Source organism: Phyllobates terribilis, unplaced genomic scaffold (assembly GCF_046119375.1).
Source record: "Phyllobates terribilis strain yellow unplaced genomic scaffold, ASM4611937v1 Scaffold_4__5_contigs__length_816908805, whole genome shotgun sequence".
Lineage (NCBI taxonomy): Eukaryota > Metazoa > Chordata > Amphibia > Anura > Dendrobatidae > Phyllobates > Phyllobates terribilis.
Window position 1 is genome coordinate 676,819,524 of NW_027362764.1, and position 72,089 is coordinate 676,891,612.

Below are 72,089 nucleotides of genomic sequence, written 5' to 3' on the forward strand. Positions count from 1 at the left end.
GGCTGGCTCACCATTGTAAAATAATACTCTTCCTATACGATTTTTTTCTACTGAGGACTTCTCAAAGTATCAATATCACGATATTCTTATAAAAAAATATATCTATTTATTCTTGGATTGTCCATTAAAAAGAATCAGATTGCAACAGGTACATACAATAATTAGTTATAAAGTAATTGTCCATTTGTCCATAATTAGCTTAATTGTTGAGATTCACCCATCTTTCCTTGGATCCTGGCTGGTAAATCATGTCTTTGTCCAGCATGTGTCCAGGCCTACATGTCATCTGCTTCTCAGTATGAAGATTCTGTGTCTTGTGGGGTGGGCAGAGCAAGAGAGCCCCCCCTTTCTGTACCATGGGCTTTTATAGCCAGTCGTATGGACACCTGTTCTACATATGGTAGTGAACCAAAAATACACACACAAATAGCGCATGTCAACTAGACACGATGGCTGAGGCATAGAACTCAGAAAAATGATTATCGATTAACATTCCAAATGAATTTCCATAATTAACCATTTAACATTTCCCCCTTTTTTGAGAATAAAAGGACTTTAACTGAAATTTCTCAAAAGAAGATACATTCATCAATCATTTTTTCTTTCCTTCTTCCTTGGCAATATCATTAAATTTCCATTATAATAATAATAGTAATAATAGTATCAATATCGGATTATTGCTATATAATGATGTGAATTCATGTTATGGTAAGCCGTGACTAATATTCATTTAATATGTATAATTATACTTCCCTATATCTAAATTGAAGCAATCGCGGGTTCAATCGTCATCATCTGATGTCATCGGGTCGTCGTCTCGTCTTCTTCTTGGTTCTTTTATAACACAGTCTTTAGATGAAAACTCCTTTGAAATAAATTACAGCATGTAGATATTGTACAGTCCATAATTGTGTTCATTATTGTTCAGTCCATAAACTGTACTCTTTATTAGAAAGATCATGTGTGTCAGTTGATAAGAAAACAAAGTCCATGGATGAAATGTAGCTTTAATATGTGTGCAGTGTAACCTGGACATACGTTGGATCGTCTTTGGAATCTTCCGTGTGTCCGCACTGGTCTCGTGTCACTTTTGGAACAGATGTGACGTCTTTGGTCAGTAAAGCAAGGGTTAACTTGACACTTTCCTGCTTTATATAGCACCATAAACAGTACTCAGTCCTTTATATACAGGACACATATGCCAGGTATTACCTGTTCACCAGCTTTCATTGAAGCGTTGCAGGTGATAAGAAACCACTGGAATGTGATGAAACTTGAACACAACACAGTACATATAGGATCATCGTCCTCTGCCGTCCTCGTGATCAGTGGTGTGAATAGTATTGTATGTAATGGACACAGTCTATTATAACACTCAGCATTCACACCTGTTACCTTCTGAGACGTCCGGATGTCAGTTGCTTCTTCTTGTAACTTTTGAGAATCTCTTTGATTTATAAAAATTAAAAGTCTTTATTAAGATAGAATTCATAATTGCGATGTTTTGATTGATGTCTTCATTCCCTAATCTGATACCAAATCTGGCAGTTTTTCCTAACCTATAATATCACAGCGTACCATAGCAATCAGTAATATCCATCTAATTATTATCAAAATATTAAAATAAATTATGTTTGGAATAATAAACAATAATAGATAATAATTAATTATCAATCAAGTTCTCCATATGATAGAACATTTTTATGTCATAGGTGTAATTACCTTTTCCAACCCATAGGTGTCAGTGTATTTTGAAAAAACAAGTTTTTATATCTTTATTAAACCAATAATATCAAAGAATGTATACTCCTGAACCAAAATGAATAAATATATGAATGTATGAATGAATGAATGAATGAATAAATGAATGAATGAATTGTTGTGTTTACTCAGAAAATGTAAACATTTTTTTCCTTAGCAATATATATTTAATGAAGCAATACTCTTGTATTAGACATTACTTTATTAAATATTAATGTGTTTTCTCAATTGAGATATTGAACTCAAATAAAATCAAATGAGAATTAAAAAATGAAAATGAAAAAATAGAAAAATAAGAAGTATAAAGTAAGAATAAAATTTTAAAAATGAAAAATAAAATTAAGAGTAAAAATAAGAATAAAAATAAAAATAAGGCCTTTAAATTTTAATGACAAATGCAGAGTAATTATATTCTCCATAAAAAATACCCTTATATCTCCATTATCTGGATGATTTCATATTTGTCATAACCTTGTACCACCAAAAAATATTAAATTATGCAACTTTGCATGTAATACCCTTCTTAATTATACCATAGTACCTTATTATTATTTCTTCTTTATTAAAATGTGTGGAAAATAAGTATTGATCAAAAGTGATTATGTAATCAGGATCAAAAACACATTTTCCCCCTTAATACCAAAAATATTATTTTATAAAATTTATGTATATATCAGAACCAAATTAAAAATAATTATTCTTCTAGAAATATTGTGCATAAATTTCATATCGATGAGTAGCATAGATTTGACTAAAGAGAGGTGTGTACCTATTTAGGTAACCATTAAAAATAATATTATAGTTATTCAAGAATATTATCATGTGGAAAATTATTCTAAATATAAATTTGCTTTGTAAACCATTTTGATGTGTGGTTGCCCTTATCCACTATTAGTTAAATCAAGAAATAATAATTATTAAAGAAATATAGAAATATATATATGTAGATAATACCTAATTATGTATTATAATTTCCTCAGAATTAAATATATTTTTGTACCTTCATAAAAAGAAACATTTTTTTTTTCAAACATACAAACATACGAGGCCTCTGTCACATCAATCACACTTAGCAGCTGCTGATTTACTCATCTGTCACCTTCACTCTGACATTCACAGATCTGTTCAACTCAAACATTCCACATATGAAGTTTTAGATATATATATATATATTTAACCCAAAATTGTTGTATCCCAATTTATTAATGTGCATTGCCATATCAATTGAATATCTTTATATTTCTTTGAATATTCCCCAAGTACATATTATATAATATGAGAGTAAGTCACTGGAATTTCAGACACTTGAAAAAACTCTTGTCTTAGATTCTTTTTTCACTGGCTGCCCGGTCTTAAGTTACATCAGTTGAAAATAGAATGAATGGGATCCTATACTATTAGCTCAAAGTTCAAAGGCCGCAGCTGTCACACGTCATGCTGTAAAGCTACTTTAATTTGCATGAACACTTCTTGCACAGAAAATATTAGCAACACAAAAGAATTAATAAGTATTACATATATATTATAGTTCAACTAGATATATTGTTATTATTTTAAAATGTTATACACATAAAATCATGCAATTTTTTCACTTCCTGTGTGAATAAAGAAATAAATCCATTTTAGAGTTCTTTGATCAAATCCTGCTTTGGAATGAAAACTCTAAGGAAATATAAGAAAATAAAATTAAATATCAAATTCATACAGAAACAGAATTATTTAAATATCTTATACATATATTGGTTGGTTCTAATGTAATTCAAAATATTGCTACTTAAATTTATATATATGAAGTTCTAATTTATTAATTAATATATATATATATTTTATAAACGTATATATAAATACAATTATACGCAATCTCTACTTAGACAAGTGTATATATATGTATATATATATATATATATGAACTATTAGAATCTATGTAACTACAATTTTACTGTATAAGATTATAAATAAATATTGAGACATTGTATTACATTTTGATACAACATTATAATTGGAATTTTTCCTTAGCTACTCCCTAAACCAAATCTTCTGTCTCTCTCAAATATCCCCAGGAACGCCCTATTTAGGAAAGACATTTTTCTATCCTTCAAAACCTCAGAGAACTGCCTGTTCTTCTGTCCACATTCCATGACGTCACTGTGAGTTGGTCGTCTCACCTGTCTCTGTCCATCAGTTTCAGCCATTTTCCTTTTTAGAGAATCACAGTTCTGACTGAGAATTAACTCATTCTGTGGAGAGATGGATCTTTGCACTGGCTGATATGGCTTATAACATATATGAAATCTTCTGCGTATTTGATAGAGTTCACTATGGGGATGACTCAGTCTATGAGAGTTTGATATTGGCTTTTGGTAAGATTTTACCTTTCCTGGTTTTATAAATTTAGCTTGATTTATTTTCTTTTCACGATTCTCATGTTTTCTAACAAAATCCAGCATCTGCGCACATTCAAATAATGAATTTTTTTGTGATGCCATAACTTGGGAAACTGAATTTAGGAATTTTAATTTTTGTACAAAAGTTGTTATCATATGTTGTACTTTTCCATTTTTGATGAGAGCTTTGTACAACCGTTCAAATATGGACATGAATGTATATGTACATTCCTTCCTACCAATCCTTAGTTTCTGCAGATCTTCTATGTTGGGAAAATCCTTTGTGACACAATAAATCAAATATCTTAATCTGTCCGAATCATTTTCCCATCCATTAGGAGAGTCATTTTCACAGGGCATTAAATGTAAACGTCTGGACAATGTCACAGGAATCCATATTTTAAATAATTGATTCCTCTCCTCATTGGATAAATCAAACTTATCAGAGAAGCTCTCAAATGTCTCTGAATTTCTACAGGCATGGATTTTGACATCATATTTTGGCATGATTTTGTATAATTTCAGCAAATTTTTCCTCATTTTAATTTGGAGTTGAGCCTGGGTAATTCCAGAATTCTCTGATATTTTTAGTGGCTCTTGTACGTCCGTTCCTCCTACGTCACTCACGTCTCCTCCCACATCACCTAGTATGTCGGTTTCTCGTATGTCAGTCATGTCTCCTCCCATGTCAGGTTTCTGTATGTCCGTCTCTTGGTCAGACCCAAGGTCACCTTCAGTTACAGACACGTGTCTTACTTCTTGTTCATTTTCCACATTACAGTCAGAATCAGAATCACCGTCTGACACTTCTACACTATTTTCCTGCTTAGAAATCTCTAACACAAGACTATGAAAAAAATCTACCAAATGTAGAATATTTCTCAATTTCTGTTTGTCTCTATTTACCAATTTAGAAGTTAACTGTAAATTCTGCAATTCACATTCTTTGTATAAACTGAGCCACAAAACTTCTATGTCATCTCTTACATTAACTTTGAAATTAATATTACTTTGTTTAGCAAAAGAAGAAATTATATCCATATTTTGCTTACCTTAAGATTCCTTGGCTTTTCTTTATCAGCACGTCCTGTCTTCAGTTCGTCTGATTCTTTTCCTGTGTGATTCTGTTCCTTGTTAGTACCTCTGCTTCCTGTCTTTCCTCAGTCTGTAGGTCCTCTCTGCTTCTCGTGACAAACTAGTGAATTTACTAACACGTGAACAACAGCTGTTCAGCTCGTCAGGACTCCCCCCTTGTTCACGGAAGAAATTCACTTACTTAATTTAAAAAACAAAAAAACAGGACTGGCTTGGTCACCATTGTAAAATAATACTCTTCCTGTATTATTTTTTTCTACTGAGGACTTCTCAAAGTATCAATATCACGATATTCTTATAAAAAAATGTATCTATTTATTCTTGGATTGTCCATTAAAAAGAATCAGATTGCAGCAGGTACATACAATAATTATTTATAAAGTAATTGTCCATTTATCCATAATTAGCTTAATTGTTGAGATTCACCCATCTTTCCTTGGATCCTGGCTGGTAAATCATGTCTTTGTCCAGCATGTGTCCAGGCCTACATGTCATCTGCTTCTCACCTGTGTCTTGTGGGGTGGGCAGAGCAAGAGAGCCCCCCCTTTCTGTACCATGGGCTTTTATAGCCAGTCGTATGGACAACTGTTCTACATATGGTAGTGAACCAAAAATACACATACAAATAGCGCATGTCAACTAGACACGATGGCTGAGGCATAGAACTCAGAAAAATGATTATCGATTAACATTCCAAATGAATTTCCATAATTAACCATTTAACAGAGACCGCCTGGGAATGCCAGGTGCTGTAGGCTTTTGCTTTTTCCTTCCTTCCACCAGCAGGGGGCACTCTCTTCTATGCCTTTTTTCCATTCCCTTTCACAAGTGCACACATTTATTCTCTTTTCTTTTTTTCATTTGCTTTCTCTCTTGCGCTATTTCTTCTCTGCAAAATACCACCATCCTTCTGATCACCGTGGGCCTCCAGCATTGTTGCTTCTTTACTTTTAATACTAGGCTCCTTTTCACCAGGACCAGCATCTCTCGCGTGGCTGGAGGCAACCACCGGTAACCCCAAGCAGAAGACCTTTGCAGGCAACACGACCCTCCCCCCTGAAGAGCAGCTCAAAGTCATTGGCAAGCATCTCACCCTCTTCCTTCATTCACCCCTGGACGTCTCGCTCCGTCCCCAAGTTACGGGTCCAGCTTGCTCTTTCTGTCACATTACCGCGATGAAGGGTTTAGCCTGCAGGAGACCCTGCGCCGAGACATTTTTGAAGACACCTGATGCGGCGGGTGAATCACTGCTAAATAAACCACACCTGTAGGGATGGCACAGCCTTTGCATGGACCCTTCGGAGCCTACCCCGTCACGGCCAGATTGCTCGCCACCAAGCGATCCTGAGAAAGGCTGGCCGGGTGATGGATTGAGCAGCGTCTACTGGCCATACCACCTTGGATACGCCTGATCTCGTCTGATCTCGGAAGCAAAGCAGGGCTGGGCTCGTACAGTACTTGGATGGGATAACTCCTAGGAACACCGGGTGCTGTAAACCATTTTGATGAAGTTTTGCCCTACTGCCCAGCTCGGCTAGCATGGAACGGCGCCTTGCCGGACACCGACCTTAAGTAACTTAGTTGATGGAAGCCCCAAGGCCTCTGAGCCAGTTGGCAGCTAAGTACGCTACCCTGCCGCCTTCACGCAGGCCTGACACAGAGCTCCTGGCCACGGCTAGGAGTGCTTATTGACTCCGCAGCTCGCCGTGTGGAAATGATGGTGTTAAAAGCACCCGGGGGCGTGAAGGGGCCAGGCTTTCAGCAGGTGCCCAGGGAAGGTTTTGGATGCCGGCTGCCTAGCGAGGGCCAGCAGAAGTAACATGATTCTCTGCAAAGAAGCTTGTGTAACCAAGCCAGACGGCTGCCAAAGAGCTAACCTCAGTGCAAGGAAGGCAAGGAAGGTGCGGAAGGAATTGGGGAGGGGGGGGTGATTCCTGCTAGGGCCCTGAAATCATAAAACAGGCAGGAGAGTCTGACGCATGGTGACGGAGAGGTTGTAGAGGCAGATAGGGGGTGTTATCACGTGCGAGCACGTGTGCATGCTGGCTTGTGTGTGAGAGTGCGCTTCCTAGGTGTGGCGCGCTGCAGACAGTCAAAGGGATTGTTCCCTTTCATTAAAAGTTAATCCCCGGCTGCAGCCTATTAGAAAGCAACTAACCGCGCTCTACTCACCCTACCCGGGTCTACAGGTGAGTCTCGCCTCTGCTCCCGGCCTGTGGCATTGGCCGTGAAGCTGACGTTCCGTCGACAGCGCTGCAGCCGATCAGTGAGCTCAGCGGCTCTGAGTGGGGCGTTGAGTCTACAAGACCTTTTAAGGAAGCCAGCCAAAAAATTGAAGAAAAGGGAAAGCACAAAAGGACCTGGTCTTGCTGAGCACTGGAAAGGGCAGCCAGCAGCCAGACGTCAAAGTAGAAAAGCAGCAAGTGAGAGGCTTGTCTGTGCCTTGAAAGTAGAAAAGCAGCAAGTGAGAGGCTTGCCAGTGCCTACCGCCAAACCACCCTGAACACGCCCGATCTTGTCTAATTTTGGAAGCTAAGCAGGGTTGGGCCTGGTTAGTACTTGGATGGGAGACCACCTGGGAATACCAGGCACTGTAGGCTTTTGCTTTTTCCTTCCTTCCACCAGCAGGGGGCACTCTCCTCTATGCCTTTTTTCTATTCCCTTTCACAAGTGCACACTAGTGTTGAGCCACCCCCGTAGTGTTCGAGTTCGGTTCGGTTCGTCGAACACCCTCGAACACCGTTAAAACCAATGGCAGGCAATCAAAAACACATAGAAACACATAGAAAACACATTCAAAGGTGTCCAAAAGCTGACAAACTGCTCAGAAGACATAACTAACACATGGAAAAGTGACAAGTACATATAGTCATGCGAAAATAAAAGAGGTGGAGGAGTAAAAGGAGGGGGAGACACACATATAGGCATGTCATGCCCTTCTAAAATCCAAAAAGTGAGAAGCCGATACGGCCAGTTCGCTCCTGCCCGTGCCACCTCCGTGTCGCCGGGTTTGTGCCAGAGCCGCGGTGAACCCTGACGGCCAGCCCCCCTCTCCCAATACTGGTGCCTGTCCGCTGGTGGGTCGAGCGAGCCCCCCTGTGGTGGAGGCAGCTCTAAGCTTTTTAATTTAAATTGTCTCTCTAATTTGAATGAATACACTTTAAATCCATTTACAAGGATCTATTGGAGGGCAAGTCTCATGCCAGCAGCCGTGGTAATTCCAGCTCCAGTAGCGTCCACTAAAGCTGCTGCAGTTAAAAAGCTTTTATAAGGATCGAGCTCGGCTGTCCACCGCAAGGCATCCTACTGCCAGTCCCAGCCCCTATGCCTTGGGGTGCCTCCTGATGCTTTTCACTAAGTATCCCATGGTCCCGAAGCATTTCCTTTGAAAAAATTAAGTGTCTAAACTACAGGTGGTCTAGCTTGCTTAACAGCCGGGATAATCCGCTGACTAGCAGACACTGCTACTAGGCACAAAGTATTTCCTGGGCTAGATGCAGTTAAAAATTTGTAATTAGATACTCTCGTTGGATGCTGAGAAAGCATTCCATAGAGTCTCCTGGCATGCCATATATGATTCTCTTAAAAAGCTTGGGGTAGGGGTCTAGGGGACCCTTTTATAGCCAAAATCACGGCCCTGTATCGCAATACGTCACCTAGGCTGAATATAAATGGAACTGTAGCACCCTGAGGGCTCGGTTGCTACAGACGTATTGCACCTCACCCAGAGGTGTGATATCTCACTCTCAGGTAAGGATGGAGTGTGGATCAGGACCCGACACCTGCATGCATTACACCACATTGCCGTGGGGCAGGGCGACCAATATGCCCCTGAGATGGGCACGACAGTCCCTGTCCCTGGCTGGAGTGGGGGGAGGGAACACTGAGGAAGGGGAACCCTGTAGTGCAGGAGCAGGGAGGAAGCAGTTCCTGGGTGCATTGAGAAGGGAGTATAAAAGGTGGGCACCATCTTAGTTCAGTGCAGAGAAGTCTGAGCAGAAGTGGCAGGGAGCAGGGGCTCTGCATGAGCTCTGCTCCGGAGGCGGGCCTAGTAACAGAGGCCCAGGCCTGGAAGAGGGAGAAGGAAGGAAGAGGAGCGGAGAAGGCTCCAGGAACGAGGAATGAAGGGATCCCAGGGGTGCGGACGGGCGAGTCGCCACCGCACGCCCGAATCCACCTGCGTGGAGGGGTCAGGCCAAAGGGGGAGACCGGTCCCCGAACTAGTGGAGGCAGGAAACGACCCTCAGCTAGAAACCGGAGGCTCTGACATTTTATGTGGCGCAGCCCCTCGCTACACCCGCTAGGAAGGCACCACATAGGGTCAGGGAAACTGGCGCCAAGTTTACCAAGAGGAGGCCCGAGGCAGCCGGACAGAAGTGTTGGTAAGAAAGGCCAGACAAAGGACACACAAAGGGGGTCCTGTGAAGTGCTCCAAAGTTATCTGGGAGTTGTCTGAGCCCCTCACCTGGTGAGCACAGTACGACGTGGGCAGCCGTTACCTGCAGACGTGGTCTGGATAATAAGAACTGTGAGTAAAGGCCCTGGACTGCATCACTGACTCCGTGTCGTTACTGCTGCTGCCCTGCACTATCACCCCCATCCTCCGCATACACTGCCCTGAGGCTATACTCCTCCCGTGGGGAGTTATGCTACGCTCTGCTGCACCCACAACACCAGCCTCAGCGGTCTGCCCTGTAGCGGCGGTTCACTCTGACCGCAATCCACGGGTGGCGTAGTCGGACATTTAAACATCAAAACCACATAAATAGTTCCGCCACTGGTTTGACCGCCCTGAGCCACGGAACCGGGTCGCCGCCACGAAGACTACAACCACCAGCATCCACCAAAAAGGGTCCGGCTCCGGGTGTCCCAAGGCCCAGGGGGTGCGTTAGAACATTTTCATCACCTTTCACAATCACCAATGGGACAAGGCAGGGATGTCCTCTGTCCCCTCTCTTATACATCCTAGTGACGGAGCACCTGCTCTCATCAATTCGCCATAACCCCAATATCAGGTGGATTGAGGTGGGAGGCACCGAGTACAAGTGCTCTCTATTTGCTGATGATGTCCTAGTATATATCACTCAATCACATATATCCATCCCTGCTGTTATGGCTGAAATAGATCACTTTGTTACATGGTAAAATTTTAAAATCAATGCAGCGAAGTCTGAGGCCCTCGATGTCTCCCTCCCCAAATCCATATAGGATTCCATCCAGTCCAACTTTCCCTTTGCCTGGCCCTCACAGGGTATCAAATACTTAGGAATTCCTATTCATAGAGACCTCTCCCATCTATGTTATCTTAATTTTGGGCCCTTTATTGAACAATTCCATACAGACCACGGTTGGCAAGTTAGAACTGTAAGATTCATTACGTGAACCACTGGTGTTTTGTGAAAAAGCACATGTACACTGCGTTCCAAATTATTATGCAAAAAGTGTTTAGGAGTGATAAGGGAAGAATTTGTTTGTTTGTCAGTTAAACTAATTGATGGTGATGTGTGTCAGGGCTCTTTATATCACTGTAAGCAATTGCAGACACCTGTGCTAATTAGTTTGGCAGGTGTGTCCAATGAAAGGCAAGACTACTTAAGAAGGCTCTCTCACATTATTAAGCAGCCTACATTTTCTGCCAAAATGGGAAAGAAAAAGGATGTGTCGGCTGCTGAGAAGCAACAAATTGTGGAGTGTTTAGGTCAAGGCATGACTACAATCAACATTGTGCGATGATCAGGATGAAGTGTCTTGGCAATCAAGAAGTATGTAGCTGATTCACAGTACACACGTGTGCGTGCTGATAAGGGCAAATTGAGGACTCTTTCCTACAGGCAATTATGTCAGGTTGAAAGAGCAGCGGCAAAAAAGCCTTGTCATAGCAGCAGACAAGTTTTTGAAGCTGCTTGTGCCTCCAACGTCCCCCGAACAACAAGATGCAGGGTCCTTCAGAGGTTTGCAGCTGTGCATACGCCATCCTGTCGACCTCCTCTATCCACTTCACACAAGCAGAAACGGCTCCAGTGGGCCAAACATTACATAAAGACTGATTTCAAAACTGTTTTGTTCACGGATGAGTGCCGTGCAGCGCTCGATAGTCCAGATGGATGGAGTGGAGGATGGCTGGTTGATGGACACCCCACGCAAACACGGCTACAGCGCCAACAAGGAGGAGGTGGAGTAATGTTTTGGGCTGGAATCATGGGGAGAGAGATTGTCGGCCCCTTTAGGATCCCTGAAGGCGCTAAAGATTGTAACGGGTCTGGGAGGCGGAACCTCTGAGCTACTATACAAGGGGGCGGTCCTTGTAAGGGAGCGGGTGGCGACCAGGCAGGCAGTCACAGCAGGTGACCGGGACAGTCTCTGGAAGAACGGGCAGGAGATTACGACAAGTGACTGGGGCAGTCTCTGGGTGAACGGGCAGATGGTCACGGCAAGTGACCGGGACAGTCTCTGGAAGAACGGGCAGGAGATCACGGCAAGTGACTGGGGCAGTCTCTGGGTGAACGGGCAGATGGTCACGGCAAGTGACCGGGACAGTCTCTGGAAGAACGGGCAGATGGTCACGGCAAGTGACCGGGGCAGTCTCTGGGTAAAGGGTTGGTACGACCTGTGGCGGCTGATGGTAGACTTGAGCTCCCAGGTGAGCAGGCGAGAGTCTCTGGATAAACGAGTGGTCACAGCATGTGACGGTGGAGCCTCCAGGAAGACCAACAGACAGGCGGCAGATGAGCGCTCCCAGATGAGCGGGCGAGAGTCTCTGGATAAGCGGGTGGTCACAGCACGTGACGGCAGAGCCTCCAGGTAGGCTAACGGACAGGCAGCAGATGAGCGCTCCCAGGTGAGCGGGCAAGCTGGTCCATAGCCAGACTGACAGGAGTTGGAAGGCAGACCGTCGGACCTCAGGCAAGCAGGCAGGTAGCTGAAGTGCGCTCCCAGGTGAGCGGGCAAGCTGGTCCATAGACAGACTGACAGGAGTTGTAAGGCAGACCGTCGGACCTCAGGCTAGCAGGCAGGTAGCGGAATATCAGGCAGGAATAAGACAGCAAGCTGGCAGGAATCTGGCAGGTATCTGGCAGGTAACTGGCAACGGGACCTGAGGGCTGAAGCAGAGTAGTGAACAGTGCAACAACATTGCTCGGGCACCTCCATTTTGGAGGAGGTGCCTTATATATGGTGAAGTCCTCCGGCCATTGGCCGGGGACTCCTTAGGACGGCGCGCGCGGCCCCTTTAAGAGGGAGGGAGAGCGTGCGCGCGCGCCCTAAGCACAGTGGCCGGGAAGGAGCACGCGCTGCCAGCAGAGCGGGAGGAGGACACCGGGCACGGAGCAGGGAGGTGAGGGGAACAGCGTCCCTGCCTAGCAGAGGGCAGGGACGCCGGCGCTACAAAGATGAACTCCATAATGTATGTGGATTTTCTCAAACAGCACTTCCTGCCATGGTTCAAGAAGAAGAACCGTGTATTTCACAGCAAGATCATTTTTCTGCATGATAATGCACCATCTCATGCTGCACATAAAACATCTGCATCTCTGGCTGATATGGGCATAAAAGGGGACAAACTTATGGTGTGACCCCCATGCTCCCCTGACCTCTACCCCATTCAGAACCTTTGGAGCATCATTAAAAGGAGTGTCTATGATGGCGGGAGGCAGTTCACATCTAAGCAACAACTCTGGGAGGGTATTCTGTCCTCATGCAAAACAATTGAAGCAGAAACCATCCAAAACCTGACAAATTCAATGGACGAGAGAGTTCAGAAGCTCCTTTCGAACAAGGGGTCCTATGTGAAAATGTAACATCACCTAGAATAAAGTTTTGAGTTGAAAACTGTTTGATTTCAGTTTCTAACAACCTGCTAATGCTTATAATTTCAAAAATGACCATTTTTTTGGTCTTTATTAAAATGAAAAGGTTGATCGAAAAGTTTGGGGGATCTAAGAGTGTAGCAACCCAGTAGTCATGATTACTTCGAATTCTGACAATATGAGGGTCATGCTGCAGGTAGTGCAGCAAGAAGGCACTTATGTGTCTTGCGCATCTCGGAGCCCCAAAATTATTTTCCGGGCTAGATGCAGCTAAAAATTATTTTTAATTTTAAATCTGGTGGAGCTTATTATAGATGGCCTAATAGGATCAGTGCTGCACACTGCTACAAAGCCCAAATTATTTTCCGGTCAAGATACAGATAAACATGATTAGTAATTTGAAAGCTTAAAACGGTTGGTAGGGTGATTTTAACCAATCATCAAACTTTTACTCTCCCCAGGATGACACAGGGGTAGAAAAGTCGTTTCGGATCCATGATTTGTTCATCTTTATGAACGTGAGTCTGTGTACATTATCAGTGGAGAGCCGCGTGCGCTTATCTGTCAGCACACCACCAGCAGCGCTGAACACACGTTCAGACAGAACGCTGGCTGCGGGGCATGAGAAGATCTCCAAGGCGTAAGTGGCTAGCTCCGGCCATTTATCCAGATTGGAAGCCCAAAAAGAGCAAGGGTCCAGTGACACAGTCGTGGCTTCAATGTTTACTTGGAGATACTCCTGTACCATCGTATCTAGGCGTTGACTATGTGTCAGACTTCTTGTCTCCTGTGGCCTTGCAAAGGATGGGCTAAAAAAGTGGTGAAATGATTCCGCAAAATTGATGTTACCAGCAGATACTGTGGTTCTGTTACGGTTTGAGTGCTGAACACTTGACGGTCCCACGGTTGGCAAGTTGGAACTGTGAGATTCACTACGTGCACCACTGGTATTTTGTGGAAAAGCACATGTAAGATTCTGCAACAGTCTCTGCTGATACTCCTACATGCGTGCATCCCTTTCTATGGCAGGAATAATTTCTGCAAATTTACTTTTGTACCGGGGATCTAACAGTGTGGCAACCCAGTAGTCAGGATTATTTCTAATTCTCACAATTCGAGGGTCATGTTGCAGGTAGTGCAGCAAGAAGGCACTCATGTGTGTTGCGCATCCAGGAGCACCAAGTCCCTGTTGTGTTGGTGGCGAGGTAACAATCATGCTTCCTTCCTCTGTCCTCTCCCCCCAACCTCGCACAACAGAAATGTGATCAAGGTCTCCCTCATCTGATGAGTCTTCCATCAGTTCGTCCTCCACTTCTTCCTGGGCTCCTGCACCTTCCTCACTAGTTTGGCTGCTACCATGCGCCCTGGTAAAACCATCTCCCCCACCCTCACATGCCTGCCGCCTTGGTGCTGCCGACCGTCTGGACCTTGCAGATGTTAGCCATTCCGCATACAACTCCTCCTCCTCTACTTCCTCCACCTCCTCTTGTGCCACCACCTGACTCCGAATTCTGTTTAACATGTGCTCCAGCATGTAAATCACCGGAATAGTCATGCTGATAATGGCATCGTCAGCACTAAACATCTTCGTCGCCATTTCAAAACTGTGCAGAAGGGTGCATAGGTCCCTGATCTGAGACCACTCCTCCAGCGTGATTTGCCCCACCTCTGAATCTCGTTGGCCCAGGCTATACGTCAGAACGTATTGCACCAGGGCTTGTCGGTGCTGCCACAGTCGCTGCAACATGTGCAGAGTTGAATTCCACCGGGTAGGCACATCGCATTTTAGCCGGTGAAGTGGCAGGCCCAACGACTTCTGTAGAGATGTAAGTCGCTGAGCTGCGGGATGCGAACGGCGGAAGTGAGCACACAGCGACCGTGCCCTCTGCAGAAGGCCATCTAGTCTGGGATAGTGGGCTAAAAATTGCTGGACAACCAGGTTCAACACGTGAGCCATACAAGGCACGTGTGTGACATTACCCCGGCGAAGGGCCGCACCCAGGTTTGCAGCATTGTCGCACACGGCCTTCCCTGGTTTCAGGTCCAGTGGAGACAACCATTCATGAAATTGGTTCTCCAGAGCTGACCACAACTCCTCAGCTGTGTGACTCACATTTCCCAGACATTTCAATGTAAAAACCGCCTGATGACGTTGAGCCCTACTGCCAGCATAGTAAGGAGGTGTGCAGGATCCCTTCTGCGCAGTTAGAAAGCTTGTGGCATGACCAGACAGGCTTTGGGTGCAGGTGGAAGACAGAGAGGAGGTTGAGGAGGCAGAAGCAGTGGAGGAACTTTGACATAAAGAGGATTGACGCACAACTCGTGGGGACGGCAAGACTTGGAGAGCAGCCCCTTGTCCTGCTGTCACCATAGTTACCCAGTGCCCAGTCAGCGACATGTAACGCCCCTGTCCATGCCTACTCGTCCAAGTGTCTGTGGTGAAATGCACCCTGTCACACACAGAGTTTCTCAAAGAAGCGGTGATGTTGTGTGCGACATGCTGGTGGAGCGCAGGCACACCTTTCTTTGAGAAGTAGTGCCGACTGGGCATCTGGTACTGGGGCACTGCGACGGACATAAGGTCTCGAAAATCCTCTGTGTCCACCAGGCGGAAAGGCAGCATTTCTGTAGCCAAGAGCTTGCAGATGGTGAAATTCAACCTCTTAGCTTTCTCATGGCTAGGAGGAAATGGTCTTTTACTTGTCCACATCTGAGGGACCGAGGGCTGGCTATTGTGCTTAGACGGGGTTGATAAGGGTGTCCCCGGCAAACTGCCGGTCTGTGAGGAAGATGCAGGCGGACATGTTAGGTTGCCTTGATCCAAAGGTGGTGCTATCGATGTCGGACAGCGCTCAACACCAGCTGGTGTTCCCACCTCCAAAGAAAATGATGACCTGCCAATCACGCTGGCTGTTGCGGGTAAAGAGGTGGCAGGTCTGTGCCCCAAAACAGGTGTGACTGCTGTCCCCCCAGTCACAGAGGATGAAGAGGCCGCGGATGCACAAGATATGGCAGACGTTGGTTGGCCCGGCCGGCTAGGCCGCATTGTAGCACACTGAGCTTCCCACTGCAACTTATGCTTCATGTCCATGTGCCGGTTCATGCATGAAGTACTCAAACTATGTATTTTTTGGCCTCTACTTAGCTTTTGCTGACAAATGTTACAGATAACACGAGTTGGGTCATCTTTATCGATCTGAAAAAATGCCCAGGCTATGCAAGGCTTAGCACCCATGCGACCTGAAGAGCCACCACGACTTGTGGTGAGAGGCAGAGTTGTGTTTGAGGATGCAGTTGTTGACGTGCTTCCAGTACTACGTCTCTGTCCAGGAAGGCGCAACCTGACCTCGTCGTCACTAGCATCTTCCTCCACCTCCTCTGCTGACCTCATCTCTTGGCTGACTGTGGGTTGACAGTAAGTGGGATCTCCAACCTCATCATCATCACCCTGTGCGTTATCACACCCGTCGTCCTCAGAGCCAACCTGTTCCTGCCCTGACAAAAAACTAAAGTTATCGCTCCAATCAGGTATTTGAGTCTTATCATCGTCTTCCTCATTGTCTCCACCAACAGGAGTTACAGTTTGGGAATGAGGGTCTACATTATGGTCAGAACCTTCTGCGTCTGGTCCTGGATCCGACTCATAAAGATTCTGGGCATCAGTGCAGATCATTTCCTCGTCTGGATTCACAGAAGCGCTGGAGTCGACCTCTGATTCCCAGGCTATAGTATGAGTAAACAGCTCTGCAGACTCAACCATCTGTTCTACCTCATACTCAGACGGGCAGCTGGAGATTTGGGAGCTGTGAGGAAGCAAGTGCGATTTGGGTGACACCTTTGAGGACTGGAGTATTTGTGATGTTGAAGTTGATGTGGAGGAGAGCCCACTTAAAGGAGCACTTGATATCCGTTGAAGCACCTGCTGTTTTTGTGCCTCATCTGGAATTTGTAGCGATTAGCGTGGCCGTAAGAAAGGGTTCTTATCACATTGTCCGCTAAAAGAAGTAGACATTTTAGTTTGGCTGGAAGATGGTCTTTCTTCTGCAGATGTTACTGTTGCTTTAACACCTACCCCAAGGACACAACCTTTTTTCCCCTTCCCAACACGCCTATTCCCCTTTCCACCAGCAGCAGGCCTTTTTCCACTCATTTTGGTGGTTAACTAATTCACAACTCTGGAGTTGTTTGCACAAAAAAACAATGGATGGTAACCGAGCAGAGCTGAGTGGCCAAACTGTGGTATTAGGCCAAAACTATTGGCTGGGTTAGATGCAGAAAAAAATTATATTAAATTTGCAACCTGATGGAGGTCAGTATAGATGGACTAATACATCAAGTCCCACACACAGCTAGAAGCCCAATATTTTTTCAGAGGTAGATGCAGAAAAAAATATATTCAGTTTGCAACCTGATGGAGGTCAGTATAGATGGACTAATAGAGAAAGTCCGACACACTACTAGAAGGCCAAATATTTTTTCAGAGCTAGATGCAGAAAAAAATTATATTCAGTTTGCAACCTGATGGAGGTCAGTATAGATGGATTAATAGAACAAGACCCACACACAGCTAGAAGCCCAATATTTTTTCAGAGCTAGATGCAGAAAAAAATATATTCAGTTTTGCAACCTGATGGAGGTCAGTATAGATGGACTAACAGAGAAAGTCCCACACACTACTAGAAGGCCAAATATTTTTTCAGAGCTAGATGCAGAAAAAAATTATATTCAGTTTGCAACCTGATGGAGGTCAGTATAGATGGACTAATACAACAAGTCCCACACACAGCTAGAAGCCCAAATATTTTTTCAGAGGTACTGTAGATGCAGATAAAAATTATTTTTAATTTGCAACCTGATGGAGGTCAGTATAGATGGACTAATAGAGAAAGTCCGACACACTACTAGAAGGCCAAATATTTTTTCAGAGCTAGATGCAGAAAAAAATTATATTCAGTTTGCAACCTGATGGAGGTCAGTATAGATGGATTAATAGAACAAGACCCACACACAGCTAGAAGCCCAATATTTTTTCAGAGGTAGATGCAGAAAAAAATATATTCAGTTTGCAACCTGATGGAGGTCAGTAAAGATGGACTAATACAACAAGTCCCACACACAGCTAGAAGCCCAATATTTTTTCAGAGGTAGATGCAGAAAAAGATATATTCAGTTTGCAACCTGATGGAGGTCAGTATAGGTGGACTAATAGAACAAGTCCCACACACTGCTAGAAGGCCAAATATTTTTTCAGAGCTAGATGCAGAAAAAAATTAGATTCAGTTTGCAACCTCATGGAGGTCAGTATAGATGGACTAATAGAATGATGCTATGCCCAAAAGATTTTACTTCACTAGGTGCAGTAAAAAAATTGGTATTCTATACACAGGTGGTATATCTTGCAACACAGATAGGCTACTCCACTGACTAACACACTCTGCAATAGGCCAAAAAGGATTAGCTTTGCTAGATTCAGCCAAATGCTGTGAAAAAAACTTGCACAGCACTGGCACAGACCTGCCTGGCAAAAACTGATAGGAACTGATGTAACCTAGTCCTGAAAAGGACTCCAATTACAATTAGTCTTTACTCCCACAACCTATCTATTTAAGAGCACAGACCTGCCTGATAAAAGTCGTAGGAAATGCTGTAACCTAGTCCTTAAAAGGACTGCAATCACAACTATTCCCTACTCCCAAGCTATCTGTATATTTGTGCGAAAATTGGCTTGAAATTAACAAGGTATAGCGCACACAGCAACAGCGGTGCCGTCTAACACGCAGCTGCAGCAGTGAGAAAATGGTGGCGACGGGGAAAATGGCTTGGTCTTATAGGGCAAGGACATGTGACATACACTGCCAATGACACATGCCCTTGCTTGTGTGAAAAAAAGCACTTCGCTCCGTGTGTGCGCTGCTGATAGGCTGACAGATTGCACCTCCCCACTGTAAATGCGGGAAAGAGAAAAAAAAATGGAGATCTTCATTGTTCCTGCAGAGATCCATCCCCTGCCCCTCCCCCCACCCCGCTGTACACTCAAACTGCGTATTAACATTAATTTTCATCATTACTGAGAAAAAATCCAGTTATGATTTTGGTGCACGAACAGTTATCGAACATAACCTCGAACAGCCGAATTTTTCTCAAATTGTTCGTGTTCGCCGAACGGCTCGAACACCGCCCAAAACAGCTCGAATTTGAGATTGGCGAACAGTTCGAGTAGAACAACGCTCATCTCTAGTGCACACATTCATTCTCTTTTCTTTTTTTCATTTGCTTTCTCTCTTGCGCTATTTCATCTCTGCAAAATACCAGCATCCTTCTGATCACCGTGGGCCTCCAGCATTGTTGCTTATTTACTTTTAATACTAGGCTCCTTTTCACCAGGACCAGCGTCTCCCGGGTGGCTGGAGGCAACAACCGGTAACCCCAAGCAGAAGACCTTTGCAGGCAACACGACCCTCCCCCCTGAAGAGCAGCTCAATGTCACTGGCAACCATCTCACCCTCTTCCTTCATTCACCCCTGGACGTCTCGATCCGCCCCCAAGTTACGGGTCCAGCTTGCTCTTTCTGTCACATTACCGCGATGAAGGGTTTAGCCTGCAGGAGACCCTGCACCGAGCCATTTTTGAAGACACCTGATGCGGAGGGTGAATTACTGCTAAACAAACCACACCTGTAGGGACGGCACAGCCTTTGCATGGACCCTTCGGAGCCCGCCCCGTCACGGCCAGATTGCTCGCCACCAAGCGATCCTGAGAAAGGCTGGCCGGGCGATGGATCAAGCAGCGTCTACTGGCCATACCACCTTGGATACGCCTGATCTCGTCTGATATCGGAAGCAAAGCAGGGCTGGGCTCGGCGAGTACTTGGATGGGATACCTCCTGGGAACACCGGGTGCTGTAGACCATTTTGATGACGTTTTGTCCTACTGCCCAGCTCGGCTAGCATGGAACGGCGCCTTGCCGGACACCGACCTTAAGTAACTTAGATGATGGAAGCCCCAAGGCCTCTGAGACAGTTGGCAGCTATGTACGCTACCCCGCCGCCTTCACGCAGGCCTGACACCGAGCTCCTTGCCACGGCTAGGAGTGCTTATTGACTCCGCAGCTCGCCGTGTGGAAATGATGGCGTTAAAAGCACCCGGGGCCGTGAAGGGGCCAGGCTTTCAGCAGGTGCCCAGGGAAGGTTTTGGATGCCGGCCGCCTAGCGAGGGCCAGCAGAAGTAACATGTTTCTCTGCAAAGAAGCTTGTGTAACCAAGCCAGACGGCTGACAAAGAGCTAACCTCAGTGCAAGGAAGGCAAGGAAGGTGCGGAAGGAATTGGGGAGGGGGGGGTGATTCCTGCTAGGGCCCTGAAATCATAAAACAGGCAGGAGAGTCTGACGCATAGTGACCGAGAGGTTGTAGGGGCAGATAGGGGGTGTTGTCACGTGCGAGCACGTGTGCATGCTGGCTTGTGTGTGAGAGTGCGCTTCCTAGGTGTGGCGCGCTGCAGACAGTCAAAGGGATTGTTCCCTTTCATTAAAAGTTAATCCCCGGCTGCAGGCTATTAGAAAGCAACTAACCGTGCTCTACTCACCCTACCCGGGTCTACCGGTGAGACTCGCCTTTGCTCCCGGCCTGTGGCATTGGCCGTGAAGCTGACGTTCCGTCGACAGCGCTGCAGCCGATCAGTGAGCTCAGCGGCTCTGAGTGGGGCGTTGTGTCTACAAGACCTTTTAAGGAAGCCAGCAAATAAATTGAAGAGAAGGGAAAGCACAAAAGGACCTGCTCTTGCTGAACACTGGAAAGGACATCCGGCAGCCAGACTTCAAAGTAGAAAAGCAGCAAGTGAGAGGCTTGTCTCTGCCTACAGCCACACCACCTTGAACACGCCTGATCTCATCTGATCTTGGAAGCTAAGCATGGTTGGGCATGGTTAGTACTTGGATGGGAGACTGCCTGGGAATACCATGTGCTGTAGGCTTTTGCTTTTTCTTTCCTTCCACCAGCAGGGGGTACTCTCTTCTATGCCTTTTTTCCATTCCCTTTCACAAGTGCACACATTCATTCTCTTTTCTTTTTTTCATTTGCTTTCTCTCTTGCGCTATTTCATCTCTGCAAAATACCAGCATCCTTCTGATCACCGTGGGCCTCCAGCATTGTTGCTTCTTTACTTTTAATACTAGGCTCCTTTTCACCAGGACCAGCGTCTCTCGCGTGGCTGGAGGCAACCACCGGTAACTCCAAGCAGAAGACCTTTGCAGGCAACACGACCCTCCCCCCTGAAGAGCAGCTCAATGTCACTGGCAACCATCTCACCCTCTTCCTTCATTCACCCCTGGACGTCTCGCTCCGCCCCCAAGTTACGGGTCCAGCTTGATCTTTCTGTCACATTACGGCGATGAAGGGTTTAGCCTGCAGGAGACCCTGCGCCGAGACATTTTTGAAGACACCTGATGCGGCGGGTGAATCACTTCTAAACAAACCACACCTGTATGGACGGCACAGCCTTTGCATGGACCCTTCGGAGCCCGCCCCGTCACGGCCAGATTGCTCGCCACCAAGCGATCCTGAGAAAGGCTGGCCGGGCGATGGATCGAGCAGCGTCTACTGGCCACACCACGTTGGATACGCCTAATCTCATCTGATATCGCAAGCAAAGCAGGGCTGGGCTCGGACAGTACTTGGATGGGATACCTCCTGGGAACACCAGGTGCTGTAGACCATTTTGATTACGTTTTGTCCTACTGCCCAGCTCGGCTAGCATGGAACGGCGCCTTGCCGGACACCGACCTTAAGTAACTTAGATGATGGAAGCCCCAAGGCCTCTGAGACAGTTGGCAGCTAAGTACGCTACCCCGCCGCTCTTCACGCAGGCTTGACACCGAGCTCCTTGCCACAACTAGGAGTGCTTATTGACTCCGCAGCTCGCCGTGTGGAAATGATGTCGTTAAAAGCACCCGGGGCCGTGAAGGGGCCAGGCTTTCAGCAGGTGCCCAGGGAAGGATTTGGATGCCGGCCGCCTAGCGATGGCCTGCAGAAGTAACATGTTTCTCTGCAAAGAAGCTTGTGTAACCAAGCCAGACGGCTGACAAAGAGCTAACCTCAGGGCAAGGAAGGAATTGGGGAGGGGGGGGTGATTCCTGCTAGGGCCCTGAAATCATAAAACAGGCAGGAGAGTCTGACGCATGGTGACGAAGAGGTTGTAGGGGCAGATAGGGGGTGTTGTCACGTGCGAGCACGTGTGCATGCTGGCTTGTGTGTGAGAGTGTGCTTCCTAGGTGTGGCGCGCTGCAGACAGTCAAAGGGATTGTTCCCTTTCATTAAAAGTTAATCCCCGGCTGCAGGCTATTAGAAAGCAACTAACCGCGCTCTTCTCACCTTACCCGGTTCTACCGGTGAGTCTCGCCTCTGCTCCCGGCCTGTGGCATTGGCCGTGAAGCTGACGTTCCGTCGACAGCGCTGCAGCCGATCAGTGAGCTCAGCGGCTCTGAGTGGGGCGTTGTGTCTACAAGACCTTTTAAGGAAGCCAGCAAAAAAATTGAAGAGAAGGGAAAGCACAAAAGGACCTGGTCTTGCTGAGCACTGGAAAGGGCAGCCGGCAGCCAGACGTCAAAGTAGAAAAGCAGCAAGTGAGAGGCTTGTCTATGCCTACGGCCCCACCACCCTGGACACTCCCTGATCTTGTTTGATCTTGGATGCTAAGCAGGGTTGGGCCTGGTTAGTACTTGGATGGGAGACTGCCTGGGAATACCAGGTGCTGTAGGCTTTTGCTTTTTCCTTCCTTCCACCAGCAGGGGGCACTCTCCTCTATGCCTTTTTTCCATTCTCTTTCACAAGTGCACACATTCATTCTCTTTTCTTTTTTTCATTTGCTTTCTCTCTTGCGCTATTTCATCTCTGCAAAATACCAGCATCCTTCTGATCACCGTGGGCCTCCAGCATTGTTGCTTCTTTACTTTTAATACTAGGCTTCTTTTCACCAGGAACAGCGTCTCCCGCGTGGCTGGAGGCAACCACAGGTAACCCCAAGCAGAAGACCTTTTCAGGCAACACGACCCTCCCCCCTGAAGAGCAGCTCAAAGTCACTGGCAACCATCTCACCCTCTTCCTTCATTCACCCCTGGACGTCTCGCTCCGCCCCCAAGGTACGGGTCCAGCTTGCTCTTTCTGTCACATTACCGCGATGAAGGGTTTAGCCTGCAGGAGACTCTGCGCCGAGACATTTTTGAAAACACCTGATGCGGCGGGTGAATCACTGCTAAACAAAACACACCTGTAGGGATGGCATAGCCTTTGCATGGACCCTTCGGAGCCCGCCTCGTCCCGGCCAGATTGCTCGCCACCAAGAGATCCTAAGAAAGGCTGGCCAGGCGATGGAACGAGCAGCGTCTACTGGCCATACGATCTTGGATACGCCTGATCTCATCTGATCTCGGAAGCAAAGCAGGGCTGGGCTCAGACACTACTTGGATGGGAGACCTCCTGGGAACTCCGGGTGCTGTAGACCATTTTGATGACGTTTTTACCTACTGCCCAGCTCGGCTAGCATGGAACGGCGCCTTGCCGGACACCGACCTTAAGTAACTTAGATGATGGAAGCCCCAAGGCCTCTGAGACAGTTGGCAGCTAAGTACGCTACCCCGCCGCCTTCACGCAGGCCTGATACCGAGCTCCTTGCCACGGCTAGGAGTGATTATTGACTCCGCAGCTCGCCGTGTGGAAATGATGGTGTTAAAAGCACTCGGGTCCGTGAAGGGGCCAGGCTTTCAGCAGGTGCCCAGGGAAGGTTTTGGATGCCGGCTGCCTAGCGAGGGCCAGCAGAAGTAACATGTTTCTCTGCAAAGTAGCTTGTGTAACCAAGCCAGACGGCTGACAAAGAGCTAACCTCAGTGCAAGGAAGGCAAGGAAGGTGCGGAAGGAATTGGGGAGGGGGGGGGTGATTCCTGCTAGGGCCCTGAAATCATAAAACAGGCAGGAGAGTCTGACGCATGGTGACGGAGAGGTTGTAGGGGCAGATAGGGGGTGTTTTCACGTGCGAGCACGTGTGCATGCTGGCTTGTGTGTGAGAGTGCGCTTCCTAGGTGTGGCGCGCTGCAGACAGTCAAAGGGATTGTTCCCTTTCATTAAAAGTTAATCCCCGGCTGCAGGCTATTAGAAAGCAACTAACCTTGCTCTACTCACCCTACCCGGGTCTACCGGTGAGTCTCGCCTCTGCTCCCGGCCTGTGGCATTGGCCGTGAATCTGACGTTCCGTCGATAGCGCTGCAGCTGATCAGTGAGCTCAGCGGCTCTGAGTGGGGCGTTGTGTCTACAAGACCTTTTAAGGAAGCCAGCAAAAAAATTGAAGAGAAGGGAAAGCACAAAAGGACCTGGTCTTGCTGAGCACTGGAAAGGGCAGCCGGCAGCCAGACGTCAAAGTAGAAAAGCAGCAAGTGAGAGGCTTGTCTCTGCCTATGGCCACAACAACCTGAACACGCCCGATCTCATCTGATCGTGGAAGCTAAGCAGTGTCAGTCCTGGTTAGTACTTGGATGGGAGACTGTAAAATAATACTCTTCCTGTATTATTTTTTTCTACTGAGGACTTCTCAAAATATCAATATCACGATATTCTTATAAAAAAATGTATCTATTTATTCTTGGATTGTCCATTAAAAAGAATCAGATTGCAGCAGGTACATACAATAATTAGTTATAAAGTAATTGTCCATTTGTCCATAATTTGCTTAATTGTTGAGATTCACCCATCTTTCCTTGGATCCTGGCTGGTAAATCATGTCTTTGTCCAGCATGTGTCCAGGCCTACATGTCATCTGCTTCTCAGCATGAAGATTCTGTGTCTTGTGGGGTGGGCAGAGCAAGAGAGCCAACCCTTTCTGTACCATGGGCTTTTATAGCCAGTCGTATGGCACACCTGTTCTACATATGGTAGTGAACCAAAAATACACACACAACTAGCGCCTGTCAACTAGACACGATGGCTGAGGCATAGAACTCAGAAAAATGATTATCGATTAACATTCCAAATGAATTTCCATAATTAACCATTTAACATTTCCCCCTTTTTGAGAATAAAAGGACTTTAACTGAAAATTCTCAAAAGAAGATACATTCATCAATCATTTTTTCTTTTCTTCTTCCTTGGCAATATCATTAAATTTCCATAATAATAATAATAGTAATAATAGTATCAATATCGGATTATTGTTATATAATGATGTGAATTCATGTTATGGTAAGCCGCGACTAATATTCATTTAATATGTATAATAATACTTCCCTATATGTAAATTGAAGCAATCGCGGGTTCAATCGTCATCATCTGATGTCATCGGGTCGTCGTCTCGTCTTCTTCTTGGTTCTTTTATAACACAGTCTTTAGATGAAAACTCCTTTGAAATAAATTACAGCATGTAGATATTGTACAGTCCATAATTGTGTTCATTTTTGTTCAGTCCATAAACTGTACTCTTTATTAGAAAGATCATGTGTGTCAGTTGATAAGAAAACAAAGTCCATGGATGAAATGTAGCTTTAATATCTGTGCAGTGTCACCTGGACTTACGTTGGATCGTCTTTGGAATCTTCCGTGTGTCCGCACCGGTCTCGTGTCACTTTTGGAACAGATGTGACGTCTTTGGTCAGTAAAGCAAGGGTTAACTTGACACTTTCCTGCGTTGTATAGCACCATAACCAGTACTCAGTCCTTTATATACAGGACACATATGCCAGGTATTACCTGTTCACCAGCTTTCATTGAAGCGTTGCAGGTGATAAGAAACCACTGGAACGTGATGAAACTTGAACACAACACAGTACATATAGGATCATCGTCCTCTGCCGTCCTGGTGATCAGTGGTGTGAATTGTATTGTGTGTAATGGACACAGTCTATTATAACACTCAGCATTCACACCTGTTACCTTCTGAGACGTCCGGATATCAGTTGCTTCTTCTTGTAAATTTTGAGAATCTCTTTGATTTATAAAAATTAAAAGTCTTTATTAAGATAGAATTCATAATTGCGATGTCTTGATTGAAGTCTTCATTCCCTAATCTGATACCAAATCTGGCAGTTTTTCCTAACCTATAATATCACAGCGTACCATAGCAATCAGTAATATCCATCTAATTATTATCAAAATATTAAAACAAATTATGTTTGGAATAATAAACAATAATAGATAATAATTCATTATCAATCAAGTTCTCCATATGATAGAACATTTTTATGTCATAGGTGTAATTACCTTTTCCAACCCATAGGTGTCAGTGTATTTTGAAAAAACAAGTTTTTATATCTTTATTAAACCAATAATATCAAAGAATGTATACTCCTGAACCAAAATGAATAAATATATGAATGTATGAATGAATGAATGAATGAATAAATGAATGAATGAATTGTTGTGTTTACTCAGAAAATGTAAACATTTTTTTCCTTAGCAATATATATTTAATGAAGAAATACTCTTGTATTAGACATTACTTTTTTAAATATTAATGTGTTTTCTCAATTTAGATATTGAACTGAAATAAAATCAAATGAGAATTAAAAAATGAAAAAATAGAAAAATAAGAAGCATAAAGTAAGAATAAAATTTTAAAAATGAAAAATAAAATTAAGAGTAAAAATAAGAATAAAAATAAAAATAAGGCCTTTAAATTTTAATGACAAATGCAGAGTAATTATATTCTCCATAAAAAATACCCTTATATCTCCATTATCTGGATGATTTCATATTTGTCATAACCTTGTACCACCAAAAAATATTAAATTATGCAACTTTGCATGTAATACCCTTCTTAATTATACCATAGTACCTTATTATTTCTTCTTTATTAAATGTGTGTAAAATAAGTATTGATCAAAAGTGATTATGTAATCAGGATCAAAAACACATTTTCTCCCTTAATACCAAAAATATTATTTTATAAAATTTATGTATATATCAGAACCCAATTAAAAATAATTATTCTTCTAGAAATATTGTGCATAAATTTCATATTGATGAGTAGCATAGATGTGACTAAAGAGAGGTGTGTACCTATTTAGGTAACCATTAAAAATAATATTATAGTTATTCAAGAATATTATCATGTGGAAAATTATTCTAAATATAAATTTGCTTTGTAAACCATTTTGATGTGTGGTTGCCCTTATCCACTATTAGTTAAATCAAGAAATAATAATTATTAAAGAAATATAGAAATATATATATGTAGATAATACCTAATTATGTATTATAATTTCCTCAGAATTAAATATATTTTTGTACCTTCACATAAAGAAACATTTTTTTTTTTTTAAACATACAAACATACGAGGCCTCTGTCACATCAATCACACTTAGCAGCTGCTGATTTACTCATCTGTCACCTTCACTCTGACATTCACAGATCTGTTCAACTCAAACATTCCACATATGAAGTTTTAGATATATATATATATATTTAACCCAAAATTGTTGTATCCCAATTTATTAATGCGCATTGCCATATCAATTGAATATCTTTATATTTCTTTGAATATTCCCCAAGTACATATTATATAATATGAGAGTAAGTCACTGGAATTTCAGACACTTGAAAAAACTCTTGTCTTAGATTCTTTTTTCACTGGCTGCCCGGTCTTAAGTTACATCAGTTGAAAATAGAATGAATGGGATCCTATACTATTAGCTCAAAGTTCAAAGGCCGCAGCTGTCAAACGTCATGCTGTAAAGCTACTTTAATTTGCACGAACACTTCATGCACAGAAAATATTAGCAACACAAAAGAATTAATAAGTATTACATATATATTATAGTTCAACTAGATATATTGTTATTATTTTAAAATGTTATACACATAAAATCATGCAATTTTTTCACTTCCTGTGTGAATAAAGAAATAAATCCATTTTAGAGTTCTTTGATCAAATCCTGCTTTGGAATGAAAACTCTAAGGAAATATAAGAAAATAAAATTAAATATCAAATTCATACAGAAACAGAATTATTTAAATATCTTATACATATATTGGTTGGTTCTAATGTAATTCAAAATATTGCTACTTAAATTTATATATATGAAGTTCTAATTTATTAATTAATATATATATATATTTTATAAACGTATATATAAATACAATTATACGCAATCTCTACTTAGACAAGTGTATATATATATATATATATATATATATATATATATGAACTATTAGAAACTATGTAACTACAATTTTACTGTATAAAATTATAAATAAATATTGAGACATTGTATTACATTTTGATACAACATTATAATTACAGTTTTTCCTTAGCCACTCCCTAAACCAAATCTTCTGTCTCTCTCAAATATCTCCAGGAACGCCCTATTTAGGAAAGACAGTTTTATATCCTTCAAAACCTCAGAGAACTGCCTGTTCTTCTGTCCACATTCCATGACGTCACTGTGAGTTGGTCATCTCACCTGTCTCTGTCCATCAGTTTCAGCCATTTTCCTTTTTAGAGAATCACAGTTCTGACTGAGAATTAACTCATTCTGTGGAGAGATGGATCTTTGCACTGGCTGATATGGCTTATAACATATATGAAATCTTCTGCGTATTTGATAGAGTTCACTATGGGGATGACTCAGTCTAGGAGAGTTTGATATTGGCTTTTGGTAAGATTTTACCTTTCCTGGTTTTATAAATTTAGCTTGATTTATTTTCTTTTCACGATTCTCATGTTTTCTAACAAAATCCAGCATCTGCGCACATTCAAATAATGAATTTTTTTGTGATGCCATAACTTGGGAAACTGAATTTAGGAATTTGAATTTTTGTACAAAAGTTGTTATCATATGTTGTACTTTTCCATTTTTGATGAGAGCTTTGTACAACCGTTCAAATATGGACATGAATGTATATGTACATTCCTTCCTACCAATCCTTAGTTTCTGCAGATCTTCTATGTTGGGAAAATCCATTGTGACACAATAAATCAAATATCTTGATCTGTCCGAATCATTTTCCCATCCATTAGGAGAGTCATTTTCACAGGGCATTAAATGTAAACGTCTGGACAATGTCACAGGAATCCATATTTTAAATAATTGATTCCTCTCCTCATTGGATAAATCAAACTTATCAGAGAAGCTCTCAAATGTCTCTGAATTTCTACAGGCATGGATTTTGACATCATATTTTGGCATGATTTTGTATAATTTCAGCAAATTTTTCCTCATTTTAATTTGGAGTTGAGCCTGGGTAATTCCAGAATTCTCTGATATTTTTAGTGGCTCTTGTACGTCCGTTCCTCCTACGTCACTCACGTCTCCTCCCACATCACCTAGTATGTCGGTTTCTCGTATGTCAGTCATGTCTCCTCCCATGTCAGGTTTCTGTATGTCCGTCTCTTGGTCAGACCCAAGGTCACCTTCAGTTACAAACACGTGTCTTACTTCTTGTTCATTTTCCACATTACAGTCAGAATCAGTATCACCGTCTGACACTTCTACACTATTTTCCTGCTTAGAAATCTCTAACACAAGACTATGAAAAAAATCTACCAAATGTAGAATATTTCTCAATTTCTGTTTGTCTCTATTTACCAATTTAGAAGTTAACTGTAAATTCTGCAATTCACATTCTTTGTATAAACTGAGCCACAAAACTTCTATGTCATCTCCTGCATTACGTTTGAAATTAATATTACTTTGTTTAGCAAAAGAAGAAATTATATCCATATTTTGCTTACCTTAAGATTCCTTGGCTTCTCTTTATCAGCACGTCCTGTCTTCAGTTCGTCTGATTCTTTTCCTGTGTGATTCTGTTCCTTGTTAGTACCTCTGCTTCCTGTCTTTCCTCAGTCTGTAGGTCCTTTCTGCTTCTCTTGACAAACTAGTGAATTTACTGACACGTGAACAACAGCTGTTCAGCTCGTCAGGACTCCCCCCTTGTTCACGGAAGAAATTCACTTACTTAATTTAAAAAACAAAAAAACAGGACTGGCTGGCTCACCATTGTAAAATAATACTCTTCCTGTATTATTTTTTTCTACTGAGGACTTCTCAAAGTATCAATATCACGATATTCTTATAAAAAAATGTATCTATTTATTCTTGGATTGTCCATTAAAAAGAATCAGATTGCAGCAGGTACATACAATAATTAGTTATAAAGTAATTGTCCATTTGTCCATAATTAGCTTAATTGTTGAGATTCACCCATCTTTCCTTGGATCCTGGCTGGTAAATCATGTCTTTGTCCAGCATGTGTCCAGGCCTACATGTCATCTGCATCTCAGCATGAAGATTCTGTGTCTTGTGGGGTGGGCAAAGCAAGAGAGCCCCCCTTTTCTGTACCATGGGCTTTTATAGCCAGTCGTATGGACACCTGTTCTACATATGGTAGTGAACCAAAAATACACACACAAATAGCGCATGTCAACTAGACACGATGGCTGAGGCATAGAACTCAGAAAAATGATTATCGATTAACATTCCAAATGAATTTCCATAATTAACCATTTAACAGAGACCGCCTGGGAATGCCAGGTGCTGTAGGCTTTTGCTTTTTCCTTCCTTCCACCAGCAGGGGGCACTGTCTTCTATGCCTTTTTTCCATTCCCTTTCACAAGTGCACACATTCATTCTCTTTTCTTTTTTTCATTTGCTTTCACTCTTGCGCTATTTCATCTCTGCAAAATACCAGCATCCTTCTGATCACCGTGGGCCTCCAGCATTGTTGCTTCTTTACTTTTAATACTAGGCTCCTTTTCACCAGGAACAGCGTCTTCCGCGTGGCTGGAGGCAACCACCGGTAACCCCAAGCAGAAGACCTTTGCAGGCAACACGACAGTCAACCCTGAATATCAGCTCAAAGTCACTGGCAACCATCTCACCCTCTTCCTTCATTCACCCCTGGATGTCTCGCTCCGCCCCCAAGTTACGGGTCCAGCTTGCTCTTTCTGTCACATTACCGCGATGAAGGGTTTGGCCTGCAGGAGACCCTGCGCCGAGACATTTTTGAAGACACCTGATGTGGCGGCTGAATCACTGCTAAACAAACCACACCTGTAGGGACGGCACAGCCTTTGCATGGACCCTTCGGAGCCCGCCCCGTCATTGCCAGATTGCTCGCCACCAAGCGATCCTGAGAAAGGCTGGCTGGGCGATGAATCGAGCAGCGTCTACTGGCCATACCACCTTGGATACGCCTGATCTCGTCTGATCTCGGAAGCAAAGCAGGGCAGGGCTCGGACAGTACTTGGATGGGATACCTCCTGGGAACGCCGGGTGCTGTAGACCATTTTGATGACGTTTTGCCCTACTGCCCAGCTCGGCTAGCATGTAAGGGCGCCTTGCCGGACACCGACCTTAAGTAACTTAGATGATGGAAGCCCCAAGGCCTCTGAGCCAGTTGGCAGCTAAGTACGCTAGCCCGCCGTCTTCACGCAGGCCTGACACCGAGCTCCTTGTCACGGCTAGGAGTGCTTATTGACTCCGCAGCTCGCCGTGTGGAAATGAAAGCATTAAAAGCACCCGGGGCCGTGAAGGGGCCAGGCTTTCAGCAGGTGCCCAGGGAAGGTTTTGGATGCCGGCCGCCTAGCGAGGGCCAGCAGAAGTAACATGTTTCTCTGCAAAGAAGCTTGTGTAACCAAGCCAGACGGCTGACAAAGAGCTAACCTCAGTGCAAGGAAGGCAAGGAAGGTGCGGAAGTAATTGGGGAGGGGGGGGTGATTCCTGCTAGGGCCCTGAAATCATAAAACAGGCAGGAGAGTCTTTCTCATAGTGATGGAGAGGTTGTAGAGGCAGATAGGGGGTGTTGTCACGTGCGAGCACGTGTGCATGCTGGCTTGTGTGTGAGAGTGCGCTTCCTAGGTGTGGCGCGCTGCAGACAGTCAAAGGGATTGTTCCCTTTCATTAAAAGTTAATCCCCGGCTGCAGCCTATTAGAAAGCAACTAACCGCGCTCTACTCACCCTACCCGGGTCTACCGGTGAGTCTCGCGTCTGCACCCGGCCTGTGGCATTGGCCGTGAAGCTGACGTTTCGTCGACAGCGCTGCAGCCGATCAGTGAGCTCAACGGCTCTGAGTGGGGCGTTGTGTCTACAAGACCTTTTAAGGAAGCCAGCAAGAAAATTGAAGAGAAGGGAAAGCACAAAAGGACCTGGTCTTGATGAGCACTGGAAAGGTCAGCCGGCAGCCAGACGTCAATGTAGAAAAGCAGCAAGTGAGAGGCTAGTCTCTGCCTACGGCACACCACCCTGAACACGCCTGATCTCGGAAGCTAAGCATGGTCGGGCCTGGTTTGTACTTGGATAGGAGACCGCCTGGGAATACCAGGTGCTGTAGGCTTTTGCTTTTTCCTTCCTTCTACCAGCAGGGGGCACTCTCTTCTATGCCTTTTTTCCATTCCCTTTCACAAGTGCACACATTCATTCTCTTTTCTTTTTTTCATTTGCTTTCTCTCTTGCGCTATTTCATCTCTGCAAAATACCAGCATCCTTCTGATCACCGTGGGCCTCCAGCATTGTTGCTTCTTTAATTTTAATACTAGGACCAGCGTCTCCCGCGTGGCTGGAGGCAACCACCGGTAACCCCAAGCAGAAGACCTTTACAGGCAACACGACCCTCCACCCTGAAGAGCAGCTCAAAGTCACTGGCAACCATCTCACCCTCTTCCTTCATTCACCCCTGGACGTCTCGCTCCGCCCCCAAGTTACGGGTCCAGCTTGCTCTTTCTGTCACATTACCGCGATGAAGGGTTTAGCCTGCAGGAGACCCTGCGCTGAGACATTTTTGAAGACACCTGATGCGGTGGGTGAATCACTGCTAAACAAACCACACCTGTAGGGACGGCACAGCCTTTGCATGGACCCTTCGGAGCCCGCCCCGTCACGGCCAGATTTCTCGCCACCAAGCGATCCTGAGAAAGGCTGGCCGGGCGATGGATCGAGCAGCATCTACTGGCCATACCAGCTTGGATACGCCCGATCTCGTCTGATCTCGGAAGCAATGCAGGGCTGGGCTCAGACAGTACTTGGATGGGAGACCTCCTGGGAACACCGGGTGCTGTAGACCATTTTGATGACGTTTTGCCCTACTGCCCAGCTCGGCTAGCATGGAACGGCGCCTTGCCGGACACTGACCTTAAGTAACTTAGATGATGGAAGCCCCAAGGCCTCTGAGCCAGTTGGCAGCTAAGTACGCTACCCCGCCGCCTTCACGCAGGCCTGACACCGAGCTCCTTGCCACGGCTAGGAGTGCTTATTGACTCCGCAGCTTGCCGTGTGGAAATGATGGCATTAAAGCACCCGGGGCCGTGAAGGGGCCAGGCTTTCACCAGGTGCCCAGGGAAGGTTTTGAATGCCGGGCGCCTAGCGAGGGCCAGCAGAAGTAACATGTTTCTCTGCAAAAAAGCTTGTGTAACCAAGCCAGACGACTGACAAAGAGCTAACCTCAGTGCAAGGAAGGTTATCCTTATCCTCTCTTGCTGACAACTTTATCTTCTAAAAGGTAGGGGAGAAAACAAGGGGATCTGCTACTTTGGATCTAATCCTTATAAACAGGGAGCAAATGGTTGAGGAGGTAAAGGTGGCTGGGACCCTAGGAGGCAGCGATCATGCTATTATAGAATTTTGGATAACTAGAGGATGAAGACATGTGAAGACTCAAACTTCAAGGTTAGATTTTAGAAAGGCAGATTTTAAGAGACTCAGAAAGAGAATAGGAAGGATCCAATGGCTGGATGTCCTTAAGGACAAAAATGTCCAGGAAGGATGGGAAATTTTTAAAAATGAGATTCTCAAAGCACAATCGTTAACAATCCCGAAAAGTAGGAAGAATGGGAAGCATTTAAGGAAACCAGGATGAATGAACACAGAACTTAAACACATGCTAAAAAGAAAGAAAGAAATGTTTATTAAATGGAAAGAGGGAGGCATATCTAAAGAAGATTATAATGCAGTCTGCAGATCCTGCAGGGCACGTATCAGGTTAGCTAAAGCTGACAATGAATTAAGGCTTGCAAGAGATGTCAAAAGCAATAAAAAAGGATTTTGGGGGTATGTCAAAAGTAAAAGAAAAGTCAAAGATGCTATAGGATTTTTACAGGATGAAAATGGAGAAATGGTAAGAGAGGATGTTGAGAAGGCCGAACTTTTTAATTCCTATTTTGCATCTGTTTTCTCTCAGAAAGAAAATGTAACATCAACTGATCTTCACTGTCCTTTTAAAGGAATAGAGGAATCCAAGTTATCTGTAAACAGAAAGATTGTGAGGGAATATTTAGCTAACATAAATGAGTTCAAGTCTCCAGGTCCAGATGAATTACACCCCAGAGTACTGAAGGAGATCGTAGAAGAAATTTTAGAACCACTCTCCATAATCTTTGAAAATTCTTGGAGAACAGGAGAAGTCCCAGAAGACTGGAGAAGAGCAAATGTTGTTCCTATCTTCAAAAAGGGGAAGAAGGTGGACCCAGGGAACTTTAGGCCGGTGAGTCTGACTTCTATACCAGGAAAGATCTTTGAACAAATTATTAAACAACATGTATGTAAGTACATGGATAAGAATGAAGTGATTAACCAGAGTCAGCATGGGTTTGTAACTAACAAGTCATGTCAGACTAACTTAATTTCCTTCTATGACAGAATCACTGACTGGGTGGATCAGGGAAATGCTGTAGATATAGTATATCTTGACTTCAGCAAAGCATTTGACAAAGTATCTCACACCATCCTTATTGAAAAAATGACCAAGTATGCAATGGACCAGGCAACTGTTAGGTGGATTCATAACTGGCTTAGTGATCGGACTCAAAGGGTGGTTGTAAATGGCTTCACATCCAGCTGGATGAATGTCTCAAGTGGGGTACCACAGGGCTCCGTCCTGGGACCTGTATTGTTCAACATCTTTATCAATGATTTAGATGAAGGAATTGAGGGTAAACTGATTAAATTTGCTGATGACACAAAGCTAGGAGGGATAGCTAATACTAGAGAAGAGAGAGAGAGGATTCAAAAAGACCTAAATAAACTGGAGCAGTGGGCAGCAACCAACAGAATGGTTTTTAACAGGGAAAAATGCAAAGTACTACATCTGGGCAATAAAAATGAAAAAAGCATATACAGAATGGGAGGAATAGAGCTAAGCAACAGTACATGTGAAAAAGACTTAGGTATACTAATAGATCATAGACTGAACATGAGTCAACAGTGTGATGCAGCAGCAAAAAAGGGAAATACAATTCTGGGATGTATTAACAGAAGCATACAGTCTAGATCACGTGAAGTCATTATCGGTCTTTACTCCTCTTTGGTCAGACCTCATCTGGAATACTGTGTACAGTTTTGGGCACCACATTTTAAAAAAGACATAGACAAACTGGAGCAAGTTCAGAGAAGAGCGACCAGAATGGTGACTGGTCTGCAAACCATGTCCTATGAGGAACGGTTGCAGGATTTGGGAATGTTTAGCTTGCAAAAAAGAAGACTGAGAGGAGACTTAATAGCTGTCTACAAATATGTCAAGGGCTGTCACATTGTAGAAGGATGATCTTTATTCTTATTTGCACAAGGAAAGACTAGAAGCAATGGGATGAAACTAAATGGGAGGAGACACAGATTAGATATTAGAAAAAACTTTTTGACAGTTAGTGTGATTAATGAGTGGAACAGGCTGCCACGAGAGGTGGTGAGTTCCCCTTCAATGGACGTCTTCAAACAGAGGCTGGACAGACATCTGTCTGAGATGATCTAGTGAATCCTGCTTTGAGCAGGGGGTTGGACCAGATGACCCAGGAGGTCCCTTCCAAGTCTACCATTCTATGATTCTAAGATTCTATGATTCTATGAAGGCAAGGAAGGAATTGTGGAGGGGGGGGGGTGATTCCTGCTAGGGCCCTGAAATCATAAAACAGGCAGGAGAGTCTGACGCATGGTGACGGAGAGTTTGTAGGGGCAGATAGGGGGTGTTGTCACGTGCGAGCACGTGTGCATGCTGGCTTGTGTGTGAGAGTGCGCTTCCTAGGTGTGGCGCGCTGCAGACAGTCAAAGGGATTGTTCCCTTTCATTAAAAGTTAATCCCCGGCTGCAGGCGATTAGAAAGCAACTAACCGTGCTCTACTCACCCTACCTGGGTCTACCGGTGAGTCTCGCCTCTGCTTCTGGCCTGTGGCATTGGCCGTGAAGCTGACGTTCCGTCGACAGCGCTGCAGCCGATCAGTGAGCTCAGCGGCTCTGAGTGGGGCGTTGTGTCTTCAAGACCTTTTAAGGAAGCCAGCAAAAAAATTGAAGAGAAGGGAAAGCACAAAAGGACCTGGTCTTGCTGAACACTGGAAAGGGCATCCGGCAGCCAGACTTCAAAGTAGAAAAGCAGCAAGTGAGAGGCTTGTCTCTGCCTACGGCCACACCACCCTGAACACGCCTGAACTCATCTGATCTAGGAAGCTAAGTAGGGTTGGGCCTGGTTAGTACTTGGATGGGAGACTGCCTGGGAATACCAGGTGCTGTAGGCTTTTGCTTTTTCTTTCCTTCCACCAGCAGGGGGTACTCTCTTCTATGCCTTTTTTCCATTCCCTTTCACAAGTGCACACATTCATTCTCTTTTCTTTTTTTCATTTGCTTTCTCTCTTGCACTATTTCATCTCTGCAAAATACCAGCATCCTTCTGATCACTGTGGGCCTCCAGCATTGTTGCTTCTTTACTTTTAATTCTAGGCTCCTTTTCACCAGGACCAGCGTCTCCCGCGTGGCTGGAGGCAACCACCGGTAACCCCAAGCAGAAGACCTTTGCAGGCAACACGACCCTCCCCCCTGAAGAGCAGCTCAAAGTCACTGGCAACCATCTCACCCTCTTCCTTCATTCACCCCTGGACGTCTCGCTCCGCCCCCAAGTTACGGGTCCAGCTTGCTCTTTCTGTCACATTACGGCGATGAAGGGTTTAGCCTGCAGGAGACCCTGCGCCGAGACATTTTTGAAGACACCTGATGCGGCGGGTGAATCACTGATAAACAAACCACACCTGTAGGGACGGCACAGCCTTTGCATGGACCCTTCGGAGCCCGCCCCGTCACGGTCAGATTGCTCGCCACCAAGCGATCCTGAGAAAGGCTGGCCGGGCGATGGATCAAGCAGCGTCTACTGGCCATACCACCTTGGATACGCCTGATCTTGTCTGATCTTGGAAACAAAGCAGGGCGGGGCTCAGACAGTACTTGGATGGGAGACCTCCTGGGAACACCGGGTGCTGTAGACCATTTTGATGACGTTTTACCCTACTGCCCAGCTCGGCTAGCATGGAACAGCGCCTTGCCGGACACCGACCTTAAGTAACTTAGATGATGGAAGCCCCAAGGCCTCTGAGCCAGTTGGCAGCTAAGTACGCTACCCCGCCGCTTTCACGCAGGCCTGACACCGAGCTCCTTGCCACGGCTAGGAGTGCTTATTGACTCCGCAGCTCGCCGTGTGGAAATGATGGCGTTAAAAGCACCCGGGGCCGTGAAGGGGCCAGGCTTTCAGCAGGTGCCCAGGGAAGGTTTTGGATGCCGGCCGCCTAGCGAGGGCCAGCAGAAGTAACATGTTTCTCTGCAAAGAAGCTTGTGTAACTAAGCCAGACGGCTGACAAAGAGCTAACCTCAGTGCAAGGAAGGCAAGGAAGGTGCGGAAGGAATTGGGGAGGTGGGGGTGATTCCTGCTAGGGCCCTGAAATCATAAAACAGGCAGGAGAGTCTGACGCATGGTGACGGAGAGGTTTTAGAGGCAGATAGGGGGTGTTGTCACGTGCGAGCACGTGTGCATGCTGGCTTGTGTGTGAGAGTGCGCTTCCTAGGTGTGGCGCGCTGCAGACAGTCAAAGGGATTGTTCCCTTTCATTAAAAGTTAATCCCCGGCTGCAGCCTATTAGAAAGCAACTAACCGCGCTCTACTCACCCTACCCGGGTCTACCGGTGAGTCTCGCCTCTGCTCCCGGCCTGTGGCATTGGCCGTGAAGCTGACGTTTCGTCGACAGCGCTGCAGCCGATCAGTGAGCTCAGCGGCTCTGAGTGGGGCGTTGTGTCTACAAGACCTTTTAAGGAAGCCAGCAAAAAAATTGAAGAGAAGGGAAAGCACAAAAGGACCTGGTCTTGCTGAGCACTGGAAAGGGCAGCCCGCAGCCAGACTTCAAAGTAGAAGAGCAGCAAGTGAGAGGCTTGTCTGTGCCTATGGCCAAACCACCCTGAACACGCCTGATCTTGTCTGATCTTGGAAGCTAAGCAGGGTTGGGCCTGGTTAGTACATGGATGGGAGACTGCCTGGGAATACCAGGTGCTGTAGGCTTTTGCTTTTTCCTTCCTTCCACCAGCAGGGGGCACTCTCTTCTATGCCTTTTTTCCATTCCCTTTCAGAGGCCATTAGTCAGGGCAGGAGTCAGGTAACAAACACTTTGACCACTTACTCTCTACTAACTATGTTTCTGTTAGCTCTCACTTTTTCCTCTATAGTCCTCCACTTTCTAATAACCCCTCAAATCCCTACACCAAGTAAGAAACTCTTCATCTCTCCCTCTATTCTCCCCATTCATCTCATCTCCTCCTCCAAATTATTCCTCAACATTCAATCCTGGATCTCCAAACACAGACAGCCACCTCATGCTCTCTCTTCCTCCCACCTGCTAACACTTTCTCTGCTCCTCCTCACTGCTGGAGATATTTCTCCAAATCCTGGTCCTCCTCGCCATATCCCCACAGTCACTTCTACCTCCTATCCACGATCTTCCTCAAACTGTCGCAACCCTTCTAACCTCATACCCATCCAACTAATACCCACCTCCTCAGCTATACTAACAGGAGCTCTCTGGAACGCTCGCTCTGTCTGCAACAAACTTTCCTTCATCCACGATCTTTTCATTACAAACAAACTCTCCTTCCTCGCCATCACCGAAACCTGGCTCACCCCCTCTGACACAGCCTCCCCAGCTGCCCTTTCATATGGCGGATTCCACCTTTCCCACACCCCCCGCCCCAATGGCAAACATGGTGGAGGCGTAGGTTTCCTCCTATCAGAACTCTGCGCTTTCACCAAAATCCCACTGCCACCCTCCGTTACACTCCCCTCTTTTGAGGTGCACTGTGTGCGCATCTATTCCCCCTCCAACCTCCAACTGGCCGTCGTTTACCGACCCCCAGGGCAAGCCACCACCTTCTTAGACCATTTCACTACCTGGCTGCTTCACTTCCTTTCCACTGACATCCCCACTATCATAATGGGTGACTTCAACATCCCCATTGACACTCCCCACTCGTCTGTCTCTAAGCTCCTATCCCTCACTTCCTCCTTTGGACTCACTCAATGGTCTTCCACACCCACCCACAAAGATGGCCACACACTGGACCTCATCTTCACCCGCCTCTGTTCCCTATCTAACCTCTCTAACTCACCACTCCCTCTCTCTGACCATAACCTCCTCACATTCTCTACCCTCTCCTCTCCGGGTGCACAATCCCCACTCCACAAACTCACACACCCTCGCAGAAATCTCAAACACCTTGACCTACACTCTCTCTCTGAATCCCTCCTTCCTCTCACAGACATAAATTCCTTACACGATGCAGACGCTGCTGCTGCTTCATAAAACACCACAATAGCTGCAGCTCTAGACTCGATCGCCCCTCTCACACACACCACACCTCGCACATTCAACAGGCAACCCTGGCACACTAAACTTACCAAAGAACTGCGCCGGGCCTCCAGGGTTGCGGAGCGGAGATGGAAAAGGTCTCACTCCATCGAGCACTTCATCGCATTCAAGCAATCCCTCACTAATTTCAAGTCCGCACTCACTACAGCAAAACAAACCTACTTCTCATCTCTCATATCCTCCCTATCTCACAACCCTAAACAGCTATTTAACACTTTCAACTCTCTCCTTCGTCCCCCAGCACCTCCTCCCTCTTCTCTCATCTCAGCCGACGACTTTGCCTCATTCTTCAAACAGAAGATTGACACCATCAGACAAAACTTTGGCCTAAAGTCCACGCAACCCCTCCTCATATCTACTCAACCCTCCTCCTCCAAACCCCACTTCTCCACCATTACAGAAGGTCAAGTCTCCTCTTTACTCTCCAAATCACACCTCACCACCTGCGAACTTGACCCAATCCCATCCCACCTCATCACTAACCTCACCACAGTCTTCATCCCAACCCTAACCCACCTCTTCAATCTATCACTAACAACCGGAGTCTTCCCCTCATGTTTCAAACATGCCGCAATCACACCCATCCTCAAAAAGCCCTCCCTTGACCCTTCCTCTCTGACCAGCTACCGCCCCATATGACTCCTCCCCTTTGCCTCAAAACTTCTAGAACAACATGTCCACCTTGAACTGTCCTCCCACCTCTCCTCCTGCTCCCTCTTCGACCGTCTACAATCTGGCTTCCGACCGCATCACTCGACTGAAACTGCCCTGACCAAAGTCACCAATGACCTACTAAATGCCAAATCCAAGCAACACTACTCCATCCTCCTCCTTCTGGACCTGTCATCTGCCTTTGACACAGTGGACCATTCCCTCTTACTCCAGTTTCTCTCATCTCTTGGCATCACGGACTTGGCTCTATCTTGGATCTCCTCATACTTAACAGACAGGACATGCAGCATCTCCCACTCACGCACCACCTCCTCATCTCGCCCCCTATCTGTCGGTGTCCCCCAAGGTTCAGTTCTAGGACCTCTGCTCTTCTCCATCTACACCTTCGGCCTGGGACAGCTCATAGAGTCTCACGGCTTTCAGTATCACCTCTATGCTGACGACACACAGATCTACCTCTCTGGACCCGATATCTCCTCCCTACTAACCAGAATCCCACAATGTCTGTCCGCCATCTCATCCTTCTTCTCCGACAGGTTTCTAAAACTCAACATGGATAAAACAGAGTTCATCATCTTTCCACCCTCTCATTCACATCCCCCATCTGACCTATCCATCAACGTCAATGGCTGTTCACTCTCCCCAGTCCCACAAGCTCGCTGCCTTGGGGTAACCCTGGACTCTGATCTCTCCTTCAAGCCACATATCCAAGCCCTTTCCACCTCCTGCGGACTCCAACTCAAAAACATCTCCCGGATCCGTGCATTCCTCAGCAAAGACTCTGCAAAAACACTAGTGCATGCCCTCATCATATCCCGCCTCGACTACTGCAACCTCCTGCTCCGTGACGTCCCTTCCAACACTCTTGCACCTCTCCAATCTATCCTAAACTCTGCTGCTCAACTAATCCACCTGTCCCCCCGCTATTCCCCGGCCTCTCCTCTCTGTCAATCCCTTCACTGGCTCCCCATTGCCCAGAGAATTCTGTTCAAAACTCTAACCATGGCATACAAAGCCATCCACAACCTGTCTCCCCCATACATCTGTGACCTAGTCTCCCGGTACTTACCTGCACTCAACCTCCGATCCTCACAAGATCTCCTGCTCTACTCCCCTCTTATCTCCTCCTCCCACAATCGTATACAAGATTTCTCCCGTGCTTCCCCCCTACTCTGGAACTCTCTACCCCAACATATCAGACTCTCGCCGACCGTGGAAACCTTCAAAAGGAACCTGAAGACCCACCTCTTCCGACAAGCCTACAACCTGCAATAAACACCACTGCACGACCAGCTCTACCCTCACCTACTGTATCCTCACCCATCCCTTGTAGACTGTGAGCCCTCGCGGGCAGGGTCCTCGCTACTCCTGTACCAGTCGCAGACTCGTTTTGTTAAGATTATGTAAATGATTTTGTTATGTATATCCCTATCACATGTAAAGCGCCATGGAATAAATGGCGCTATAATAATAAATAATAATAATAATAATAAGTGCACACATTCATTCTCTTTTCTTTTTTTCATTTGCTTTCTCTCTTGCGCTATTTCATCTCTGCAAAATACCAGCATCCTTCTGATCACCGTGGGCCTCCAGCATTGTTGCTTATTTACTTTTAATGCTAGGCTCCATTTCACCAGGACCAGCGTCTCCCGCGTGGCTGGAGGCAACCACCGGTAAACCCAAGCAGAAGACCTTTGCAGGCAACACGACCCTCCCCCCTGAAGAACAGCTCAAAGTCACTGGCAACCATCTCACCCTCTTCCTTCATTCACCCCTGGACGTCTCGCTCCGCCCCCAAGTTACGGGTCCAGCTTGCTCTTTCTGTCACATTACCGCGATGAAGGGTTTAGCCTGCAGGAGACCCTGCGCCGAGCCATTTTTGAAGACACCTGATGCGGCGGGTGAATCACTGCTAAACAAACCACACCTGTAGGGACGGCATAGACTTTGCATGGACCCTTCGGAGCCCGCACCGTCACGGCCAGATTGCTCGCCACCAAGCGATCCTGAGAAAGGCTGGCCGGGCGAAGAATCGAGCAACTTCTACTGGCCAAACCACCTTGGATACGCCTGATTTCATCTGATCTCGGAAGCAAAGCAGGGCTGGACTCGGACAGTACTTGGATGGGAGACCTCCTGGGAACACCGGGTGCTGTAGACCATTTTGATAACGTTTTTACCTACTGCCCAGCTCGGCTAGAATAGAACGGCGCCTTGCCGGACACCGACCTTAAGTAACTTAGATGATGGAAGCCCCAAGGCCTCTGAGCCAGTTGGCAGCTAAGTACGCTACCCCGCCGCCTTCACGCAGGCCTGACACCGAGCTCCTTGCGGCGGCTAGGAGTGCTTATTGACTCCGCAGCTCACCGTGTTGAAATGATGGCGTTAAAAGCACCCGGGGCAGTGAAGGGGCCAGGCTTTCAGCAGGTGCCCAGGGAAGGTTTTGGATGCCGGCCGCCTAGCGAGGGCCAGCAGAAGTAACATGTTTCTCTGCAAAGAAGCTTGTGTAACCAAGCCAGACGGCTGACAAAGAGCTAACCTCAGTGCAAGGAAGGCAAGGAAGGTGCGGAAGGAATTGGGGAGGGGGGGGTGATTCCTGCTAGGGCCCTGAAATCATAAAACAGGCAGGAGAGTCTGACGCATGGTGACGGAGAGGTTGTAGGGGCAGATAGGGGGTGTTGTCACGTGCGAGCACGTGTGCATGCTGGCTTGTGTGTGAGAGTGCACTTCCTAGGTGTGGCGCGCTGCAGACAGTCAAAGGGATTGTTCCCTTTCATTAAAAGTTAATCCCCGGCTGCAGGCTATTAGAAAGCAACTAACCGCCTGTGGCATTGGCCGTGAAGCTGACGTTCCGTCTACAGCGCTGCAGCCGATCAGTGAGCTCAGCGGCTCTGAGTAAGGCGTTGTGTCTACAAGACCTTTTAAGGAAGCCAGCAAAAAAATTGAAGAGAAGGGAAAGCACAAAAGGACCTGGTCTTGCTGAGCACTGGAAAGGGCAGCCGGCAGCCAGACGTCAAAGTAGAAAAGCAGCAAGTGAGAGGCATGTCTCTGCTTACGGCCACACCACCCTGAACACACCCGATCTCATCTGATCTTGGAAGCTAAGCAGGGTCAGGCCTGGTTAGTACTTGGATGGGAGACTGTAAAATAATACTCTTCCTGTGTTATTTTTTTCTACTGAGGACTTCTCAAAGTATCAATATCACGATATTCTTATAAAAAAATGCATCTATTTATTCTTGGATTGTCCATTAAAAAGAATCAGATTGCAGCAGGTACATACAATAATTAGTTATAAAGTAATTGTCCATTTGTCAATAATTAGCTTAATTGTTTAATTGTTGAGATTCACCCATCTTTCCTTGGATCCTGGCTGGTAAATCATGTCTTTGTCCAGCATGTGTCCAGGCCTACATGTCATCTGCTTCTCAGCATGAAGATTCTGTGTCTTTTGGGGTGGGCAGAGAAAGAGAGCCCCCCCTTTCTGTACCATGGGCTTTTATAGCCAGTCGTATGGACACCTGTTCTACATATGGTAGTGAACCAAAAATACACACACAAATAGCGCATGTCAACTAGACACGATGGCTGAGGCATAGAACTCAGAAAAATGATTATCGCTTAACCTTCCAAATGAATTTCCGTAATTAACCATTTAACATTTCCCCCTTTTTGAGAATAAAAGGACTTTAACTGAAAATTCTCAAAAGAAGATACATTCATCAATCATTTTTTCTTTCCTTCTTCCTTGGCAATATCATTAAATTTCCATAATAATAATAATAGTAATAATAGTATCAATATCGGATTATTGTTATATAATGATGTGAATTCATGTTATGGTAAGCCGTGACTAATATTCATTTAATATGTATAATTATACTTCCCTATATCTAAATTGAAGCAATCGCGGGTTCAATCGTCATCATCTGATGTCATCTGGTCGTCGTCTCGTCTTCTTCTTGGTTCTTTTATAACTCAGTCTTTAGATGAAAACTCCTTTGAAATAAATTACAGCATGTAGATATTGTACAGTCCATAATTGTGCTCATTATTGTTCAGTCCATAAACTGTACTCTTTATTAGAAAGATCATGTGTGTCAGTTGATAAGAAAACAAAGTCCATGGATGAAATGTAGCTTTAATATCTGTGCAGTGTCACCTGGACTTACGTTGGATCGTCTTTGGAATCTTCCGTGTGTCCGCACTGGTCTCGTGTCACTTTTGGAACAGATGTGACGTCTTTGGTCAGTAAAGCAAGGGTTAACTTGACACTTTCCTGCTTTATATAGCACCATAACCAGTACTCAGTCCTTTATATACAGGACACATATGCCAGGTATTACCTGTTCACCAGCTTTCATTGAAGCGTTGCAGGTGTTAAGAAATAGTGTTGAGCCACCCCCGTAGTTTTCGGGTTCGGTTCGGTTCGTCGAACACCGGGATGTTCGAGGAACTGTTCGTCGAACTGTTCGTCGAACACCTTAGAACACCGTCGAACACCGTTAAAACCAATGGCAGGCAAACAAAAACACATAGAAACACATAGAAAACACCTGCAAAGGTGTCCAAAAGCTGACAAACTGCTCAGAAGACACTCTCTTTAAAAATGCCGGCCGGCAAATTCAGCAGCGGCATACACCGGTACCCGACAATTTAGACAAGAAGGAATAGAGCATCACACATAGATTAGATAGATAGAAACATGTCAGTCACATACATATGAAGTACAGTGACAGTGTTGGTTACTGCACTTGTCATTTAGTGTAAAGGATTTATTAAAAAAAATATTAGTGTTTTCATGCACCGTCTCTTTAAAAAAGCCGGCCGGCAATTCAGCATCTGTACCCGACAATTTAGAACAGAAAGAATAGAGCTTCACATATAGATTAGATAGATAGAAACATGTCAGTCACATATATAATAAGTACAGTGACAGTGTTGCTTACTGTACTTGTCATTTAGTGTAAAGGATTTATTTAAAAAAATAATAGTGTTTTCATGCACTGTCTATTTAAAAAAGCCGGCCGGCAATTCAGCAGCGGTACCCGACAATTTAGAACAGAAAGATAGAGCATCACACATAGATTAGATAGATAGAAACATGTCAGTCACATTTATAATAAGTACAGTGACAGTGTTGGTTACTGTACTTGTCATTTAGTGTTAAAATAAAGGATTTATTAAAATAAAAATTGGCGTGGGATCCCCCATAATTTTAGGCTCTAGCGGAGGTTAAGCAGACGGCTGGGGCAGATGTTTGAAGCCTCGGAAGGGGGTAATACCCACGGAGCTTACCAGGCTACTAATATCAGCCCCCAGCTGAATACTTAGCCTTTACTAGCTATTAAAATGGGGGACCCCCCCCAAAAAATGACGTGGGGTCCCCCCTATTTTAATAGCTAGCAAAGGCTAGGCAGACAGCTGGGGGCTGATATTAATAGCTCAGGAAGGGTGCCATGAATATTGGCCCCCTCCCAGGCTAGAAACACCAGCCGTCAGCCGCTCCAGAAATGGCGCATCCATAGGATGCGCCAATTCTGGCACTTAGCCTCGCTCTTCCCACTGCCCTGTAGCGGTGGCAGTGGGGTAATAGGGCTGGGGTTGATGTCAGCTTATAATGCCAGCTGACATCAAGGCCAGGTTAGTAATGGAGAGGCGTCTATAAGACACCTCCATTACTAACCCCATAGTCAAAGTTAAAAAAAACACAAACACCCAGAATAAAGTCCTTTAATTGAAATAAACACACAATTCTTTATTGTTCTAAATTAAACCATACTTACCGTCACGCCCATTCCAGCTGAAGCCAACGATCTCCTGTAATAAAAATAAAATAATAAACCAACATCATCCTTACCTTTCCATGGTTCCCAGGACAGCTCCAGCTCTGCTACATCGAGATGACTGGCTGGACCGCAGCAGAACGCTGCCATCCAGCCTGTCATCCCACGGACACTGAGAAGCGCAGGCATGCTTGCGCTCCTCACTGTCTCGCTGTGACGGCATCCAGATGAGCCGAGGTCATGTCCAATGAACTCGGCTCACCTCATGCACGTCACTGACAGCGTGGGAAAATTCTCACGCTGAAGCGCTGAGTGCAGGAGAATTTTCCCACGCTGTCAGTGAGGTGCATGAGGTGAGTTGAGTTCATTGGACATGAGCTCACCTCATGCACGTCACTGACAGCGTGGGAGAATTCTCCTGCACTCAGCACTTCAGCGTGAGAATTTTCCCACGCTGTCAGTGACGTGCATGAGGTGAGCCGAGTTCATAGGACATGACCTCGGCTCATCTGGATGCCGTCACAGCGAGACAGTGAGGAGCGCAAGCATGCCTGCGCTTCTCAGTGTCCGCGGGATGACAGGCTGGATGGCAGCGTTCTGCTGCGGTCCAGCCAGTCATCTCGATGTAGCAGAGCTGAAGCTGTCGTGGGAACCATGGAAAGGTAAGGATGAGGTTGGTTTATTATTTTTCTTTTATTGCAGGAGATCGTTGGCTTCAGCTGGAATGGGTGTGATGGTAAGTATGGTTTAATTTAGAACAATAAAGAATTGTGTGTTTATTTCAATTAAAGGACTTTATTCTGGGTGTTGTGTTTTTTTTAAATACTTTACTAGAAATTCATGGCGGTCATGTCTAATACTGGCGTGACCCCATGAATTTTGGGCTTGGGGCCAGCTGATAATACCAAGCTGGCCCTAACCCCTTTATTACCCAGTGAGGCACCGCACCAGGGCCCTGGACGAGTTGGGTACAGCGCCAGAAGATGGCGCTTCTATGAACGCGCCATTTTCCGGGGTGGCTGCGGACTGCAATTTGCAGCGGGGGGCCCAGAAAGCTTGGGCCTCCCTGCGCTGCAGATTCCAGCCCCCAGCTGCCTAGTTGTACCTGGCTGGACACAAAAATAGGGCGAAGCCCCACGTATTTTTTTTTTAATTATTTCATGAAATTCATGAAATAATTAAGAAAAAAAGGCCTTCCCTATATTGTTGTGTCCGGCCAGGTACAAATAGTCAGCTGGTGGTTGGGGGCAGCCCGTTCCTGCCTGCTGTACCTGGCTGGACACAAATATAGTGCGAAGCCCCACTTCAATTTTTTTTAATTATTTCATGAAATTCATGAAATAATTAAGAAAAAAAGGCCTTCCCTATATTGTTGTGTCCGGCCAGGTACAAATAGTCAGCTGGTGGTTGGGGGCAGCCCGTTCCTGCCTGCTGTACCTGGCTGGACACAAATATAGTGCGAAGCCCCACTTCAATTATTTTTAATTATTTCATGAAATTCATGAAATAATTAAGAAAAAAAGGCCTTCCCTATATTGTTGTGTCCGGCCAGGTACAAATAGGCAGCTGGTGGTGGGGGGCAGCCCGTTTCTGCCTGCTGTACCTGGCTGGACACAAATATATTGCGAAGCCCCACTTCAATTTTTTTTAATTATTTCATGAAATTCATGAAATAATTAAGAAAAAAAGGCCTTCTCTATATTGTTGTGTCCGGCCAGGTACAAATAGGCAGCTGGTGGTTGGGGGCAGCCCGTTCCTGCCTGCTGTACCTGGCTGGACACAAATATAGTGCGAAGCCCCACTTCAATTTTTTTAAATTATTTCAGGAAATTCATGAAATAATTTAAAAAAATTGACGTGGGGCTTCGCACTATATTTGTGTCCAGTCAGGTGCAGCAGGCAGGAACGGGCTGCCCCCAACCACCAGCTGCCTATTTGTACCTGGCCGGACACAACAGTATAGGGAAGCCCTTTTTTTCTTAATTATTTCATGAAATAATTTAAAGAAAATTGACGTGGGGCTTCGCCCTGTTTTTGTGTCCAGCCAGGTACAACTAGGCAGCTGGGGGCTGGAATCCGCAGCGCAGGGAGGCCCAAGCTTTCTGGGCCACCCCCGCTGCAAATTGCAGTCCGCAGCCACCCCGGAAAATGGCGCGTTCATAGAAGCGCCATCTTCTGGCGCTGTACCCAACTCATCCAGGGCCCTGATGCGGTGGCTCACTGGGTAATAAAGGGGTTAGGGCCAGCTTGGCATTATCAGCTGGCCCTAAGCCCGAAATTCATGGGGTCACGCCAATATTAGACATGACCACCATGAATTTCTAGTAAAGTATTTAAAAAAAACACAACACCCAGAAAAAAGTCCTTTAATTGAAATAAACACACAATTCTTTATTGTTCTAAATTAAACCATACTTACCATCACGCCAATTCCAGCTGAAGCCAACAATCTCCTGAAATAAAAGAAAAATAATAAAGCAACATCATCCTTACCTTTCCATGGTTCCCATGACAGCTTCAGCTCTGCTACATCGAGATGACAGGCTGGACCGCAGCAGAACGCTGCCATCCAGCCTGTCATCCCGCAGACACTGAGAAGCGCAGGCTTGCTTGCGCTCCACAGTGTCTCTCTGTGAGGGCATCCAGATGAGCCGAGTTAATGTCCAATGAACTCGGCTCACCTCATGCACGTCACTGACAGCGTGGGAAAATTCTCATGCACTCAGCGCTTCAGCGTGGGAGAATTCTCACATTGAAGCGCTGAGTGCAGGAGAATACTCCCACGCTGTCAGTGACGTCCAGGAGGTGAGCTGAGTTCATTGGACATGAGCTCACCTTATGAACGTCACTGACAGCGTGGGAAAATTCTCCTGCACTCAGCGCTTCAGCGTGGGAGAATTCTCACGCTGAAGCGCTGAGTGCAGGAGAATTCTCCCACGCTGTCAGTGACGTGCAGGAGGTGAGCTGAGTTCATTGGACATGAGCTCACCTTATGCACGTCACTGACAGCATGGGAGAATTCTCCTGCACTCACCGCTTCAGCGTGAGAATTTTCCCACGCTGTCAGTGACGTGCATGAGGTGAACCGAGTTCATTGGACATGAACTCGGCTCATCTGGATGCCGTCACAGAGAGACGCTGAGCAGCGCAAGCAAGCCTGCGCTTCTCAGTGTCTGCAGGATGACAGGCTGGATGGCAGCTTTCTGCTGCGCTTCAGCCTGTCATCTCGATGTAGCAGAGCTGAAGCTGTCGTGGGAACCATGGGAAGGTAAGGATTATGTTGCTTTATTATTTTTCTTTTATTGCAGGGGATCGTTGGCTTCATCTGGAATGGGCGTGATTGTAAGTATGGTTTAATTTAGAACAATAAAGAATTGTGTCTTTATTTCAATTAAAGGACTTTATTCTGGGTGTTTGTGTTTTTTTTTAACTTTGACTATGGGGTTAGTAATGGGGGTGTCTTATAGACGCCTCTCCATTACTAACCTGGGCTTTATGTCAGCTGGCATTATAAGCTGACATCAACCCCAGCCCTATTACCCCACTGCCACCGCTACAGGGCAGTGGGAAGAGCGAGGCTAAGTGCCAGAATTGGCGCATCCTATGGATGTGCCATTTCTGGGGCGGCTGACGGCTGGTGTTTCTAGCCTGGGAGGGGGCCAATATTCATGGCACCCTTCCTGGGCTATTAATATCAGCCCCCAGCTGTCTGCCTAGCCTTTGCTAGCTATTAAAATAGGGGGGACCCCACGTCAATTTTTTTGGGGGGGTCCCCCATTTTAATAGCTAGTAAAGGCTAGGCATTCAGCTGGGGGCTGATATTAGTAGCCTGGGAAGCTCCGTGGGTATTACCCCTTCCCAGGCTTCAAACATCTGCCCCAGCCATCTGCTTAACCTCCGCTAGAGACTAAAATTATGGGGGATCCCACGCCAATTTTTTTTTAAATAAATCCTTTATTTTAACACTAAATGACAAGTACAGTAATCAACACTGTCACTGTACTTCATATATATGTGACTGACATGTTTCTATCTATCTAATCTATGTGTGATGCTCTGTTGCTTCCATTCTAAATTGTCGGGTACAAATGCTGAATTGCTGGCCGGCTTTTTTAAAGAGACGGTGCATGAAAACACTATTATTTTTTTTAATAAATCCTTTACACTAAATGGCAAGTACAGTAATCAACACTGTCACTGTACTTCTTATATATGTGACTGACATGTTTCTATCTATCTAATCTATGTGTGATTCTCTATTCCTTCTATTCTAAATTGTCGGGTACCGCTGCTGAATTGCCGGCCGGCTTTTTTAAAGAGACGGTGCATGAAAACACTAATATTTTTTTTTATAAATCCTTTACACTAAATGACAAGTACAGTAATCAACACTGTCACTGTGCTTCTTATATATGTGACTGACATGTTTCTATCTATCTAATCTATGTGTGATGCTCTATTCTTTCGGTTCTAAATTGTCGGGTACCGGTGTACCGCTGCTGAATTGCCGGCTTTTCATGTTTCACTGTGAGCACAGTTCCCATCGATTTGGGCAATCACTCTAATGCCACAACCACCATGGCTGTGGCATTACAGTGAGTGGCAGACAATCCCTGCATGATTGGTGCTCTAAATAGCGCCAGACATGCAGGACACGCTTTTGGTGCACGAACACTTATCGAACATAACCTCGAACAGCCGAATTTTTTGCAAATCGTTCGGGTTCGTCGAACAACTCGAACAACGCCCAAAACAGCTAGAATTTGAGATTGGCGAACAGTTCTAGTCGAACACCGCTCATCTCTAATAAGAAACCACTGGAACGTGATGAAACTTGAACACAACACAGTACATATAGGATCATCGTCCTCTGCCGTTCTGGTGATCAGTGGTGTGAATTGTATTGTATGTAATGGACACAGTCTATTATAACACTCAGCATTCACACCTGTTACCTTCTGAGACGTCCGGATATCAGTTGCTTCTTCTTGTAACTTTTGAGAATCTCTTTGATTTATAAAAATTAAAAGTCTTTATTAAGATAGAATTCATAATTGTGATGTCTTGATTAGTGTTGAGCGATACCTTCCGATATCGGGAAATATCGGATCGGATTGGATCGGACCGATACCGAAAAAGTATCGGATATCGCCGATTCCGATACCGGAAACCAATGCAAGTCAATGGGACATAAATATCGGAATTAAAATAAACCCTTTCTTTCCTTGTAGGTTATTTCTACATGAAGGAAAACAACTAAGAATAATGTAGAATGTATTGGGGGAGGTGGGGGAGACAATAAAGGCATAGAGGTTTAGCCCAGTCAAATGGAATAGCAGGAATTAATATTTTTTTATTATGTTCTGAGTTACGGAAATATTAACTATGTTAAGTATTTTTATATTTTGTCAGATATTTATGTTTCACTACTTCCATGCTCTTCACCTTCTTTTTTACTTCTCCCACACTTTCTCCTTCATCATCCTCAGCATCTTTTTCATCCACTTCTTCTTCACCTTCTTCTTCTTCACCTTCTTCGTATTATTCTTTTTTTTACATTCTTCATATTCTACTTCTTCATCTTCTTCATATTCTTCTTCTTCATCATATTCTTATTTGTGACAGGCATTCCTGTAGTTGTTATCTATAAAAGGTTGGACATTACACCTTTCGTTCTGCCCGTCACAAAAGATTTACAACAGGATTTGTCCGCGTTCAGTTTGGCCTGCAGCAGCAGGTCTTTTCCAGGGGCACCACGAGGAGGAACGGACTCACCCCCATACACTGCTTAGTCATCTTCTGCTTATAATTTAGATATTATCTTTTGCTCTGATTTTTAGTCTTATGCTTAATGTTCTTCCGCTTTTTGTTCTGCAGCTTCTTGTATTTCTGCTTCTTGGTTTTCTGTCTCTTGTTTTTCTGTATCTTGGTGCTTGTCTTCTCTTCTTTGTCTTCTTGGTCAACTTCTTCAGGGTCATCTTCTTGGTCTTCTTCGGGGTGGTCTTCAGGGTCGTCGTCTTCGGGGGTCCTCGTCTTCGGGGTCCTCGTCTTCTTCGGGTTGGTCTTCTGGGTCCTCGTCTTCGGGGTCCTCGTCTTCTTCGGGGTGGTCTTCAGGGTCCTCGTCTTCTTCGGGGTGGTCTTCAGGGTCCTCGTCTTCTTCGGGGTGGTCTTCAGGGTCCTCGTCTTCAGGGTCATTGTCTTCGGGGTCCTCGTCTTCTTAGGGTTGGTCTTCAGGGTCCTCGTCTTCAGGGTCCTCGTCAGGGAGATCCAGAGTGATTACCAAGAACCATTTCAAAAAGCTTGAACTTGGAAATGTAGCAGAAGGTACAAGAAAGCTGAGGAACTACCGAGGACCAGCTGACGGTACTGGAACCCGGATGGATAGCAGAACGTACAAGAGCCAATGGAACTACCGAGGACCAGCTGATGTTACTGGAACTCGGTTACTAAGCAGGAGGTACCTGTGCCAGAAAGCACTACCAAGGACCAGCAGACGTTGGTGGAACTTGGATACCGAGAAGGAGGCACCTAATCCAAAGGCACTGCCGAGAACCAGCTGACGGTACTGGAACCCGGATGGGTAGCAGAAGGTACAAGAGCCAATGGAACTACCGAGGACCAGCTGATGTTACTGGAACCCGGATGGGTAGCAGAAGGTACAAGAGCCAATGGAACTACCGAGGACCAGCTGATGTTACTGGAACTCGGTTACTAAGCAGGAGGTACCTGTGCCAGAAAGCACTACCAAGGACCAGCAGACGTTGGTGGAACTTGGATACCGAGAAGGAGGCACCTAATCCAAAGGCACTGCCGAGAACCAGCTGACGGTACTGGAACCCGGATGGGTAGCAGAAGGTACCCATGTAAAAAAAAAGTTCAAGGCCGCGAGCCGGCCGCAGTTACCAAAACCCACAGTCCTACAGAGGGTGCTTGTCCTATTGGCACTATGGAACCAGCCTTCATTGCCAGATCCCGCAGCCCACATAGGAGTCACCTAAACTGCAGGCACCATAGAGTCGGCTAACCCGACCGCAACACGACAGGACAATGCATTGGAGGCAAAGTGACGTTGACACTACCCGGAAACAGCTGGCGTGCTGGAACCAGGCTGGGCAGGAGGGAGTACCCGTGCCAAAGACACTGCCGAGAACCAGCTGACGGTACTGGAACCCGGATGGGTAGCAGAAGATACAAGAGCAAATGGAACTACCGAGGACCAGCTGACGGTACTGGAACCCGGATGGGTAGCAGAAGGTACAAGAGCCAATGGAACTACCGAGGACCAGCTGATGTTACTGGAACTCGGTTACTAAGCAGGAGGTACCTGTGCCAGAAAGCACTACCAAGGACCAGCAGACGTTGGTGGAACTTGGATACCGAGAAGGAGGCACCTAATCCAAAGGCACTGCCGAGAACCAGCTGACGGTACTGGAACCCGGATGGGTAGCAGAAGATACAAGAGCAAATGGAACTACCGAGGACCAGCTGACGGTACTGGAACCCGGATGGGTAACAGAAGGTACAAGAGCCAATGGAACTACCGAGGACCAGCTGATGTTACTGGAACTCGGTTACTAAGCAGGAGGTACCTGTGCCAGAAAGCACTACCAAGGACCAGCAGACGTTGGTGGAACTTGGATACCGAGAAGGAGGCACCTAATCCAAAGGCACTGCCGAGAACCAGCTGACGGTACTGGAACCCGGATGGGTAGCAGAAGATACAAGAGCAAATGGAACTACCGAGGACCAGCTGACGGTACTGGAACCCGGATGGGTAGCAGAAGATACAAGAGCAAATGGAACTACCGAGGACCAGCTGACGGTACTGGAACCCGGATGGGTAGCAGAAGGTACAAGAGCCAATGGAACTACCGAGGACCAGCTGATGTTACTGGAACTCGGTTACTAAGCAGGAGGTACCTGTGCCAGAAAGCACTACCAAGGACCAGCAGACGTTGGTGGAACTTGGATACCGAGAAGGAGGCACCTAATCCAAAGGCACTGCCGAGAACCAGCTGACGGTACTGGAACCCGGATGGGTAGCAGAAGATACAAGAGCAAATGGAACTACCGAGGACCAGCTGACGGTACTGGAACCCGGATGGGTAGCAGAAGGTACAAGAGCCAATGGAACTACCGAGGACCAGCTGATGTTACTGGAACTCGGTTACTAAGCAGGAGGTACCTGTGCCAGAAAGCACTACCAAGGACCAGCAGACGTTGGTGGAACTTGGATACCGAGAAGGAGGCACCTAATCCAAAGGCACTGCCGAGAACCAGCTGACGGTACTGGAACCCGGATGGGTAGCAGAAGATACAAGAGCAAATGGAACTACCGAGGACCAGCTGACGGTACTGGAACCCGGATGGGTAGCAGAAGATACAAGAGCAAATGGAACTACCGAGGACCAGCTGACGGTACTGGAACCCGGATGGGTAGCAGAAGGTACAAGAGCCAATGGAACTACCGAGGACCAGCTGATGTTACTGGAACTCGGTTACTAAGCAGGAGGTACCTGTGCCAGAAAGCACTACCAAGGACCAGCAGACGTTGGTGGAACTTGGATACCGAGAAGGAGGCACCTAATCCAAAGGCACTGCCGAGAACCAGCTGACGGTACTGGAACCCGGATGGGTAGCAGAAGGTACCCATGTAAAAAAAAAGTTCAAGGCCGCGAGCCGGCCGCAGTTACCAAAACCCACAGTCCTACAGAGGGTGCTTGTCCTATTGGCACTATGGAACCAGCCTTCATTGCCAGATCCCGCAGCCCACATAGGAGTCACCTAAACTGCAGGCACCATAGAGTCGGCTAACCCGACCGCAACACGACAGGACAACGCATTGGAGGCAAAGTGACGTTGACACTACCCGGAAACAGCTGGCGTGCTGGAACCAGGCTGGGCAGGAGGGAGTACCCGTGCCAAAGACACTGCCGAGAACCAGCTGACGGTACTGGAACCCGGATGGGTAGCAGAAGGTACAAGAGCCAATGGAACTGCCGAGAACCAGCTGGCGGTGCTGGAGCCCAGGGTAAATACTAAAAACAGAAGAGCCAGAGGTGTATTTGGAGGAGGTTTTAAATCCGTACTACAGTGGATGTGGACAAAGCAGGAGAATTTGCCGGACACACAGCTGGGGATCAGCTGACGTTACTGAATCCCAATAACACTGGAGCAAGCGTTGACTGTGCAGACGGCACTTCTGAGCAGCAACTAGCGGTATTGGAGCCCAGGGTAAATACTAAAAACGGAGGAGCCAGAGGTGTAATTGGAGCAAGTTTTAAATAAGTAGCACAGTGAATATGGACAGAGCAGGAGAAATTGCCGTGAACACAGCAGGGGAACAGCTGACGTTACCGAACCCCAATAACACCGCAGCAAGTGTTGACTGTGCAGACGGCACTTCCGAGCGCCAACTGGCGGTGCTGGAGCCCAGGGATAAGAATGAAAACAGAGGAGCCAGAGGTGTAATTCGAGCAACTTTAAAATGTGTAGTACAGTGGATGTGGACAAAGCAGGAGAAATTGCCGTCCGCACAGCAGGAGAACAGCTGACGTTACTGAACCCCAATAACACGGCAGCAAGTGTTGACTGTGCAGACAGCACTTCCGAGCGCCAACTGGCGGTGTTGGAGCCCAGGGTAAATACTAAAAACGGAGGAGCCAGAGGTGTAATTGGAGCAAGTTTTAAATAAGTAGCACAGTGAATATGGACAGAGCAGGAGAAATTGCCGTGAACACAGCAGGGGAACAGCTGACGTTACCGAACCCCAATAACACCGCAGCAAGTGTTGACTGTGCAGACGGCACTTCCGAGCGCCAACTGGCGGTGCTGGAGCCCAGGGATAAGAATGAAAACAGAGGAGCCAGAGGTGTAATTCGAGCAACTTTAAAATGTGTAGTACAGTGGATGTGGACAAAGCAGGAGAAATTGCCGTCCGCACAGCAGGAGAACAGCTGACGTTACTGAACCCCAATAACACGGCAGCAAGTGTTGACTGTGCAGACAGCACTTCCGAGCGCCAACTGGCGGTGTTGGAGCCCAGGGTAAGTACTAAAAACGGAGGAGCCAGAGGTGTAATTGGAGCAAGTTTTAAATAAGTAGCACAGTGAATATGGACAGAGCAGGAGAAATTGCCGTGAACACAGCAGGGGAACAGCTGACGTTACCGAACCCCAATAACACGGCAGCAAGTGTTGACTGTGCAGACGGCACTTCCGAGCGCCAACTGGCGGTGCTGGAGCCCAGGGATAAGAATGAAAACAGAGGAGCCAGAGGTGTAATTGGAGCAACTTTAAAATCTGTAGTAGTGAGAATGTGGACAGAGCAGGAGAAATTGCCGTCCGCACAGCAGGGGAACAGCTGACGTTACTGAACCCCAATAACATGGTAGCAAGTGTTGACTGTGCAGACAGCACTTCCGAGCGCCAACTGGCGGTGCTGGAGCCCAGGGATAAGAATGAAAACAGAGGAGCCAGAGGTGTAATTCGAGCAACTTTAAAATCTGTAGTAGTGAGAATGTGGACAGAGCAGGAGAAATTGCCGTCCGCACAGCAGGGGAACAGCTGACGTTACTGAACCCCAATAACACGGCAGCAAGTGTTGACTGTGCAGACAGCACTTCCGAGCGCCAACTGGCGGTGTTGGAGCCCAGGGTAAATACTAAAAACGGAGGAGCCAGAGGTGTAATTGGAGCAAGTTTTAAATAAGTAGCACAGTGAATATGGACAGAGCAGGAGAAATTGCCGTGAACACAGCAGGGGAACAGCTGACGTTACTGAACCCCAATAACATGGTAGCAAGTGTTGACTGTGCAGACGGCACTTCCGAGCGCCAACTGGCGGTGCTGGAGCCCAGGGATAAGAATGAAAACAGAGGAGCCAGAGGTGTAATTCGAGCAACTTTAAAATGTGTAGTACAGTGGATGTGGACAAAGCAGGAGAAATTGCCGTCCGCACAGCAGGAGAACAGCTGACGTTACTGAACCCCAATAACACGGCAGCAAGTGTTGACTGTGCAGACGGCACTTCCGAGCGCCAACTGGCGGTGCTGGAGCCCAGGGATAAGAATGAAAACAGAGGAGCCAGAGGTGTAATTCGAGCAACTTTAAAATGTGTAGTACAGTGGATTTGGACAAAGCAGGAGAAATTGCCGTCCGCACAGCAGGAGAACAGCTGACGTTACTGAACCCCAATAACACGGCAGCAAGTGTTGACTGTGCAGACGGCACTTCCGTGCGCCAACTGGCGGTGTTGGAGCTCAGGGATAATACTGAAAACAGAGGAGCCAGAGGTGTAATTGGAGCAACTTTAAAATCTGTAGTAGTGAGAATGTGGACAGAGCAGGAGAAATTGCCGTCCGCACAGCAGGGGAACAGCTGACGTTACTGATCCCCAATAACATGGTAACAAGTGTTGACTGTGCAGACAGCACTTCCGAGCGCCAACTGGCGGTGCTGGAGCCCAGGGATAAGAATGAAAACAGAGGAGCCAGAGGAGTAATTGGAGCAACTTTAAAATGTGTAGTACAGTGGATGTGGACAAATCAGGAGAAATTGCCGTCCGCACAGCAGGAGAACAGCTGACGTTACTGAACCCCAATAACACGGCAGCAAGTGTTGACTGTGCAGACGGCACTTCCGAGCGCCAACTGGCGGTGTTGGAGCTCAGGGATTACAGTTCAGGTGGTAGAAACATGAACAGAACAGGAGACCTGGATACTGTTGCCAACCAATTATTTATTCTGGAAGAGGACTGGCAAATTCATGAGAGATCCAGGCCTTGTTCATTTTGAGAAAAGTAAGCCGGTCAACGTTATCGGAGGATAGTCGCATGCGACGGTCTGTTAGTACACCACCTGCGGCACTAAAGACGCGTTCCGATAATACACTAGCAGCAGGGCAAGCTAGCACCTCCAGTGCATACTGACTAAGCTCTGGCCATGTATCCAGCTTACAGACCCAAAACTTGAAGGGAGAAGAGCCGTCTGGGAGTACACTAAGAGGGCAAGACATGTAGTCTGTCACCATCTGACGGAAACGTTGCCTCCTGCTGACTGGAGCTGTCTGTGATGGTGTAGACATTTGTGGCGGCGGGGACACAAAACTTTGCCACATTTCGGCCATACTGGTCTTGCCTTGTGCTGAGGCGCTGCTTCTGCTCCCTCTTTGTGCAGAGCTTCCTCCACTGCCTCGACGCACTGAGCTGCTTTGTAAAGCACTAGCAGCACTGCTCTCGGTTGGAATGGAGAACATGATGGAATGCACCAGTGCGTCTTGGTACTCCCGCATTTTACGCTCCCGGTTCAATGGTGTTATGAGGCTTTGTAAGTTGTCCCGGTAGCGAGGATCTAGGAGGGTGGACACCCAATAATCAGCCGTGTTGAGAATGTGGGCGATGCGGCGGTCATTTCTGAGGCACTGCAGCATGAAATCAACCATGTGCTGCAGACTGCCAACTGGCCAAGAAACGCTGTCCCCTGCTTGAGGCGTGATCTCTGCCTGCTCTGCATCACCCCACCCTCGCTCTAGATACTGACTACTAGAGCATTGTGTACCTCCCTCCTCTGGACAGATGTCTTCCTCATCCATTGACTCCTCCTCATCCTCCTCACAAAGTGTCCCCTGCCTAGGCCTTTGTGAGGAACCACGTTGCGCAGACTGTAGAGAAGCAGATGGCATTTGTGACTCCTCATCCTCCACCTCTTCCAAAACCTCGTCCCTTAGTGCTTGCAGTGTTTTTTCAAGCAGGCAGATAAGGGGGATAGTCATGCTGACTAGTGCATCATCTGCACTCGCCATCCGCGTGGAATAATCGAAGGCACGCAAAACGTGGCAAATGTCCTTCATAGAGGCCCACTCAGTGGTGGTGAAGTGTGAACGGCGCGCACTGCGACTTGTTTGCGCCTGCTGCAGCTGGTACTCCATTACTGCTGCCTGCTGCTCACACAACCTCTCCAACATATGTAACGTTGAATTCCACCTGGTGGGTAGGTCACATATGATGCGATGTTCCGGAAGACATAATCGGCGCTGCAGAGCTGCAATGCGTGATCTTGCATTGCTGGAACGCCGCAAGTGAGCGCACTCTATGCGGACCTTGTGAAGCAGTGCATCAAGATCCGGATAGTCCCTCAAAAAACTCTGCACGACCAAGTTGAGCACATGTGCCAGACATGGGATGTGAGTGAGGTTGCCTAGGCCCAGAGCTGCCACCAGATTTCGGCCATTGTCACACACTACCATGCCTGGCTGGAGATTCGCTGGCACAAACCACACGTCACTCTGCTGCTTGATGGCATTCCAGAGCTCCTGCGCTGTGTGGCTTCGATTCCCCAAAGAAATTAATTTTAATACGGCCTGTTGACGTTTGGCCACGGCTGTGCTCATATCGGTCATCATAACAGGTAACCGTTCACGGGTCGATGTGGAGGTAGACCGTGACGGCTCCTGCAGCGCTGATTCAGAGGAACTGGAGTATGAGGAGGAGTCAATGTGTACAGACTGGATTCCTGCAATCCTTGGAGTTGGCAGAACACGTACAGCGCCACTCTCAAGATCTGTACCCGGCTCCACAACATTTACCCAATGGGCAGTGAGGGAAAGGTATCGTCCCTGTCCATGCTTACTGGTCCACGCATCAGTGGTCAGGTGGACCTTGCTACTGACGGCGTTTTGTAGCGCATGTTTAATTTTTCCCTCCACATGATGTTGCAGGGCAGGGACGGCTTGCCTGCTGAAATAAAAGCGGCTGGGCACGTTGTATTGTGGGACTGCCAATGCCATAAAGTTACGGAATGTGTCAGTCTCCACCAGCCTGAATGATAGCATTTCAAGGGCCAGTAGTTTAGCAATGCCAGCATTCAGAGCCTGTGCTCGGGGGTGGTTTGCCGAGTATGGGCACCTTTTCTCCCATGCCTGTGCTAACGATGGCTGTAGACTGGCCTGGGAGTGTGAGGATGACTGGGAAAGTGGTGCTGTGGGTGGAATTACACTGTGTCTCTGTACAACAGTGCCAGAGATTCTTCCATGGCGATCCTGTGAGGAAGCCGAACCAGCTGTGTGTGAGCTGGAGGAAGAGGCTACAACACGAGCTGAAGAGGTGGTAGGTGGCGCTGTAGGTTGGCCTAGGTCTTCAGTGTGTTTGTGTAACTCCACCACGTGCTTGGTCCGCACATGTTTCCACATATTTGTGGTATTGAGGTTGCTGACACTTTTCCCTCTTTTCACCTTCTGATTACACAGCTTGCATTTGACAAAGCAAATGTCATCTGCAACTGTGTCAAAAAAGGACCAGGCACTGCAAGTCTTGGGAGCGCCCGCTTTGGATTTTGGAAGAGCCATGCTCCTAATGGGTGCCGAAGTGGAGGCTACAGGCAACCAAGTCTGCCCCCTCCCTCTCCCTCCTTTTTGGGCCGTTCGGGGAATCTCTTCCTCAGAGCTGCTCCCACCACCTTCCTGTCCCTCACGCCATGATGGGTCAAGGACCTCATCATCTACACCACCCTCTTCAAACAACTGCTTCTCCTGGGTAGTCTCGACAGCACAGTACGCACCAGAAAGTGGCACCTGAGTCTCATCATCAGATGCGTACTGAGGTGTGCTGCTGACCATAGGCACTGGCCCACCCGCCTCTTCAGATTCAGAGAGACAAAACGGTTGCGCATCACTGCATACTACCTCTTCTTCAAATTCTCGAATTCTGCTTGGCTGGCCCCCTCTTTCCAAGCCAAGAGATTCAGAGAACAGAAGTAGAGATGGCTCCTGTCCAGGGCTCTCTGACTGCCTGGGCAATTTGGCAGGTGGTGAAGAGACAGATGGGTGCTCTTCAGTGCTCAGGACCTGAGAGGATCTGGAACTAATTGAAGTCGATGCGTTAGCTGCCATCCATCCGACAACGGCTTCAATTTGGTCCTCGCGCAGCAGTGGGGTACGGCTAGCTCCTACAAAGCTGCGCATAAAGGACTGTTCCCTGGTAAAACTGGGGGATGCTGAGTCACTGGTGCCCGCAGCAGGCACAGAATCCCCACGTCCTCTCCCTGCAGGCACAGAATCCTCACGTCCTCTCCCTGCAGAAACTCCACGCCCACGCCCACGACCACGACCACATGCCTTACTCCCTGCCTTCTTCATCTTGGTAGACTGATAAAGATAGGCAGAAAAGTACTAAGGGCTTAGTGTGCTTATTCCTGAACAGCTGCTAACAGGTATAAGAAACACTAATTTTATAAAGTGTGGACTAGACTTTAATATGAGCTAATGTGGCCTACACAACTGTAAAGTGGAGTGTTTGGTGAACTTTATTTAGGTTTTTTTTGTCACAAAAAGACACTGGATGTGCCTAAAGATGTAATAACGATAGTATCACAAACTTTTTGTAGCTATTACAATGTAGGAAGGTAACCTACAATGCAATAGATGAGGCTGCAAAAAATAGGCTAATACTAATCTGGCTGGGGCTGCAGGGCCCAATGCTGCAGAAAGGCTCCTCTATCTACTCCTATATAGTGTGTTTGGAATCAATTTAGCTGAATATGGATGGAACCACCACACTAATAGGAGATATCAGGAAAAATTATGAATTGGCAATAAAGGACAATGTATGAGGCAGTGACACACACTGAGTGCACTACAACCAGACGGGGTTGAAGCACACACTACAGGGTGAGCTGCACTCACACACCAGACCTTGCAGACAGCGGTGAACAGTACAGATGCAGAGCACTGTGCACTAGTGCTGCAAGACGGAAAAAAAATTCTCTATCTACTCCTATATAGTGTGTTTGGAACCAATTTAGCTGAATACAGATGGAACCACCACACTAATAGGAGATATCAGGAAAAATTATGAATTGGCAATAAAGGACAATGTATGAGGCAGTGACACACACTGAGTGCACTACAACCAGACGGGGTTGAAGCACACACTACAGGGTGAGCTGCACTCACACACCAGACCTTGCAGACAGCGGTGAACAGTACAGATGCAGAGCACTGTGCACTAGTGCTGCAAGACGGAAAAAAATTTCTCTATCTACTCCTATATAGTGTGTTTGGAACCAATTTAGCTGAATACAGATGGAACCACCACACTAATAGGAGATATCAGGAAAAATTATGAATTGGCAATAAAGGACAATGTATGAGGCAGTGACACACACTGAGTGCACTACAACCAGACGGGGTTGAAGCACACACTTCAGGGTGAGCTGCACTCACACACCAGACCTTGCAGACAGCGGTGAACAGTACAGATGCAGAGCACTGTGCACTAGTGCTGCAAGACGGAAAAAAAATTCTCTATCTACTCCTATATAGTGTGTTTGGAACCAATTTAGCTGAATACAGATGGAACCACCACACTAATAGGAGATATCAGGAAAAATTATGAATTGGCAAAAAAGGACAATGTATGAGGCAGTGACACACACTGAGTGCACTACAACCAGACTTGGCTGAAGCACACACTACAGGGTGAGCTGCACTCACACACACAGACCTTGCAGATAGCGGTGAACAGCACAGGGAACTGTGCACTAGCACTGCAAGGCACAGTGATTTAGAAAGTAGCTTGGGTAAAGCAGTATAGAGCAAATAGGTAGCTAAAACTGTCCCTCAGAACAACAGCGTCCTATCCCTAACTGAATTCACAGCAGAGTGAGCTCAAAATGGCGGCGGTGGCTTTTATAGTGCATCATGACATCATTTCAGCAGCCAATCACAGCCATGCCATTAGTTAAGATGCCTACATGCCTAACAGGATGTGCCCACACTTCTTAGGATCCTCATTGGCTGAATAAAATGAAAATGTCTCATTGCATTATGGGAACTTCCGATTCCGGTATACGATATTGCAATAGTATCGGAATTAAGTATCGGAATTCCGATACCGCGAATATCGGCCGATACCCGATATTTCAGTATCGGAATGCTCAACACTAGTCTTGATTGAAGTCTTCATTCCCTAATCTGATACCAAATCTGGCAGTTTTTCCTAACCTATAATATCACAGCGTACCATAGCAACCAGTAATATCCATCTAATTATTATCAAAATATTAAATTAAATTATGTTTGGAATAATAAACAATAATAGATAATAATTCATTATCAATCAAGTTCTCCATATGATAGAACATTTTTATGTCATAGGTGTAATTACCTTTTCCAACCCATAGGTGTCAGTGTATTTTGAAAAAACAAGTTTTTATATCTTTATTAAACCAATAATATCAACGAATGTATACTCCTGAAACAAAATGAATAAATATATGAATGTATGAATGAATGAATGAATGAATGAATAAATGAATGAATGAATTGTTGTGTTTACTCAGAAAATGTAAACATTTTTTTCCTTAGCAATATATATTTAATGAAGCAATACTCTTGTATTAGACATTACTTTATTAAATATTAATGTGTTTTCTCAATTGAGATATTGAACTCAAATAAAATCAAATGAGAATTAAAAAATGAAAAAATAGAAAAATAAGAAGTATAAAGTAAGAATAAAATTTTAAAAATGAAAAATAAAATTAAGAGTAAAAATAAGAATAAAAATAAAAATAAGGCCTTTAAATTTTAATGACAAATGCAGAGTAATTATATTCTCCATAAAAAATACCCTTATATCTCCATTATCTGGATGATTTCATATTTGTCATAACCTTGTACCACCAAAAAATATTAAATTATGCAACTTTGCATGTAATACCCTTCTTAATTATAACATAGTACCTTATTTTTATTTCTTCTTTATTAAAATGTGTGGAAAATAAGTATTGATCAAAAGTGATTATGTAATCAGGATCAAAAACACATTTTCCCCCTTAATACCAAAAATATTATTTTATAAAATTTATGTATATATCAGAACCAAATTAAAAATAATTATTCTTCTAGAAATATTGTGCATAAATTTCATATTGATGAGTAGCATAGATTTGACTAAAGAGAGGTGTGTACCTATTTAGGTAACCATTAAAAATAATATTATAGTTATTCAAGAATATTATCATGTGGAAAATTATTCTAAATATAAATTTGCTTTGTAAACCATTTTGATGTGTGGTTGCCCTTATCCACTATTAGTTAAATCAAGAAATAATAATTATTAAAGAAATATAGAAATATATATATGTAGATAATACCTAATTATGTATTATAATTTCCTCAGAATTAAATATATTTTTGTACCTTCACATAAAGAAACATTTTTTTTTTCAAACATACAAACATACGAGGCCTCTGTCACATCAATCACACTTAGCAGCTGCTGACTTACTCATCTGTCACCTTCACTCTGACATTCACAGATCTGTTCAACTCAAAAATTCCACATATGAAGTTTTAGATATATATATATATATATTTAACCCAAAATTGTTGTATCCCAATTTATTAATGCGCATTGCCATATCATTTGAATATCTTTATATTTCTTTGAATATTCCCCAAGTACATATTATATAATATGAGAGTAAGTCACTGGAATTTCAGACACTTGAAAAAACTCTTGTCTTAGATTCTTTTTTCACTGGCTGCCCGGTCTTAAGTTACATCAGTTGAAAATAGAATGAATGGGATCCTATACTATTAGCTCAAAGTTCAAAGGCCGCAGCTGTCACACGTCATGCTGTAAAGCTACTTTAATTTGCACGAACACTTCATGCACAGAAAATATTAGCAACACAAAAGAATTAATAAGTATTACATATATATTATAGTTCAACTAGATATATTGTTATTATTTTAAAATGTTATACACATGAAATCATGCAATTTTTTCACTTCCTGTGTGAATAAAGAAATAAATCCATTTTAGAGTTCTTTGATCAAATCCTGCTTTGGAATGAAAACTCTAAGGAAATATAAGAAAATAAAATTAAATATCAAATTCATACAGAAACAGAATTATTTAAATATCTTATACATATATTGGTTGGTTCTAATGTAATTCAAAATATTGCTACTTAAATTTATATATATGAAGTTCTAATTTAATAATTAATATATATATATATATTTTATAAACGTATATATAAATACAATTATACGCAATCTCTACTTAGACAAGTGTATATATATATATATATATATGAACTATTAGAAACTATGTAACTACAATTTTACTGTATAAGATTATAAATAAATATTGAGACATTGTATTACATTTTAATACAACATTATAATTACAGTTTTTCCTTAGCCACTCCCTAAACCAAATCTTCTGTCTCTCTCAAATATCTCCAGGAACGCCCTATTTAGGAAAGACATTTTTCTATCCTTCAAAACCTCAGAGAACTGCCTGTTCTTCTGTCCACATTCCATGACATCACTGTGAGTTGGTCGTCTCACCTGTCTCTGTCCATCAGTTTCAGCCATTTTCCTTTTTAGAGAATCACAGTTCTGACTGAGAATTAACTCATTCTGTGGAGAGATGGATCTTTGCACTGGCTGATATGGCTTATAACATATATGAAATCTTCTGCGTATTTGATAGAGTTCACTATGGGGATGACTCAGTCTAGGAGAGTTTGATATTGACTTTTGATAAGATTTTACCTTTCCTGGTTTTATAAATTTAGCTTGATTTATTTTCTTTTCACGATTCTCATGTTTTCTAACGAAATCCAGCATCTGCGCACATTCAAATAATGAATTTTTTTGTGATGCCATAACTTGGGAAACTGAATTTAGAAATTTGAATTTTTGTACAAAAATTGTTATCATATGTTGTACTTTTCCATTTTTGATGAGAGCTTTGTACAACCGTTCAAATATGGACATGAATGTATATGTACATTCCTTCCTACCAATCCTTAGTTTCTGCAGATCTTCTATGTTGGGAAAATCCTTTGTGACACAATAAATCAAATATCTTAATCTGTCCGAATCATTTTCCCATCCATTAGGAGAGTCATTTTCACAGGGCATTAAATGTAAACGTCTGGACAATGTCACAGGAATCCTTTTTTTTAAATATTGATTCCTCTCCTCATTGGATAAATCAAACTTATCAGAGAAGCTCTCAAATGTCTCTGAATTTCTACAGGCATGGATTTTGACATCATATTTTGGCATGAATTTGTATAATTTCAGCAAATTTTTCCTCATTTTAATTTGGAGTTGAGCCTGGGTAATTCCAGAATTCTCTGATATTTTTAGTGGCTCTTTTACGTCCGTTCCTCCTACGTCACTCACGTCTCCTCCCACATCACCTAGTATGTCGGTTTCTCATATGTCAGTCATGTCTCCTCCCATGTCAGGTTTCTGTATGTCCGTCTTGTAACGGGTCTGGGAGGCGGAACCTCTGAGCTACTATACAAGGGGGCAGTCCTTGTAAGGGAGCGGGTGGCGACCAGGGAAGACGGGCAGGAGGTCACAGCAGGTGACCGGGACAGTCTCTGAGTGAACGGGCTGGAGGTCACGGCAAGTGACCGGGGCAGTCTCTGGATGAACGGGCTGATGGTCACGGCAAGTGACCGGGGCAGTCTCTGAATGAACGGGCAGATGGTCACGGCAAGTGACCGGGGCAGTCTCTGGATGAACGGGCAGATGGTCACGGCAAGTGACCGGGGCAGTCTCTGGATGAACGGGCAGATGGTCACGGCAAGTGACCGGGGCAGTCTCTGGATGAACGGGCAGATGGTCACGGCAAGTGACCGGTACAGTCTCTAGGTAAAGGGTTGGTACAACCTGTGGCGGCTGATGATAGACGTGAGCTCCCAGGTGAGCAGGCGAGAGTCTCTGGATGAACGGGTGGTCACAGCATGTGATGGCGGAGCCTCCAGGAAGACCAACTGACAGGCGGCAGATGAGCGCTCCCAGGTGAGCGGGCAGAAGTCTCTGGACAGGCGGGTGGTCACAGCACGTGACGGCAGAGCCTCCAGGTAGGCTAGCAGACAGGCAGCAGATGAGCGCTCCCAGGTGAGCGAGCAGGAGTCACTGGACAGGCAGGTGGTCACAGCACGTGACGGCGGAGCCTCCAGGTAGACTAGCAGGCAGGTAGCTGATGTGTGCTCCCAGGTGAGCGGGCAAGCTGGTCCATAGACAGACTGACAGGAGTTGGAAGGCAGACCGTCGGACCTCAGGCAAGCAGGCAGGTGGCTGATGTGCGCTCCCAGGTGAGCGGGCAGGCTGGTCCTTAGACAGACTGACAGGAGTAGTAAGGCAGACCGTCGGACCTCAGACTAGCAGGCAGGTAGCAGATAATCAGGCAGGAATCTGGCAGGTAACTGGCAGGTAACTGGCAACGGGACCTGAGGGCTGAAGCAGAGTAGTGAACACTGCAACAGCATTGCTCGGGCACCTCCATTTTGGAGGAGGTGCCTTATATATGGTGAAGTCCTCCGGCCATTGGCCGGGGACTCCTTAGGACGGCGCGCGCGGCCCCTTTAAGAGGGAGGGAGAGCGCGCGCGCGCGCCCTAAGCACAGTGGCCGGGAAGGAGCGCGCGCTGCCAGCAGAGCGGGAGGAGGACGCCGGGCATGGAGCAGAGAGGTGAGGGGAACAGCGTCCCTGCCTAGCAGAGGGCAGGGACGCCGGCGCTACAGTACCCCGCCCTTTAGGCCCCCCTTTTTTAGGCCAGACAGAAATTTAGCTAGGATTAGAGGGGCATGGATGTTCTCCCGGGGCTCCCACGTTCTCTCCTCAGGACCAAACCCCTTCCAATCTACTAGAAAAAAGGTCTTTCCTCTTACCCTTTTGGTGGCAAGAATGTTCTCTATCTCAAACTCGTCCTCAGCAGAAACCGGAGCAGGAGGCGTACCTGTAGACTTGGAAAAAGAGGTAAGTACCACAGGTTTGAGGATAGATACATGGAAGGAGTTAGGGATCCTTAAGTTGGCCGGGAGTTTTAATTTATAGGCCACTGGGTTGATCTGACTGATGACCTCCAGAGGACAGATGAACCGAGGCCCTAACTTGTAAGAAGGTATCTTGAGTCGGACATATTTAGATGAGAGCCAGACTTTATCTCCAGGACGAAATTGTTGAGGATCCAGGCGTTTTTTGTCAGCGTGTCTTTTCATCCGTTCGGACGACTGAAGGAGTGCGGATCGGGTACTCTCCCAAATGGAGGAAAATTTGCTAACGAGAGATTCCGCAGCCGGGTTGTCCACAGAGGTGGAGACAGGAAAAGGAATCCGAGGATGCTGACCGAAGACTACAAAAAACGGGGATTTGGAGGAGGATTCGCTCTCGTGATTGTTATAGGAGAACTCGGCCCAAGGTAGGAGATCCACCCAGTCAGAATGATGGGCATTAACGAAGTGCCGGAGGTAACTGGTCAGGTTCTGATTGATCCGCTCCACTTGACCATTGGACTGTGGGTGGTAAGCGGAAGAGAAGTCCAGGGTGACGTCTAGCAGTTTACAAGTGGCTCTCCAGAAACGTGAGGTGAACTGTACCCCACGATTCAACACGATGTGGAGGGGCAGGCCATGAAGACGAAAGATGTGGCGGATAAAGACTTTAGCCAGCTCGGGTGCAGACGGGAGACCAGGCAGGGGAATAAAGTGAGCCATCTTGGAAAAGCGGTCAGCGACCACCCAAATGACCGAACAACCGGCAGAGACGGGGAGATCAGTTATGAAGTCCATAGCAATATGCTGCCAGGGGGCAGCAGGCACAGGAAGCGGAAGAAGGCGACCGGCTGGCAGGTGTCTCGGGACTTTGTTGCGGGCGCAGGACACACAGGCAGAAACAAAGTCTATTACGTCCTTGTGCAGGGTAGGCCACCAGTAGTGCCGGGCAATAAGCTGGAGGGTCTTTTTCTGACCGGCGTGGCCAGCTAGTTTAGACGAGTGAACCCAGTTTAGGATCTTCTCCCGATCAGGTACTGATACGAACGTCTTACCGGGAGGGAGACGATTTAGACTCACGGGAGCCACCTGCATTACTCTGGCGGGATCGATGATATGTTTAGGTTCTTCCTCGAGATCGGACACCAGAAAGGATCGGGACAAGGCATCTGCTTTGACGTTTTTGTCAGCCGGGCGAAAATGAAGAACAAAATCAAAGCGAGCAAAAAACAAGGACCACCGGGCTTGGCGCGGGTTAAGTCTCTGGGCATGCTGGAGGTAAGCCAAGTTCTTGTGGTCAGTGTAAATTATTACCGGGTGAAGAGCCCCCTCGAGTAGGTAACGCCACTCCTCCAATGCCAGTTTTATGGCCAATAACTCTCGGTCTCCTATGGAATAGTTGCGCTCAGAAGAGGAGGAGAGTTTGGAGAAGAAGCCACAAGTTACCATTTTCCCGGAAGATGATTTTTGAGTAAGTACCGCTCCGGCTCCAGAGGAGGAGGCGTCAACTTCCAGGAAGAACTGCTTGTTGCCGTCCGGGCGATGCAGCACCGGGGCGGAAGAGAAGGCCTGTTTTAGGGAAAGAAAGGCCTCCTCTGCTTCGGGCGGCCACTCTTTGGGATTAGTACCCTTACGGGTGAGCGCGGAAATTGGGGCAGTCCGGGAAGAGAAGTGTGGTATGAAGAGGCGGTAGTAGTTGGCGAAGCCCAGGTATCGCTGAATGGCCTTCAACCCCTCCGGTCGAGGCCATTTCTCGATGGCAGACAGTTTCTCTGGATCCATTCGTAGGCCGGTCTGAGAAATAATGTAGCCCAAAAACGGAAGCGAGGTCTGCTCAAAGAGACACTTCTCGTATTTAGCGAAGAGGTGATTCTGCCTGAGCCTGAGCAGGACCTGACGAACGTCCCTCCGGTGAGTCTGGAGATCCGGAGAGAAGACCAAGATGTCGTCCAGGTACACCACTACGCAGGAGTAGAGAAGGTCCCGGAAGATGTCATTGACCAACTCTTGAAAGACGGCAGGAGCGTTACAGAGACCAAAGGGCATTACCAGATATTCATAGTGGCCGTCCCGGGTGTTGAATGCCGTCTTCCATTCATCCCCCTGACGGATACGAACCAGGTTGTACGCCCCACGGAGGTCCAGTTTGGTGAAGATTTTAGCCCCCCTCAGACGATCAAATAACTCCGGAATGAGCGGAAGGGGGTACTTATTCTTCACCGTGATCTGGTTAAGGCCTCTATAGTCTATACAGGGACGGAGAGAGCCGTCCTTCTTTTTGACGAAAAAGAAGCCTGCTCCCGCCGGGGAGGTAGATTTCCGGATGAATACCCTGGCCAGATTCTCCTCAATATATTCGGACATCGACCGGGTCTCAGTAGCGGATAAAGGATAAATACGCCCACGGGGAGGAGTAGTACCAGGTAACAGGTCGATAGGGCAGTCGTATGGTCTATGAGGAGGTAGTGTCTCTGCTTCCTTTTTATTAAAGACATCAGCATAAGACCAATAAGGAATCGGAAGTCCAGGTAGATTAGCTGGGGTAGGAGAAGGACGGACGGGATGGACGGGAACCAGACAGGTCTTATGGCAGTCCTGTCCCCAGCGAAGGACTTCTCCGGTCTGCCATTCAAGCACGGTTGCATGTCTCTGGAGCCAAGGTAGGCCTAGCAAGAGGGCGTGAGAGAGTCCAGGCAGAACATGAAAGGAGATACTCTCAGAATGCAGCATTCCCACCTGCAGAGTAATGGATTCGGTGATGAGTTGGATGGGGCGTGGTAAGAGGCCCCCATCCACGGCAGCAACAGACAAGGGTACAGCCAGAGGTTTGGTGGGGATGCGGTATTTCTCTACCAGGGACTGTGAAATAAGATTCCCGGCTGCTCCAGAGTCAAGTTGGGCTAGTTCGAAATAACGGTTCTCCCCGCAGACGATTGAGACTGACAGCAGCAGAGATGGAGAGGATTTATTCTTGTCTAGGTCGACCTCTCTGAGCGAACCTAAACACAGGCGTTTCCCGACCTCTCCGGGCAGACAAGGATCCGGTGCTCCTTACTGCCACAGTAGAAGCAGCTCCCCTCGGCACGGCGTAAGTCCTGACGGGTTTTGACCATCTTGGTCTGGTCGACCTGCATAGACTCAGGAGAGTGTACCTGGGTAGAGACGGAGGGAGTGACGGGTTTCTGAAAAGTAGGAGCTAGACGTGGTAACCTCCTCTCACGGGTGACCTCTTTGGCACGCTCCTGGAACCGTAGGTCAATCCGGGTGGCAAGAGTTATTAGGTCATCGAGAGTGGTAGGAATGTCCCGACTGGCAAGTTCATCTTTAATACGGCCGGACAGACCCTCCCAGAAGACGGATACCAGAGCATCGTTATCCCAGGCCAGCTCCGAGGCAAGGGTATGGAACCGTATGGCATATTGGCCCACGGTGAGACTTCCCTGACGGAGGCGTAGCAGTGATGATGCGGATGAGGTCTTCCGTCCGGGTTCGTCGAAGACTTTCCGGAAAGTCGTGAGAAAAGCAGGCAAGTTGGACACCAGGGGGTCTCCTCTCTCCCATAGAGGATTTAGCTAGGCCAGGGCCTCCCCGGTGAGATGGGACATGATGAATGCAATTTTGGCCCGGTCGGAGTTAAACTGGTGGGACAATAGTTCAAAGTGCAGGGTGCATTGATTTATGAAGCCCCGAGCCTGGGCGGAGTCGCCTCCGAAGCGAGGAGGTGCAGAAAGCCGGGGTCTGGGGTAGGATACCATGGTATTAGTGGGCAGTGGAGCTGCCGGACTGCGAGACATGGCACTGGCGGAGGTTGCTGGTGGAGCAGTCAGAGTGTCCAGGCGAGAATTGACATTCCGCAGGTGACCCAGGATGGACTACTGTTGGGACCTTTGACGGGACAGTTCATGACACAGGTCCGAGAGCGAGGGAGCTTGGGTGCCACCGGTTTCCATGGCCCGAGCAAACTGTAACGGGTCTGGGAGGCGGAACCTCTGAGCTACTATACAAGGGGGCAGTCCTTGTAAGGGAGCGGGTGGCGACCAGGGAAGACGGGCAGGAGGTCACAGCAGGTGACCGGGACAGTCTCTGAGTGAACGGGCTGGAGGTCACGGCAAGTGACCGGGGCAGTCTCTGGATGAACGGGCTGATGG

General features: G+C 46.1%; 2 non-coding genes and 12 pseudogenes across 2 annotated transcripts; all 14 read left to right on the forward strand.

Annotated features, from left to right (window-relative positions):
• Positions 1–6,619: 6,619 nt before the first annotated feature.
• On the forward strand, positions 6,620–6,739 carry LOC141269797 (5S ribosomal RNA; annotated as a pseudogene).
• A 982-nt stretch (positions 6,740–7,721) lies between these two features.
• On the forward strand, positions 7,722–7,840 carry LOC141268546 (5S ribosomal RNA; annotated as a pseudogene).
• Positions 7,841–19,833: 11,993 nt separating this feature from the next.
• On the forward strand, positions 19,834–19,953 carry LOC141268311 (5S ribosomal RNA; annotated as a pseudogene).
• A 941-nt stretch (positions 19,954–20,894) lies between these two features.
• LOC141266588 (5S ribosomal RNA) lies at positions 20,895–21,013 on the forward strand. The gene has a single exon (XR_012320620.1). It is a non-coding gene; the product is annotated as a 5S ribosomal RNA (ribosomal RNA).
• A 621-nt stretch (positions 21,014–21,634) lies between these two features.
• LOC141270207 (5S ribosomal RNA) lies at positions 21,635–21,754 on the forward strand (annotated as a pseudogene).
• Positions 21,755–22,678: 924 nt separating this feature from the next.
• On the forward strand, positions 22,679–22,798 carry LOC141268411 (5S ribosomal RNA; annotated as a pseudogene).
• A 621-nt stretch (positions 22,799–23,419) lies between these two features.
• Positions 23,420–23,539, forward strand: LOC141269561 (5S ribosomal RNA; annotated as a pseudogene).
• A 7,646-nt stretch (positions 23,540–31,185) lies between these two features.
• LOC141267730 (5S ribosomal RNA) lies at positions 31,186–31,305 on the forward strand (annotated as a pseudogene).
• Positions 31,306–32,246: 941 nt separating this feature from the next.
• Positions 32,247–32,354, forward strand: LOC141270206 (5S ribosomal RNA; annotated as a pseudogene).
• Positions 32,355–32,960: 606 nt separating this feature from the next.
• On the forward strand, positions 32,961–33,080 carry LOC141269510 (5S ribosomal RNA; annotated as a pseudogene).
• Positions 33,081–36,397: 3,317 nt separating this feature from the next.
• On the forward strand, positions 36,398–36,516 carry LOC141267059 (5S ribosomal RNA). The gene has a single exon (XR_012321077.1). It is a non-coding gene; the product is annotated as a 5S ribosomal RNA (ribosomal RNA).
• Positions 36,517–37,137: 621 nt separating this feature from the next.
• LOC141269937 (5S ribosomal RNA) lies at positions 37,138–37,257 on the forward strand (annotated as a pseudogene).
• A 941-nt stretch (positions 37,258–38,198) lies between these two features.
• On the forward strand, positions 38,199–38,317 carry LOC141267372 (5S ribosomal RNA; annotated as a pseudogene).
• A 4,076-nt stretch (positions 38,318–42,393) lies between these two features.
• Positions 42,394–42,513, forward strand: LOC141268620 (5S ribosomal RNA; annotated as a pseudogene).
• Positions 42,514–72,089: the final 29,576 nt, after the last annotated feature.